At 39.5% G+C, this 72,089-nt stretch overlaps 1 protein-coding gene and 1 pseudogene across 1 annotated transcript; one reads left to right on the top strand and one right to left on the bottom strand.

Annotated features, from left to right (window-relative positions):
- Positions 1–14,515: 14,515 nt before the first annotated feature.
- Positions 14,516–59,170, bottom strand: EMB (embigin). The gene is made up of 10 exons (XM_029940915.1): positions 58,847–59,170; positions 46,585–46,674; positions 46,007–46,096; positions 29,580–29,763; positions 29,254–29,342; positions 21,399–21,526; positions 18,960–19,239; positions 18,156–18,189; positions 15,357–15,411; positions 14,516–14,754 (listed from the first exon to the last, which is right to left on the bottom strand). The coding sequence occupies exons 1-10, from the start codon at positions 58,950–58,952 to the stop codon at positions 14,737–14,739; spliced, it is 1,074 nt and encodes a 357-aa protein (XP_029796775.1). The 5' UTR covers positions 58,953–59,170; the 3' UTR covers positions 14,516–14,736.
- Positions 59,171–69,765: 10,595 nt separating this feature from the next.
- Positions 69,766–70,662, top strand: LOC115293524 (annotated as a pseudogene).
- The last annotated feature ends 1,427 nt before the right edge of the window (positions 70,663–72,089 follow it).

The following is a 72,089-nucleotide window of genomic DNA, read 5'->3' as shown; positions in this document are numbered from 1 at the left end:
GGATAGCTGTTACTTTTTTTTTTCTTTATCTCCTCTTTCTTTCATTCTTTTAACTATAGTTTGGCCTCTCCTTGGAAGGGGATTTATACTAAGTGGAAATTATATTTCAAAATGTGTTCTATCTAAACCATGGCAAGAAAATGATGGCAAAATGCTTTCTCCTGAGATTATGCTCTGCAGTATTGATTTTCATTATTTCTCTAAACATACGTTCACTAAACATATATTAATTTGTCTTGTCAAAATTTTTGCACAAGTTTATATATTTAATGCACAGATAGCATTTTCTGTCATTGAGATTTGATGTACACCTCACTGTAATAGGATTACAGAAGAAGGTTTCTATGTTGTCAGTAGACCTTTCTATTGTTTTGAAACACATATTATGTAAATAATCAGGGAAAGATAAACTTGGGGAAATAACACCAATAGCTGGCATTTGGCTTGTCCCAAAGTAAACCTTATCTCTCCAAATCTAAAAGCTATTACTAAGGTGACCTAAATAACGTTTAGTTTACTGCTGTGGACATTTATCTGATCTCCCTGCTTCATTTCTTACCTTCTCCATTCTCTACAAGGCAAGGTGATATTTTAATCATGTAAATCAGATTGTATCACGCTCCTGCTCAACACCATCCAACAACTTCTGTTGTCAGAACCTACTCATTTTCCACCAATACCTATTTACTATTCTTCGTTGAGAATTTAACCCCCAATATATTCACAAATGTCTAGAATGAAATCTACACTTTCTACTTTCTCTCAGAGCTAGGTGTGGCCTTAAGATACACTTTTCAGGAAATAACTTTTTAAATAGAATCATTTGCTTTGCTCCTTTGTACTTTCTGGTCATTGAAATGTAGAGTTGATAGCTGGGGCTCATTCAGCCATCTCGGTCCCCGAGGCTAACACCACCTTCTGAGAATCACTGACCTCTATGGATAGAAGGAGCTATGTCCCTGACAATTTTTTGAAGCTGTACTGGGATGCCTATATCTTAATGTCTTTATATGAAAGAGAAGTAATCATCTGTCTTTCTTAAGCTATTCTAAATATAAATTTTTCATCACTTGCAGCTGTACCTAATTCTAACATTTCATATGACTGAGATTAAAATTAAAATCCTTTCTATGGCCTCCATATTCCTTGGCTAATTTTATCCCTCATTTCCTACCCTTCAGCCTCATTCAGTTCTACTGGACTTCTTGCTGATCCTTTGACATATCAAGCCCATCATTATCCTATGGTCTGTGGACTTTCTGTCCCTCAGCCTGTCGCGCTCTCCCCAGACCAGATATGTATGTAACTTTATGTCTGGTCTCTGCTTAGACCTCCTCTGGAAAAGCATCTTAACTACTGTCCTTAAATAACAACACAAGTTAGACTTTGTCTGCTTTATTTTTTTATAGCATATGTTAATCTCATTTGGTATATATTTTATTTACCTTTTTCTTTTATCTGTCTTCTCCATTACAAGACAAGTTCCATGAGGAAACACCTCACTCTGTTTGCCACTGCATGTTCCAGACCAAGAACCCTCACAGGCACAGTTGTGTAATATGTACTTCTTGAATGTGCGAATGCGTAACTGATTATACGTGTAGGCATCCATCTGCTGTTCTTATACTATCATGAAGTACATATCCTACCTATGATACCCAGAGAGTTAGGCTCATAAGCTGATATGACACTGGTCACTTTTTTTTGGATGGTGAGTTTGTTAAAGTTTTCCTGAAGAGGCTTCAAAGCTCCATGTAGTGAATTACTGTTTTTGATTTCATTTGACACACAAGAAATAGGAAGAAGCTTGGTGAAATAAGACCATAAGATTAGTTGTACTTTTTTTTATTTGATGGGAAGAAACCAAAAATGAAATGCAATGAATTTAATGTGCCCCACTGTTAACAGAACTGGTTTTGACACAAGTATTACCTACTATTCTACAAGTCAAAATTCAGCAAATAGACTGTTCACACACTATTATGGGATTGTTTTATGGACAAAAGTAGAATTTCCCTTCAATTCATGTTCTATCATCAATCACACTTGAAAGATGTCAATCTTGAGGAAGAAAATAAGTCTCCAGAGGACACTAGAGGCTGAGAAGTGCAAACACTTTCATTTTCTCTAATTGATTTTTGGACATGTGGCCAGGACTCTGGTGAGACCCTGGGAGCTCTCCCATTGGCAGAGGCAGCCTGGATTCACCAGGAAGGGAGTCTGGTAATGATTCCACAGTATAGGGCTGCAACCCTGTAAGAATTATAAATTATTTTCAGGGTGCCTGGGTGTCTCAGTCAGTTAAGCATTCAACTCTTGCCAAGTTTCGGCTCAGGTCATGATCATGTTCCTGAGTTCAAGCACTGCATTGGGCACTGCATTGTCTCTCCCTTCCTCTCTCTCTGCTCCTCCCTGGCTCATGCTTGCTCTCTCTCAAAATAAATAAATAGATAAACTTCAAACAATACTTAAAAAAGAATTATAAATTATTTTCAATTCTCTATTTCCTAATAGTGTAATCAAGTCATCTTGATAAGTGTTCTTTATGTCGTAAGGAATTAAGGGAAAGGAACTCTTCCACATCTTAGGATGAAGTAGTCAGAGAGCAAGCAGAGGTCTCTTCCAAAATTCAGGGTGCCCGTCTTGCCCAGGTAAAGATGTGCCCCCAATAATGGCATCCGACCAGGCGGTACACTGAGGCCTGGGACATTGCACACAGAAGGCTGGAGGGGAAACCAGAGACACACAGCTCATAAGGTCCAAGACTCCAAAAAACTGTCAGAAATTTGCTGAAAAATGAAGAATTGCAAAAAAAAAGTATTTATTACTGCATTAAAGCCATCCTCCCATTTTAACAAAGTCTATTTAGATAAAATATCTTTGATATGTTCTTTTCTATTTATATTCCAGGAATTATTTAGCAAAAAAAAGCATTTTTCACATTGTATCAAAAATGGGTTCATACTTTTTTCACCCAGCACTGGTCTATAAATTCTTTAGTAACTGCTTCTGTCACCCCTGCATTCCCAGGGGCAAGCACAGTATGAGCAAAGTAAGCCCTTACTAATGGCTTGTGGCATGCATAAACATGTCTTTCTAAGAGCATTTACAGCCATTCCTAGGATTCGAATGAAATGACATATATAAAATTTCTGTCATAACAAAATTAATTGAATCTCATGTGATGCTATGGGCTTCTTACAAATGAAGGCTAAAAAAATGAGCAGGAATTTCAGTATACCCTTCTTGCAAATTAGGAGATGAAATGAAACGATTCTCTGTACAAATTCAATCCAAGCAGTTCTTTCCCACATTTTTGCAATTCCTATTCCATCTTTCAAGACACATCAAACTCGGATTGGGGGTGAAGAAGAGCCTGGAAAGAGACATGGGGATCATAAGGGTCCTTTCCTCTCAGCCCAACTGTGAAATAATTCTGAGAAAATAAAGAGCTTCAAATTATGGTCTCTCTAAATACCTTCACTTCTTTCCCCAAAACACAACTCCTTGGGTTTCTGAGACTAAAGCAAAGGAAAGTGCTGGCTGAAACCCAACTTTGTTCCTCACTGGATACTGATTAGCAACAGTTTTGCCAGATAAAACTGCAAATACCACCACATTTTATTATGTGTGGTATAAAGGGGAAATTGATAGAAGATGAACATGTAAGTTCCTATTCATGATCTCAATAATTCAAAGCTCATGAAAGTGAAACATTTTGCTACAGCTCCCAGGATTTTGTAAAAATTCAACTGTCCCAGTTCATTCTTTTGGCTACATTCTTTCTCAAATCAGCCCAATGCAAGACCTTCTGGCTCCTGTCTTCCAACAGCTCTCTTTTGGGCCGAGAAGCTTCCAGCCTAAGCTCAATTCTACAGATACTGATTTGTTTTCTGAAACATATTATTACAAGTAATCGGAACCCATTTAGTCTGCGTGCACAATGGTAGGGACACAGATACAAAGGAATTAGTACTTTGGCAAATCCTTATGATTAAAACAGAAAAGGAAGAATGAGAGATAAATTTCACATAGTGGAAAGTCAGACCAAGAGCCTAAAACGAGATGCTGTCTCCTGCTATTTCACAAGGGAACATCACCATTTCTTTCTACAACTGACTTTAATGGACAGGTTTTTGGGTCATTAACTCAAAGTGTACTTTCACGATGAATTGTTAAGCTCTAAATAATATCGTAGAAAATAGTAAGACACTATTTACTAGGTGTATGATCAGAAGACATGGCTAATTTCATTCACCTTCTTAATTATGGGTTTCCTCCATATAAAAAGATTTGCATCACTACTGTCATCTCTTCATGTACTTTTGTAACATTAAAAAATATGCAGGGAGTGCCTGGGTGGCTCAGTTGGTTAAGCATCCTACCTCACTCAGGTCATGATCCCACGGTTGTGGGTTGGAGCCCAGTGCCGGGCTCTGTGCTGACAGCTAGCTCAGAGCCTGGGGCCTGTCTTCCAATTCTGTGTCTCCCTCTCTCTCTGATCCTCCCCTGCTCATGCTGTCTCTCTCTGCCTCTCAAAAATAAATAAAAAACATTAAAAAAATTTAAAAACATATGCAAAACCTTGACTTCTGGTTAGATGAAGTATTCTTATTTGTTATAATGTTTTGCACTAACTTATTTTATAATTAGCTAAAAGTTTTGTTTGCCCCAACTCAGGAAGCTTCAAGGCTTTACTAGAAGCAAAATTAAAATGTAATTTGATTATGAGTGTCAGAATTTCAGGAGAAGTTTTGAAAACATTGAATGTTTCCAAAAGCATAGAATTTTAGTGGTTCCTGAGCTACCTGACCTAGAAGAGCAAACAGGCCGGCTCAAGGTGTCAGGAGAAGCGGATGTCTGCCTCACTTGTAAACACGTGCTGCCGAATGCTATCTCGATGCTAAAACTGTTTCCTGCCAGTACAAATCACTGGGAACCCCGACTGATCACCCTTATCTCCTGCTCCACACGGTAATGACAATAATGGCCCCACAACCCTATTTAAAGAAACAAATATGAGTTAATATAGGTATGATAGGGAGATGACATGAATATGAACATTTACTCTGTTATTTTGCATTTGCAGCTATGTTTTATAAATGTAAAAGGTTTTGATTCCTTGATTATGGATTTATTTCCAAAAAAAGCATTTTTTTTAAGTCAGCATAAAGCTCAATTGCTCACATATGGTTAGGCACAATGATGATTTAATATAATTTCCATTTCTTACATAGATGCAATAGCTCAGAAAAAAAGATACGTACACTCAGATGATCTTTCTCAAGTTTGTACATAAATATTGTCAACCAATCAATGATGGGAAGAAAGTTATAAACATGTATTGACATTTAAACAGGAATAAGAGACAGATTTCTTCTTTCCTGGCATGGACTATCAGGTAAATTACAATCTGCGCTCATGGGTTTGTAACTATCCCTATTCTTTACTTTTTCACCAGCTTGTAGCTGACCTTTTAGGTTGATTTTCTACCTGGACCTGTAATTAAAAAGCAAACATTTCTACCATATTCTTTTCTGGTTCTAATCATTTAATGCCTACTCAATCATTTCAAACATTTTTTTAAACATTTAATTTGAAAAAATTACAGATTCATAGGAAATTGCAAAGATAGTTCAGAGAAGTCCCATGTACCCTTAATCCTCTTTTGCCCAAAGGTTTTATCTTAGGTAATTGTAGTACAATATCAAAAAAAAGGAAATTGGCATTGGTATAATGTGTATGTATAGTCCAATGTCTTTTTCACATATGTAGATTCATACAACCACCAAATACAAAACTAACGGATCATCACAAAGGTCTCCTGAATGCTACCTCTTTGTAGCTACATCTCTGCCCTTTTCCAGCATTGCTAACCCTTAAGAAACACTAATTCGTTCTCCATCTCTATAATCTTGTTATTTTGAGAAATGTCATAGAAATCGAATCAGACTTTTTGAGATGGACTTTTTTTTTCACTTGGCATTAAGTCCTTGAAATCTATGTAGTTTACATGTGTTAATAGTTTGCTCCGCTTTATTGTGGAGTAGTATTCTGTGGTTTGAACATAGTGCAATTTGTTTAAATAGTCATCTATTGCAAGGCATTTTGGTTGCTTGCAATTTGACGCTTATTAAATTTAATGCTGCAATGTATAGTCACGTACAATATTGTGTCAACATAAGTTTTCATTTCTCAGAGATAAATGCCTAGGAATGTGATCACTGGGTCAGATAAGGAGTGTATACTATTTTTAGAAACTGCTACACCAGAGTATCCATACACCTCCACAAGCAATGTATGTGAGATCTCATTTCTGTGCATCCTTGCCAGCATTTGGTATTATCAATATTCTTTATTTCCACTATTCTCATATGTACATAGAATAAATCTTAATTTGCATTTCCTTAATGACTAGTGATATTGAACATCTTTGTATGTGCTTATTTGCCCTCTATATATTGTTGGAAGCCGGTTTGCAAGGCCTCCCCCAAGGTGGGGACCAATGTTGCCACTCAATTATTTTTGCTTCAGCATCAACCCCCAAGGTGCCTTGTTGACTGGTATCAGCGGTGACTTGTCCCCTTATCCTAAAATACGCTAACTGTACCTTGTGAAGGAACTTACTATAGGAATTTCTTCTTTTGTGTTTATGGAAGCAAATATTACATTTCCTGAGAAACCTGTTTTACTTCCCCTCAAGAACACAGGCTACTGGGATGCCTGGGGGGCTCAGCCGGTTGAGCATCCGACTTCCGCTCAGGTCATGATCTCACAGTTTGTGGGTTCGAGCCATGCATCAGGCTCTGTGCTGACTGCTAGCTCAGAGCCTGGAGCCTGTCTTCGGATTTTGTGTCTCCCTCTCTCTCTGACCCTCCCCTGCTCATGCTGTGTGTGTCTCTCTCTCTCAAAATTTTAAAAAAAAATTTTTTTAATTAAAAAAAAGAAAAGAAAACAGGCTATTGACCCCTGCTCACAAAGAACTCTTGCCTTTGCTATGCTAAAAACACAGCCTTGTATTTGAATGCTGAGGATACCTTCCTTCCCCATATGATAAGCATCTAAGTCACCTACATCAATCACTATTGATAAAGATTACGCATGAATCTTCTACCAATCTATGTTCTGGGAAGTTTTTACATACCAAAGAATTTGTTGTCAGAAATTATTGTTTAAGGCAAATGCCACTTCTGCTTTGTACCCTATACATTTTTTTCATAAATAAAGCTAGCTCTCAGGTCAGTGCAGAGATGCCTGCCTGGTGAGCAGAAAGAAACTCTTGGCTCTTTAATCTCTCTCGTGCCAACACCGTCCATCCTTCAGGGAACCCTGGACCTGCTGGAGCTGGATTCTGGTAAGATATCCTCTTTGCTGAAATATCTTTGTTTTTTGCTCATTTTCTGTTGGGTTGTTTTGTTTCTACTACTGAGTTTGGTGAGTTCTTTACATATTCTAAATATGAATCCTTTGTCAGATATGTGATTTGCAAATATTTTCTGCCAGAGTCTAATTTGTCCCTTAGTCCTTTTAAGGGGATATTTTGCAAAGTAAAATTTTTTAATTTTGATGAAGTATAAATTTTTTCTTTTATGGATATTTTTTGAAGTCATGCCTGTGCACTCTTTATACCAAGCCTGAGGTCCGAAAGATTTTATTTTACTTTTTCTGCTAAAGGATTTATAGGTTATTATTTTCATTCTATCACTCTTTTTAAAAATTATAATAAAGGGTGCTTGGGTGGCTCCGTTGGTTAAGTGTCCGACTCTTGCTCTCAGCTCAGGTCATGATCTCATGGTTTGTGAATTCAAGCCTAGCACTGGGCTCCATGCTGACAGTGCAGAGCCTGCTTGGGATTCTCGCTCTCTGCCCTTCCTCCACTCATGCATGCACTCTCTTTCAAAATAAATAAACTTCTTAAAATATTGTAATAAAATTACCATGAATAAAGAATACTTACCATCTTAACTATGTTTAAGTGTACAGTTCAGTAGCATTAAGTATATAAACATTGATGTAAAACAGAGTCTCCGGAAGTTTTCGTCTTGTAGGACTGAAACTCTATACCCACTAAACAAATCTCCCTTTCCCTCTCCCAGCAGGAGATGACCAGCTCATGGCACACTTTGCTGTTGGGCTCTCTTGAGAAGGATGAATTATTTTACCAAACTTAAATTTCCTGTGACTATAATCAATGGAAAAACAATCCGTTCTTTCTACTGAAAATTGAAAATATACTTTCTTTTAAAAAATATTTATTTTAAGAGAGAGAGAGAGAGAGAGAACCCCAAGCAGCCTCCATGCTAACAAGAGGCTCTTTCTCACTAACTGTGAGATCATGATCTGAGCTAAAATGAAGAATCAGACATGTAACCAACTGAGCCACCCAGGCGCCCCAAAAATACATTTTCTATTACTTAAATCCTTAATTCTGAGAACATTTTATTGAATTTAATTGCATATTAGACATATTCTTAGAGTTATATGCAACAAAAAGCTTTTTTAAAACTTTGCAATACAGACATCTTCTGTGCTATTTACATAATACAGAAAGGCATTACTGATTTTTAGATATATTGGATAAGAAATAAAATATTAAAATTATTAGGAAATACATCTTAATAAATCCATGGTCCTTGATTAAAAAAATAAAGTTTATGGTCAATTTTTTATCTTAAGAGATACAAAAGCAATTAACATAATCATATTTTGTGATATTTTTTACCATTAAATACCATTATAGTTAATTACATATGTACTGGCTAATGTTTCCATTTATCAAATAAAAGAAAAACAAGAATTTGTGCTTTCCCTGAAGCAAATTACAAATTAAATAGCAAAATCAATTTTTATGACCAACTGTTCTGAAACATATAGATAACACACCAAAATAATATGATTTTAACCAATATCCTGTAAACAAATTTCCCTAGCATTTTCTTATTTTGAAAATGAGAGAGTAGGAAATATAGATGTTCCAAGTTAACCATGTGCTTAAAAGTAATTTTGACAATCCTATTCACGAGTGATCTCCACTGATTTTCGAAGTAAATTTTATTATAGAAGCATAACCAGGCATTCTTGATTCATTGACAATCACACAGATATTTTTATGATACATTTATCATGAAGATAAGCAGGTCCAAAGAATTTCCCAGTTCATTTCACAGGTTATCAAAAACAAGGCTTTCTTTTCCAACTTCTCTTACAACTGTGAATCATACTTTTGAATGATAAAAAATTATTGTAATCACATTACCTTTGGAAAGTAATATATCATTTAGGCTTACTAAATTGTCTCATAATAGGCATTTCTCTATAGTGAGTCTCACCTGATATTTTCTAAAGATAGTTCTTCCCCTGACCTTGAATTTATTATTCAAACTTGCTACAGATGTTAGTGCTATGCCTAGGCTAGAACATTCATAAAGTACTTAGTTCTTCCTTATAGACTAAAGATGTCATCATATGGGTCCATTTTCTGTCTGTTGTCCTGGTTGAAATGATACATAGCGCTTTCTTTCATTCTCAGTATTTGGATGAGACAGCTAATGGTCACACTACCTACTGAGAAGTAACATTAGGTGGAGGGGGGAAGACTCTCCAAGGGAACAGAAGGGTCACGATTCCCCAGCACCACTTGCAGGGACACAAAGATGCCATAGCACAGATCGTATAAGCCTCGAGAAGATTGTGGTGCTTATTTGACTGACCATCTAAGAAAGTAAAAACAATTTTTTAATGTTTTATTTTTGAGAGGGAGAGACAGAGCATGAGATGGGGAGGGGCAGAGAGATAGAGGGAGACACAGAATCCGAAGCAGGCTCCAGACTCTGAGTGCTCAGCACAGAGTCCAACGCAGGGTTCGAACCCTCGAACGTGAGATCATGACCTGAGCTGAAGCCGGATGCTCAACTGACTGAGCCACCCAGGTGCCCCTAAAAATTTTTTAAAAAGATACTTGATATAGATAATAGCCTCATTTTCTAAGACACATGTAAGTAGAGGCTAAAGCTGTTCAACATAGTTGTTAAACAAAGGCTCCAGAGAAGGACTCCTTGGATTTCCACCCCAGCTGCAGACACCAGCTCCCCACACTTCAGGTTTCAGCAAATGGTAAGAGTTCCTGTCACATAAGGATGTGAGGAGGGGATTCAAGGGGGCCACACCTTTCAAAGCATTTAGCACAGTGCCTGTCACATGCTGAGCACTCAACAAATGTCAGTTATTACTATTTAATAAAATTAAATATTCTTAATGAAGAACTCAATTGGGCAAGTAACTCACCATCTAGATTCAGTGCAAATACATTCCTAAATATCACAGAATAGAACATATGTAGTTCCAGTTTTCTTTTTCTCTAGATAGGATATAGTCGAAGTTAATTTATCAGAATCAAATATATTATGTAAATATATGTAATTTTAGATTCCAACAAAATTGAGTTATTCATCTATTTTTCATTCATCCAATAAATATTAACTCAGAGCATGCTTTAAGTGGGTCACTGTGTCTTTTTTTTTTAATGTTTATTATTTATTTTTGAGAGAGAGAGAGAGCATGAGCGGGAAGGGGCAAAGAGAGAGAGAGAGAAAGAAAGAGGGAGGGAGACACAGAATCTGAAGCAGGCTCCAGGCTGAGCTGTCAGCACAGAGCCTGAAGCGAAGTTCAAACCCATGAACCATGAGATCATGACCTAAGCCGAAGCTGGACACTTAATGTATTGAGCCTGTGCCTTTTAATTAATACTGGAACATATACTTGAAATTACTCCCACCTGAGGATGAACAATGGTGAGAGGGGGTAAGTTCCCTAATTCACTGACTGCATAGCCCTTTTCAATTAGACAAGTTCATTTTCTATAAGGAAGTATAGTAGATATTCAGTAACCATCTTGTATAAATCTATTTAAATGCCTCAAAGACAGAAGACCTAGGGAGTAAGTCAGCAGAACTGACATTTGTTTCTTTTGATGTATTTGATTCAAGACAAATTTTCAGTGATCAAAACTAAACGATGAAAGCTTTTTTAAAATTTTTTGTTTCTTTTACGGTAACATTTTGAATTGGATTCTGATATACCCTAAAGCACTATAAGGTATTGGCAGGGAAGAGATGTGAGAAATGAGTGGACGGGGCACTACAACACCATGCAAAGGCTATAACTGCCTTTATATTTCTTTATATTTAAGTTCAATACATTATCTTATTAAAATAAAAGATAAAAATGAGATTAACATTCAAACTGTCCATGAAAAATAGAAGACAATGATAATTTAAATACATTCAAAGAGGCTTAAGTTGTACAGCAGTTAAGGAATCAGACCTCTCTTCACTCACTAGATACTAAATCATTATTAAAATCTGATGACACTTTGGTCCTATTACTGTGTAGTTTTCAAAATAATAGAAGCAATGACTCAAAACCATGTTTATCTTTGTTAAAATAATGTGTTTTAATTCTGATGTCACTATTTAGATTGTTCTAAAAATTACAAATTTATGAAATTTGATTTTTACTGATACATTTATCTATTCAACACACATTTTGTGACATCTCCAAGGCGCCCTGTCTGTGGTAGGTTAGGGGCAGGACACAGTAAGAAGATGTTACAGGGTAATAAACGCAAAGAAATGTGGAGTTATTTGATTACATAACGTGGTATATACTTCACTGGATGTGAAAAATCCACCAGAAAATAATACCAGATTAAAGTTTTAAAAGCTAAACTCGAGTCAGTCCGTGGAAAGAGCACAGGGTAGGGGACAACATTCTGCACTGGTTCTCTGTAAATCGAGGCTAAGTCAAGACACTGGAGAGAGACTAGCTATTTGGAAAATTGCAGCATTAAGAAATGGGTGCCCGTGTAGCTCAGTCAGTGGAGCCTTGGACTCTGGATTTCGGCTCAGGAGATCTCACAGTCTGTGAGTTCAAGCCCTGTGTTGGGCTCTGTGCTGGGATTCTCTCTCTACCTCCCTCTCTGTCACTCCCTCCCCTGCCCCCTGCATGTGCATAAGTGCATGACCACATGCTCTCTCTCTCTCTCAAAATAAATAAACTTGAAAAAAAAAAAAGAAATATCAAAGGTGAGTCTGCAGAATGGAAGCTGCCACACTGAGTTAATATAGTGAAATCTGTATTTTAGAAAGATGACTGAAGCAGCAGAGCAAAAAATAGACTTATACAAGATGAGACAGAAGTAGGAAAAGCAAGCCCTTGCTATTGCAGAGGTGAGAGTAGGGTGGGGAAAGCAATGGGTGGATTAATGAGCTACTGAGAAGGGTGAAGAAACAAAGATTCATTGATAATGAGCATCAGTTAATAGAGGAGAAGAAAATATCATAATGAGTTCCAGATTTTGGCCTGAGTATCTAGACACTGAGAAAAAAAGAGAAAGTTACAATGGGAAAAGATTTACATTAGAGCATTAACTGAATATGAAAGTATCTGGGAATTTTAAGACATCATTAAATCTACTTACTCTGCAAAACCTTGTTAGCTGGAAAGATTAATAGAACTTTCCAAGGTGTCTAATATATAAACATAAAGCAGTTTCCCTACTTCAGCTTTTCTGCTTACTTTGAATTTTCAGCCAGCTTACAATTGGTTATTATGAGTTAATCCATTTATCTTCCACATGAGGTTAGTTAACAGAAGCATTCCATTTTTAATTTAAGAGTCTGAAGTAATTTCCCAGAAGTTCCTCCAGAGAGGATCTAAAAAGCCAAAATTCAACTTTAATTTTCTGAGTACTTTTTCTGCTTAACGTCACTGAAATGAATTGCCTTTGCTAGGAGAACTAGCAAGCCTCAACCCCTGAAAATTCAACCTACTATGTAAATATTTCAGATGACCTTACCATGGCGCAGCAATTTTTCTTGCTTGAAAAATATCTTAGCCTAAACAGTGTTGTAAAACGTAAGGACGCATACTGCCTATGAGCTACGAATTGTTTTTTGTTTTGTATATACCCAATCATAAATATACCATTTTGAACCATACTTAGTCAAATAACAAGTCTGACTGAATTTTACTGAATTCAAATTGTTCATGTTAATTAAGTAAACTGATTGGTTGCCGTCATAGAGATATCACCCAAGAGAATTTTATCAAATGAAGAGGTAGGCCAAGACAATGCATGGCTTATGGCTCTGCGACTAAGAAGGAAATGGACTCTGCCATTACTCAGGGGACGTCTAGTTCAGTAAAACGTGTGGGTCCGGTTACCCTGCTTTACACAAAGTACTCTGCAGCAAAGCAGGGAGCAGCTTCTAAGTCACTACCTTATGTGTGTTACTCCTATTAGTGATATTTTCAACATTAGGTAAGATGCCATATAAATTCTAATTTTCATTAACACAATGTTATTATTTTCTTAGCCATTATACAATATAAAGCTCGATGTTACTTTTTCCCCAAATCATTGAAGTCCTCATCTCAAATGTGAGTCTCTAGTCACCAGAGATCATGGGTTTCTTGCCACCATCCCCAACTCTTCCCTCTTGGTTTGTGACTGTTCTGAGCGCTGTTGTACTGGCCTCACTAGCACGAGGGGCACAAGGTTTCACCTCATCATCTTCAATCCAGTCTAGTATTCTACAGTACGGTTTTCATAGTCCATTCAAAGCCATCGATAATTTTTCATGATCTGTTCTATTTCATCTCATTTAGTTACAATAATTTTATGAAATACTTCAGTTATATATGCAATCAGAACTATTCTCATTTTGAAGAAAAGTCTAAGGCATTTGTAACAACAGAGAAGAACTACGCTAGTACCTCTGGATTTCAAACAAAGGAATTGTGACTCCAAAGCACTAACAATGCCTTTTTAAATATTTGGCCACCCATGGGGGTCAGGACACCAGGTACCAAGTCAAAGACGCCAGGAAACCGTGAACCACAGAAGCATCCCTGCAGCAGCGCAGTATTATGACTACACGGACCTTTCCCCCACTGCATCAACACCAGGTGTAACTTATGAAATCCAAAACCCCTGGCATTTAAACAATGCTCCACGTAAAGACTGAGTCTCTTTTGTGATGCTTTTTCACACGTTTATGTGAAAGCAGTGGAGAGGAGTGAAACAAAGGTTGGGAGGCGTGCTTTTGTGGTGATGGGAGATTTGGGGCAAGTATATGGTTATATTTCGTTGCCTTAAGCTGATATATATGGAGGAAAGGGTTTTTCTTGTGGAAGTTTTAAATTGTTAGTAAAGGCAGAAAGTATTCATTTCCTAGTGAAGATGGGTTTTCTTTCCAGTGTGACAGAAGGATGAACATTGTATGAAAATTCTTACAAACATTTCTATACATAGTAAGCATGATTAGGAAAAAAACCTTTTTTTAAGGCAAATGGCAAAGGCTTTCTCATTAATGAATTCTTTGGTTATAAACAGGTTTGAATGACATCAGCTCTGTGTAATATTAACTGGTTTTGCTGGTATCCGTTCTGTGCGTCCCTTGATGACCAGAATGAAATTAATTATCCTGGATTATAGCTCATAGAACATATTTAACATAATTTACCTTCCTTTAATGTAAAAACAATTACAGAATGAAAATGTATCTTTAGATCCCAGAGAGCATATATTATTACAAAGCTACTGTTAAGCAATATGTTGCATACATTTTTCATCCTTTTAAAAACAAAAACTCAGATGTTCTTAACAGGAAGCACAAATAAAGCTGAAATACAAATGGTACATCTTCCTGTGACTCTCGACGTGATGTTTCGCGTTCATTGGCTCACAGATTCCTGAGTTAAATAAAGCATAATGAACCATAATTAGCATGTCCTGATCATTCCAGAGCTACTTATCACTCTAGCAAAGCAAAAAGCGCTAGAAAGGAGTGATCCACACCACTGCCAAGACCAACAGTATCTATCCTAACTACTGCGGAAAAAAATGTTCATACACTATGAAAATTTTGATTCTAATCAGTAAAGAAAATAAGCTAATACGGATTTGTTCATAGTGCCAAATATATAGGAGTACATGAGAATAAAAAAGGAAAATCCAGAAAACCTATGAGAGAAAAAAAACAGGACTACATGAAAAGTAGTGAAAGGAACTAGCTAGCCCATGGTGAGATACACACACACACACGCACACACACAAACACACACAGTGCAGCAGACTTACTTTTAGATTGGTTGCTACATGTTCTCTGATAGAAAAAAGACATCATTTATTCTTGTAGAACTATAAAGTTTCTCCTATAATATTGTAAACAAGCATATCCAAGCACATAGTGAATGATTAGGTCTTGTATGAAACTAAACTAATGTGGCTGGAATAATAGTCTGTGTAGATAAATTTTACCTTTTATTTGGAATATCCTTTGGAAGTAACTTACATTTTTTCTGTGCCTGGGGGCGTTATTTTCTACACCATTGCTATCATCTGATTTCCTGTATAGAAAACAAAAAAGAAAACCACTAGCTTTTTACATTACATAAAATCAAGTCAGTTTACCGTCTATGCCATGGCCATTAGGTTAAAATGTAAAAGGTCAATACAGACAATTCATTTTTCCTAAAAATGTTTTGCTCAAAATGTTGATTTTTTTACACCATTGCTAAGAGAAGCACTGTTGCCACAGACGACCATGACCAAGTCCTGTTTACTTCATGCAGAGGGAGAAATGCTTCTCGCCCAACATGAGTGAGGACTTGGTTACGTGGCCACAACTTGTGTGCTGTTTTGAGGCCTGCAAGATGACGGCCGGTCAGAAATTCAGCCAACACGTAAGAGATGGGTGCTATAATCAAATGTTTATTACAGTGAATTAGAGGCTAAACATGGTTCTCTGTGTACCGATGTGCATCAGGGCAAGACCACAAATGTGGGCTTCAGATTGTTAAAGGCAGTAATGACTAAACAAGGTAAAAAGAGTGCATAAGAACACCCTTCTAGGTCTTTTGGACAGGACTGAGCTCATTAAGCTGTTACCACCAGATAATAAATTCAACCACCTAGGCAAAATTTGGGGGAGGGGCAGTAGATGAGATTATATGCATTATAAATGAGTGGATCAGATAAATGAGTGAGTTCCTCATTGAAATATTTGAAGTGACTAGCTTGTTTTGATGTTACATACTTAGTACTGTTTTCAAGGTTTATTTTCATCAAGGAACTCTATGACTCTCCCTGGGATCTAAACTATAAGCATTATGTATAAAACATAATGATAATTATACACATATATATATTCTGACAATAGAAAATATATCTCCTAACTAAAAATTCTAAAAGAACATTGGTAAAAGTTGCTGCAAATGAATTTAAGTGCCCTTGACCCTTGTATTAAATCTAAAGATACTTAAACACACTGGAGATGAGAACACTGACACTCCATGGAACAGGACAGGTTAGAGAAAATGGTGTACTCTATCCCAGTTATTCACAAAAGACAAAGCTAATCATTCTACGATAGACTGAGTCAGCTTGACATTGTTCTTAGGGTATTCTAGACAAAAACATCACAAGCATATTTTTAATGAGGGTAAAGCTACAAGATGAAGAGCACATTGAGAACTGAGGTCTATTCCATGCTGTTCTGACGTCATCCTTTCAGAGTGTGTGCTAAACAAACCACAAAGCCTCCGACTGCGACGGCAAGGAAATGGCTAGAAACACGGGGGAAGCTGAGCTGGTAGGACGGAGATCAGGCAGGTCTGTAACTGCTTCAAATCACTGAAATACAGTCTTGTTTTTATGACTCCAAGTATAACAATGGAAATCAAGAGGTGAAAGATAAAACATTTAAAGCAGTATAAACGAAAGGTCCAACTTCTCCTGAAAGAGGTGCGATTTCCTTCCAACTCTAAGAGTTTAGGCTAAGACAACACTATTTTGTTTTGTTTTCTTCCTTTCTGAGGTTATGGAAATAATACGATTAATTCATGCCCTTACTTTAGAAGTTCATATTTATTTTACCTACCATATGTGAACAGAGTAAAAAGAACTATTGAATAATGTATGCAAATAACTAAATGACAGCAGTCTACCCCTCTCCTGCTCTCTAACCACGGCTACAGACCGCACCTCAGAACTTGTGCTGACCGATAAAGATAAACTTCAGGTGCCATTCTGAATTGCTTACATTTGCTCAGACTTTCCATTTCCTAGCTCTCTGTCAGCTGCTTTAATCTGGTCTCGTTTTCCTGGTCCAGCCCTTGGCTGTGGCACTCAGACCTTGAATCCTGGCCTTGGGCACCTCTATCACTGGACTCCGTGTGCAGTCTTGCGGCTGAGAGGAACCAGTGACTCCCATCTTCACCACACTAAACTACCTCCCTGACAATTTTCTTCTCAGCCCTCTTCATGCCTGACTCAATAAAGGGCTGTAAGAGAACCTGTGGCACCATAGGTGTTCTCTCCAAAGTAGCAACTAAAAATTTTAGGCCAGTGATTTTCAACATGACAGAGAATCAGAATCAGTGATAGACGTTTTAGAGAAATACAGACGCCCAGGCATCAGTCCCAGAGGTTTTGATCCAGGAGATCCAGTCAAGTCTGAGCAACTGTATTTTTTTTTAATTTTAATGTTTATTTTTATTTTAAGGGAGAGAGAGTGTGAGTAGGGGAGGGGCAGAGAGAGAGGGAGATGCAGAATCTGAAGTAGACTTTAGGCTCCAAGCTGTCAGCACAGAGCCCAACATGGACTCATGGACTGTGAGATCATGACCCTAGCTGAAGCTAGATGCTCAACCAACTGAGCCACCCAGGCATCCCTGAGCAACTGTATTTTTAAGGAGCATCTTAAGTGACCAAAAATACAGCCAAGTTTGAGAAATACTGCTTTACACAAATAATAGTTCCTTATGGTTACTGAACACCTTTGTGCATCAAAGCCTAGCCTAAGCATTGTTACATATAGAACACCATTTAGTCCAAAAGCCTTATATGGCAAGTACTATCATTAAAGCCATTTGTTGAGGAGAAAAGTGCAGCACAGAGAGGTAAAAGTGCAGGGGCGGGGGCGGGGAGTTCCCTTGAAGACAGGCCTCCCCACACACAGATGTGTACTGAAAATAACACCTCCATCATATTACTCTTGTGGATTTTTTCAACTGCAAACTTTTACATTCAATTTCATACTCATCTGTATTTTACTTAAATAAAAATTAATCTGTAAAAAAATAATACTTACAGTTGTTCAACTTGTTCAAATTCTTTCCCATCATCTGTGTAGCAAAAGAAGAATTTTTTAAGATTGGTTTGTTACTCTTATGGCACAAGTATGTTGAATTCAACTTTCCCCATGTTCAAAATGCATTGTGCCATCTTCCCTCTTTGGAGCAAAGAGGCCCGGGCCCCGTAAGGCACCTGCACGTCCGCCGTGTTCTACCTTTCCCTGCTCTCTGGACCTCACCTGCAATTTCTGATCAGGCATAGTCTAGGGTCTGGAATTTTCAAAATAGGGTGATTGATTTGTAATTATTTAAGTTAATAAAAATTTGGTACAAAATCTAAAAAGAATACAGAATGTAAAATAAATTTTCTTAGGGGACCATTGGTGTTTCAACCTGTAATTTCTAAAACACACGTCACAAAAAGAGAAAACTGACTGGACAGTATCTCTTTTATCAGAACTCCAGAATGTCTGAAAAAATACTTTTTACGTGCATTATTGTGAAAGACTGTCTTTGAGATCTTCTATATTAGGCTACGATGGAACTTTCTAATATTCCAGTACCAAAGCACATATCACCATTTTGGTGTTTAGGTACCAGTAACACCAAAGACAAAGAGGGAAAAAAAAGTATATTTTCATACTGAAATATTTAAGGAAGTTGAAACAGAAAGTCTATCAATATAAACTCATAACACTGTCACCATTATTAACATAAATACCACCGCAGATAACAAAAGCTAGATATTTCCCCCAAACTCCAAAGCCACTATAATGTATTAAGCCATACACGAGAACATTATCTAAAAAAAGAAATCTTACCTATGTGTTTCTTTTTCTTCTGGGTGTACGTTTCATAAAACAGAATGATGGCCACTAAAATAACAACCTCGGCAACTATTCCAAGAAACGGTTTGAGGGGCACCAAGTAACTCAGCACCACAAGTTCCACGCGCTCTTCCCTCTCGCCTAACCGGAGCGCCGCGCGGCACCAGTAAGACCCCTGATCGCCCTCTGAAAGCTGCGTTATCTTCAGCCTCGTTTCAGTAGCACTTGTTCCATCAATCACATACTTATCGCTCATTTGAACATCAATAGGGACCTAATATAAGGAGACATTAAAATTCATTCCTACCAAATCACATAAAAGATACATATCCCAAATAATCTAGTTTGAGCAAAAGGTATAAGGCATATTAACAGTGTCCAAGAGTTTGATCTCCCAAAGGTGGCGAAGGAAAGGGCATCTTAAGTGCTAAGCACTCAGTGTTTGAAACCATAGTGTATAGGTCACGGTGGGTAAATATCAGAATCAAAAATACAGAAAAATTCCAGCTGTCTGGGTTACACGTTCTGATCCCTAACTAGCTGTTTAAAGTACTTCCTCTTTCCCAAGAGCAAGCATACATGAATCAACTATTGAAATTAATGAATTAATGAAGCTATTAAATCTGATCATTCCTATAAAGGAAGATCACTGGCCTCTGACACTGGGAGTTCCTCAGACTGGAACTGAGGATGAAATTTTCACGCCTTTGACGCTGACGTAGAGGGAACGGTAGAAATCCCGTGAGCCCGGTATACGTCTTGTCTGCCCCCCTTCAGTCTTCTCATATCTGAATTCCTTTTTTCTCATTAGGCTGGCATCTGAGGTTCACTGACTTTTCCCCAGCCTCTCCAGAGCCACACCAAGCTATTGTGAAGCTGGTTTATCTAATCCGTTTAAATTAAAATGTATTCTCAGGCCATTTGGTGCCTTCACTGCACTGTCACTCACCTGCACTGCTTCATAAATGCTAATCTGCATACAAATATTCTTAGAGGTTGTCTGATGAAGAATTGTCTATGAGTTTATTATTTGCCCCCCAAAATTTTAGCAACCTGGTTCGCTGTATACAGTGCTGCCTGTGATGTTTAAATGAACGCTCTCTAACTCAGAGCTGATAAATCAAAGTAATGCATGTGTAGTAGGCACCCCAAGCGATTCTGAGGCAGATGGTTCATCCACATTTTGAAAAAAACACTTGACTTAAAGTTTTGACCGGCACCTCTTCCCTACACTATCCTCACATCCTACCGTGACTCATGCTTAGGGCCAAATTGAGAGAAAACTACAACAGTAAATGAAGAGAAGCAGAGACTACATTCTGAGAGTTTGGTATCATTAGATTTATGCTATTTGTTGCCTAACGTCCCAGATACATAAATAAACTAGGCTATGTATTTCAAGTACTACAATTGATATTTATCTTTATAAATTTACATGTTTAAAAAATATTTACACACACAAAATGATTGTCTTTCCTAACCATCAATGAGAAGATAAGCAGAAATATTACTGGTTTAAATTTACTCCTAAGTGACTTGGAGCTTTCTCTGAAAAATCAAACCAATCGCAAAATCAGTCTCCCTTTTACGTCCTTCCTCGGGTTCTCTTCAGCAGTCTCTGGCAGTGTCACTTTGGTCTAAGAAGGACTTCAGTGTCTCTCTGGAAGGTCTACACTGTCGCATAGCGCCCCTCCCAGAATTACAGCTTGGCTTCACAGGACTTTAATTTCAATGCTCATCAGTAGCAGAGCCATAGACAGGTGTCCCCTGAAGGACAGTGTACTGAAGTTCCCTGCGCTTAGAGGCTATTTGGGAGGAAGAAAAAGAGTGAGAAATGATTTTCTGAAAGCTCGTGTTTTTCTTATTACCAGCTTTTTGAACAGCCATTAATTATTTAACAGGAACGTAAAGTCTTTGGTTTCCCTTTGGATTCTGGAAGGCCAAGAAAGGCCAATGATACTCCCAAGACCTAAGTTTAAGCTATCAAATTTGTATTCTTTTCTCAAATGACACCACTGTGTTGCATTCTATCACAACTGTTTCCAGAGACAGAAGCTGGCAAAGAAAACTGTGTTTTTAGATACTTTCATGGGATGATAAGAGAAGAGACTCTCTTTGTTAGGGTTATTTCTAAACTCATCAACTAAAAGCGAATTATAACTTCCTTTCAAACAATTTAGATAAGTTGCTAAATCTAAGAAACAAAGTTCCAGTTAATGAAACACCAAGAGTTATCTTCAGATGTAAAATGTAATATGCTAAAAACATTCAATGACAACTGCATTTATCACTGTTCTTCCCTTATGAATACATATTAAATAGTAAGATAACAGAAGTACAAATAGTCTTATTCTGAGTCTGTTAATAATCTTATTATTTATGAAATAGAAGTTTTCATTTTATTTTCTTCAAATCAAAGAACTTTGATCTTACCTGTATACTCCCGTTACTGCTGTACCAGGTCCAATTTAAAGGAGAACAATGCTGACATTTACATATCAAGACAGTTGTATCCCTCACATAAGTAACCAATGGTTTGTTTTTTCCATGAATCTCAGGGACTATGAAATATTTAGAAAAATACAGTTACTGAAAGTGGTTGAAGAAGGAAATTCATTCAAGTTAAGGACAAATTCTCCCTTCGTTCATTTTCTCATTAATGTAATTTTCTTTATGTAATTTTAGCTTCATATACCTTGAGACCATTTACTTATTTTTAATGGAGCAGAGATGACACACAATGTTACATCATTTCAGGTGTACATCATTGTGATCAGACAAATCTATATGTTATGTTACGCTTACACGTGTGTAGTTACCATCGATCACCACGCAAAACTATTACAATATCATAGACTATGTTCCCTATGTTGTACCTTTCAACCCCCTGACTTATCCACTCCATGACTGGAATCCTGTACCTCCCACTCCCCTTTACCTATTTGTCCATATTCCCTGGCAACCACCAGTTTGATGTCTCTATTTATGATTCTTTCTGTTTTTGTCTATTTGTTCTGTATGATACATTTCCTAAGAATGTTTGAGGCAGACACCACTAATAACAGAATAAAAGTGAGCACTGAAATTAGAAAAGTTAAGTTTTAAGGATGTGAATAACTTGGTAATGAAAATCAAAACATAAGAACATAAGCAGAGCAATAAAAAGACAGCCACCAGCTCCATGGTAGAATCAGTTTCTTCTTATGGCCCTCAAAGGATATATTATGGAGTATACTTACACAGGAAATGTAGCCCCATCAACAAGGATTACTTTTATTTACTTATTTTTACTCATTTTAGCAGGTGTTTTGCTTTGTGTTGTTCTGGCTTTCTTAGTTTGACCACAGTAAATATAAAAGATAACTGGGCACTTGCTGGATGTATGAATTATAAAGACGAGGAAGGGGGAAATAATTAGTAGTGATTAGAAAAGAAATTCTGACTTGTATAGCCGTCAGGAAAATGGTAAAAATAAGGTTGGAGAATAGGATTTTTTTAATGAATCTGTCCTTAGGTGATTAATGTTACAATAATGGGTGTGGGGAGTCTTCTTTATTCCTTATTGTGCCTAAATACAATTGCACGTGTCACCCTCTCCTTCATCAAGACAGCTGACCAGCAGAGTGTTGAATGAGGCACTGCTAATAAAAAAAAGACACAAATAAGAGGAAGATATGTCACTCATGACAGTATAAATGCTTCAAGTAATCATAAGAAAGACAACAGAGCAATCTATAAGTCAATGGTTTTCACACTTTTCATAACTAAGGAAACATGTTTTTATGAAACTGAATGGTCTTCAATTTTACAGCCACCAAAGATGTGAACTGCCAGTCCGAATTTATAATCACCCACTAATAGTATATGAAAACCTAGTAAGGTACCACTAAGGTGCTCCTGAGAGAGGAGAGATGTCGTATATATGACTGCCTTGATTGCAGACATCCCAGCCGGAGAAGATACTCTGTGCATTCCTCTGACGGAGGCCACTAGTGTCCCACACTCTCTATTGGTCACCATATTGAGGGATATTTACTTAATATGTAGTTAGTATGTGCCCATTTCAAAGGTCCGGTCATTAAATGTTTTAAGGAAGTCTGCACAATGTGACAATGATGTGACAAAGAATTGATCTGAGTGCAGGAAACACATACATTAAAATTACAGTTTTAGGGTTACTACTGTTGAGGACATAGGTAGGACATATCTATCGTGCAGTTTCCTCGCATAGGATTAAGTATGGGATCATAAAACAGAAAGGACTTGGCACAGTGTAAACTTTTGCCCACGGCCTTACTACATAGCTGTCACTAGCCAGCTTACTAGGACATATCATCATTATGTACACGGATGATTTCTAGGTCGTGTAGGACAGAGAAGAAATAAGACTTAGAATAAAAAAAGCAAATTGGAAATTCATCTGAATACATCTCAGAGCTGTGGGGATGTGTAAAAACACTCCAAATGGGGGAAAGGCTCAAGCTGAGTCCTTTATGGACCACCCAGTCCATGAAAGAAAGGAAATTATAAAAGTAAAATAATGAAAAATTCAAGGGATGAACTCCTAGGAAACAAGGCCCATAAGAATGTAAAAACAGTACTTTGAGATGTGGGTGACAGCACCAATTCATCTTTAATAACATACATTAAACAACTTAGTAAAGCTGTAAAACAAATTCTAATGCCTGAACACACACTCAAGTGCTTGGTGAAAGCAGTTAAAAAAGATTTTGTTTGTATAAAGATTATAATTTCAGTATAAATTAAAACAATTATATCAGGGTGCCTCAGTACTGTTCCTTACCAGAACATGAAATGAAATTGGTTAAAAAGTTAAAAGAAAAATCTTGTTGGGGGGCCTGGATGGCTCAGTCGGTTAAGCATCCAACTTCAGTTCAGGTCATGATCTCATGGTTCATGGGTTTGAGCCCCACACTGGGCTCTGTGCTGACAGCTCAGAGCCTGGAGCCTGCTTCAGATTCTGTGTCTCCCTTTCTTCTTGCCCTTCCCCCGCTCACACTCTGTCCCTTTCTCTCAAAAATATATAAACATTTAAAAAAAGGAAAGAAAGAAAGAAAATCTTGTTTCCAGTTCTATGTACCATATGGAGCAGAAAGAATATATGAAATAATAACTACATACTACATATAATTTAAGAACAAAAAGGGCCCATTCACCACATACTAGTTTTAACAAGAAAAAGCAGAATAAAGCAACTAATACTTTAATATAACCTGTGACCTAAATTTTTAATAAGAGTAATTGCTATCTCCGTGCCTTTTTAAAAATAAAAGTAGAATGTGTCTCTCACATAAGTGTTCTGTCCTATAAAGTCAAACTACTTTTGTTTAGTGTCCTAAGTCTGTGGCTACCCCCTTTGGGCTCATTCGTAGACCTGGAGAGCCCACTCTAATGCAGGAAAAAACCGATATAAGAAAACTGGAACCAATTCTAGGATCTAAGAGAACAGATTGACCATCTGTCCTGACATTAACATAACTGTATTTTAATTCTTGAGAGGACCACAAATGTCAGTGTCAAAATGTTACAGGCCTAAATTATGCTGAACCATAGGACATTTTACTCTGTTTTGTTTTTCTTATGGTAGAGCCAGCTTCCTCAACTAGCCACTGGAGGTGGTGGCAAAAGAAGACTGGGCAATGGCCTGTAGACTGAAGTCCCTGGTGACCTCAAAAGAGCTTCCTTTTCTCATTCAGCCCTCCAGTTTCCTAGTCCTAAAGAGAAGGATTATTCTCGATTGATCTTGGTCTAGGGGACTGATCAGGCCCTGTTTTTTAGGGATAGAAATCTGGAGGTATAAATAACACAGCCTCAGGCTCAGCATGCTTTTTTTCCCCCGGCTCAGGAAGGTATATCTTCTTGTCTTGGTAGTAAAGACCAAACTGACCTTGGGCTGAGAAGTAATATATGGCTCTGCTTTAGTTGAAGATCAGTATGATCTAATTGAGAAAAGAGGAACCTTCCATGTGGCATAACCTTCCAAGAATTTCTGCAAGGGTTGTGGCCAAGACTGGCCAATAACAAAATGTTACCTTGCTTCACTATCCCTTTTTTGTGTGTACATTCTTATTTGAGATTTTGTGGTGGGACGGAATGGCTGGATCAAGTAAGAGTGAAGTTATTCATGGGCCTCCTGACAAAACACGATCTAACAATTCAAGATCACATCCTAATCATACTTCATCCCAGTATGTCCAGCACCTGGTGTGGCTTTAGTCTTCAATGAAGTATGAGAACACAGAAGCTCTTGCAAAGATCAACCCTACTTTAGGGGAGGCCTCAAATAAAGAATTATAAATAAAGAAGAGCTTTGAGCTTGGCTAAAATAAGGATTCTTTTCTGAAGCCATGAGGTTCCTTCCAAACCTCTGATGAAGCAGAGCTACTCTTCTTGAGTTCCACGTGAAAAGGTACAACGTGTATATATCTCACACTGTTTTTCAGTAGTGTGGCTCTGTTATGGTTACTTCTAGAGCCAGCCTAGGCTTGCCTCAAAACAAACACCACTTTGAAAGCAGACTTGAAAACAAGTTGTGTTGGCCACTAGTCAAGGGCACAGTTTCTGCCGGCCCTGTTGGTTAATCTCCCATCCCAGATACCTATCCTGGTTCTTAATCTCAGCATGATTCTTTCTGGGAATTCATTAGGTCATACTTTATGGGAAGATATGGGATGAAATAAGATGAAAATACTGAAATCTAACCATAGGCAAAGAATAAAAATTAGAAGAAAGGCAACATTGGAGGAGAGGGGAGGGGTAATACTGGTTTTCAGTAAGTCTCTAAGAGGCACAGAGTTGGACAGCATGATTGGTAGCTGCAAAGAGGTTTTCAAGAAAATCTTGGATATTTTATGAGGTTTGGGAGAGGAACATATGTCTATGCTGTTAAACCATGTCAATGAAATGTTAACATCAGGGTACAGCCAGGAGACAACTACTGTGCAGTGACTTAGGGCTGCCCTAGGAAGACAAACCCAAAATTCAATTTCCTTTTCATTTCCTGTTTTCTTGACTATTCCTTAGACTAATGGCCAAAAGGACATTAACTACTGCTCTGCTATACTTCAGCTGGCTGGTAACAGCAGTGTGGCTCTAAATTATAAAATGCACTATGGTCAAGAACCATGAGTTTGTTTGAACTTCTCCAGAGGTCACAGTTCATTCTGGGTTGCTACTTATGTTTGGAAATGTTTATGCAAAGAAGGACAGTGATACAGTAGTTGAATGTGTTCTGTTGACCTTCTGCAACTTTGGATAAAGCAGGACAGGTGAGAGTCTTGGGATTGGAAGAATCCCAAGTTTGAAGAATTATCAAACTCCTGTCTAGTAAGATGGGGTCTGGGATGTACCTGGTGACAGTAAAAGCCCAGCGGAGTTGTAAGGTGAGAGATTTAGATTTGCATATTCATGGACTAGAAGAAAATCAGCCTGTGTCATCTTTGGCTCAAAGACATTAAGGTGTTTTCAAATTAGGAAAAAGAACCTTCCACATAGTGAGAGTTAGCTAACTAGACTTCAACACTGGGGTTTGAAGGTGAAGTTTCAACTAATTCTATTAGGCTACTCTGCCATACTTGGACTCCTACTAAAGGCAGATGGCTGCTCCAAGACAGGTTTTGCAGTGAGTGGTACCATCAAAATCTCACCATGACTTCTAAAAAGTTCTATGTGCTATTACTTGTCCTTCACCAACTAAATTTCTGCATCTTTCTACTAAGAGATTTTCAGCAACTACGTCAGAAGACACGACCCACAGCCGAGAAACACTGGAGCCCACCACTCATCTTTCTTGAGTGCAAGGTAATCGCTGACATGTCGGCACTTGCACGCCTCCGGCAGGCCTTTGCTCTCTTCCCGGGCATCGACAGCAAACACACAAGGTTTGCATTGTACTAATCAGGAGGTTGAAGCCCTTTTCCAGTCTTGTGGTAATAAATCAATCAGCTCCCATAAAGGCCAAAGCAGGGACTTTGCTGATGAATTGTTCTGAGGACTCAGGCTCATGCAGTCTAGGTGACTCCTGGAGTCAATAGCAGAATGGTTTTTTTTTTTTTTGGCTGAATTTAAAATAGAGGATAAAAAAGCCTTTTCAACCACACTCAGCTGTAGCATTGCTAAGGAGAAATAATTCTTCTTACGAAGAACCATAAGCAAGCCATGTGGAGAAATAATATTGTAGGATATTTATAAAAATATATACCTTATGGATTTAACTAAATAACAGTGATAGGAATCTTCTGCAGATGCCTTTAAATTGTAATCAAATGAAATTTTCCCTCCAAGCAATATTCAATTTAGACGAATTACAGGAAATTATTATTTTATCAAAGATGATCTGGAAAGACTGAACTTATTAACTTTATAAATAACTTCAAGATATACTCCATACTGAAAAGTTACATTAATGTTAAGTGGGCATTAAAAACTAACAGGCTGAACTACACTACTTTAAGAAAACTATAAAAAGAAAAAACCCAGCAAATATACAGTGGCTCTATGCATACCTCAAGCATTTGATTTCAAACCTAGGCCTGTGTTTGTGCTCTTGACACTAGCCAGAATGAGCCTAGATATCTCAAAATAGATATGGAATCAAGAGGTCTTCTCCAAGAACACTCAGCATTAAATGTATTAGTATACTGAAAAGTAAAATGCTTCTGTTAATCATCGCATTAGCAGCAGGAACAATCCATACCAAATAATGACTTAAGTAATTTATTATAAGGAAGCTAATAGGAAAAAGTGCAATATATTCAATATTTAAATTCTGAACAGGCACTTACTAGTACATATTTCTAGAAAACAGTACTATTTAGGAGGGGAGGGAAGCAATTTTTAAAACTGAATCTCTTGGAATCATTATAAGCCTGAAGATTTGATGAGTATTTCCTCCAAACCTATAGGATTTCTTTACACATTTAAAGGAGACTCAATAAAATGCTAACTAGGGTTCTGTGTGTGCATGTGTTTACTATCCTTTTAGCTCATTAGGAAGGTAGGAAGGGAGGAAGGAGGGAAATGAAGGTGAGGGGAAGGAAAGAAAAAGACAGGGGGAGGAAGGGAATAAGAGAAGGAAATGTATATTGTATCTAACCTTCACTAAATTAAATTCACCAAACAGGAAAGAAGGTTAAAAGAGAATGTACATGATCGAAATAATCAAAGGATGGTAACAGCTTCTGCCTTTGCAGAGACCAACTGCATAAACACAAGGATTTATTATATTTACCAAGTAGGAACATTTACAAAACCACATGAAGGAAATGAATCTGTGAGTATAGAGGGATGTAAGCGTGAACCATCTTAAATCATGACAATACTGAAGCAGGTCATTCTGCTATCGACGGGGCCCTGGAGATAGTATCCATGTTTTGTCAGAGCAGCTACCCAGACTTCACAATTTTCAGGAAAAGTAGAGAACAATTTCCCATGTACCCTGGGAAATTAATGTAAAGCAAAGGCCAAAGTAGTTAATATGGCAACAGACCACATTTCTCAAACACCAACATGGACATTGTGGTTCACTGATCTATCACCAAAAAGGGGTTTTCATGAAAATAATTATCCAACTCAATGGCTAGTCTTTATTATGAGACTGAGAGCTTTCAGGTTTTGGTTTAATGATAGTAAAAGTAAAATACTTCGATTTTCCTTTTTTGTTTGTTTGTCTGTTCCACAGGAGAGGGCTAGGGATTGTGTTCTGGAATGTGTCCCTTTTTGAGGAGACCAAAAACAGGCAATCTTTTGTGCCTCTCCGTATTATTTTCAAATGTGATGGATTCCTAAAACCCCTCAAGTCCTGGAGCCACTGATAAGAGCCCATTCTCACAGTCCAGGGGCACTGTGACAGATCCCTAGAAGGATAGTATAAAAGCTCTGAGTTGAGTGAGCTAAATAAATGAAAACAAATAAATAAACTCAAGAGACTGTATGACTTACAAATAACCTGGCAGTCCATTGTTTCAAACTAAGATTTGTGCTTTAATCTAGGGGAGGGAGGCTGGACGGCGAATGGATTGGAAAATGCAAAGTGAACCACTGGGAAGACTGGGAAGCTCCACCTTTAAGGTCACCACTTAGGATTCAGTGAAAAACATGTGATTTTCTTTTAGCTCAATATGTTTAGTGTTGTAATGATAAGTTAAATATTTGAATATTTAGAGTTTTCAAAATATAATGCTGAAGTTACTACTACTAATGCTGAATATTTGAATATTTAGAGTTTTCAAAATATAATGCTGAATTACTATAAATTATTAGTACTGACCTTTGAAATGAAATGTACCCCTTTGTTCCTTTTCCTCTCCAAAGAGACAAGAATAGCTTCCCATTTGTTCACTATTAATGATGGTAAACCTAAAGAGAATTTATTAACATAGGCTTAGTTCTCAAAACACTTCTTGATCAAAAGAAAAAGATTTAGCATTTAGTCAAAATTCTGAAATAGAAACAATTCTATTATGTAAATATTCAAAATAGAACATTAGTATAATTTTCAAGAGACAGCAAAAAGAAAGAACAGCCCGTCAGCAGAAATGTTTAGAAGCTAACCTATTTCATCTAGCCATGCAGGTTAAAATGTGACATACTCACATGTACTGGGCATACAGGATGTTTCCTGTTGCATTGAGGAGATAATTCTGAAGTAGTTCATCACCTTTTTTCCAAGTCACATTTACTGAATTCACATCCTTATGTGTTGTGAATTGACATGTGAGTTGTATATTAGAAGGTCTTTCTAAAGTGATATTTTTTTCCACCGGTACACGGGAATGTTCTATTAGCCACAAAAGAAAAAAAAATAGTAAGGTTACACTTTGGGGAGATTCTACATATATATATATAAAACAATGCTCTATCAAGTTTCTTTTTCTTTTAATGTTTATTTTTTTTGAGAGAGAGAGAGCAAGAGAGTACAAGCAGGGAAGGAGCAGAGAAAGAGACAGACAGAATTTGAAGCAGGCTCCACGCTCTGAACTGTCAGCACAGAGCATCACTGGGACTTGAAACGACTTGAAACCATGAACCATGAGACCATGAACGGAGCCGAAGTCAGATGCAGAACCAACTGAGCCACCCAAATGCCCCAGCAGTTTCTTAATGTAAACTCTTTTGAAGAATTATTTCTCTGTCAACATCAATTTGGTTCCCTTTATTATTCTTTTTCATTGTCACAGCTGAAGAAAGGGTTTGTTATATTAATAGAATAGCAAAAGCCTAAGGCTATAATCTTAATCTTCTTAAAATCTCTAGCTCACAGGGATATAGGGAAGGAGCACTGTATAAGGGAATGAATAAGCTGACAGCATAGAAACAGTCCAACTGTAAAAACAAAGGAATCCTAAGGGGAAAATGAAATAACTGTTTTTCAGGAATCATGTAATTGTAGTTCCTACAAGAACATATCCAGCAAATAAATGAAGAAACTCTAGAAACCTGACACAATGATGTTGCAGATCTGGGCATTTAAAAAAATTTTTTTTAATGTTTTTTATTTATTTTTGAGAGACAGAGAGAGACAGTCAAGCAGGGGAGGGTCAGAGAGAGAGAGAAGGAGACACAGAATCTGAAGCAGCTCCAGGCTCTGAGCTAGCTGTCAGCACAGAGCCCGACATGGGGCTCGAACCCACAAACTGTGAGATCATGACCTGAGCCGAAGCTGGACGCTTAACCGACTGAGCCACCCAGGCGCCCCAGATCTGGGCATTTTGCATGCAACCCTCCCAAACACAGAACCATGTGTCCCTTCAGGAAAAGCACACCGCTACCTAAGCTGTACTTTTGTCCAAAAATATAAAATAAAATAAACGGGGAGGAGGTCCTGAAACTAAATCTTTAGGTCCAACCACCAATTTACAGAAATATAGAGGCTGGAAAAAAACTGCACCCCATAAATATATAGAGGAAATATAGAGGTATTAACCTGCACCCCATAAAAAGTGATCAACAGAATCTAAGTGTGAGAAAACTCTACAAGATGAATGATCTGTTTTTTCCAACAGATAAACTAGAAAAGGGAAAGAAATGAACCTAAAATTGAAAAGATACTTTAAAAATGTGCCTTGAAAAAAGGAAGTAAAACTAAACTATAATATTTAGGGATGTACGCCTGCGTAATAAAACAATTTTGGAAAGCAATGCTGTGACTGTATAAAGCTCAGAATAGTGGCGGTCACTCTTAAAGGGAAGTAAAGGGCTGTGTTTGGGGAGGCACTGCATTACATAAACAACGTTGCTCGGTCTCATGCTCAATAGGGTGGTATCATTAAAAACAGAATACAGAGCCAAAAATGTGGAAAGGAAAAAAGAGAACCTAAGGAGGATAACATCACTTTTAATTACATTTAAAACTCTACAAAAATGCTTCCTTAAGCAATGGCCAGGTGCAAAGTTAGCAAACAGTGAAGCACACACAGCTAGTGTGAAGTGCTTCCTGAGCACAAGCTTGAAATAACTGCTCGCGGAATTACAAGAGTGCTGAGTAAAATACAAAAACAAAATCAAAAACAAAAACACCTAGGGATAGACAGATCTTAGCAAGATTTGATTATCCAGGGAAAGAATTGAGTCAGTCACACTGAAGGAATTTACACGTCTTGGTGCATTTGCTGAACACACCAAAAATAAGACTAGGTACTAGTCTAGAGAAAATGTTTTAAGATTTTTTTTGTATTTGGTCCTAAGCTTCTGTTTTATAACCCTTAAAAGTTAGTCCCATCTCTCTGTCAAATGAAGAAACTCACTTCACTAGTCAATTTCATGGAGGAGTTCTCTACACAGTCTCTGCCTTCACCCAATATAGCATATTCTGGTATCCTACCACGTTACAAAAAGTGCTTTATCATAGTTTAAAAATGGCCTTATTTGTTTAACCTGACTACCTCTTTTCACAGCTCATGTTTTATTTGATGTCCCCGAAATATCAGACATCGCCAGAAACTACATATGCCTTGAAATTCCCTTTCCCTTGCTCCTATTTCAGGATTCTAACACTGTGCTGGCCACACGAACTCCTCCAACTACCCATTAATGTAGTATCCCTTGGGACTTTGCTCTCTGGCCTCTTTACTTTTTAATTTGACACTCCCCTGTTGGATTCAACTAATATTTCTAATATCCTCTACTCACAAAACTCTTGGCTCCATTTCAGACTTCCCTCTTGATCCCCAGGTCCAAAGCTCTGGGTATCTACTGAGCAGCTAAACTTAGATATCCCACAGATACTTCAAACTCAACATATCCAAGGAACATGGATGAGCCTTCTCTTCCCCTGACCCATATCACTGAACCACATAAGGGAGAATTTAGTTGATTCCACCTCTGAAATGTAAGTCAAATTTGTCCAGTTGTCTCCAGCCACTTTTAATATACGCCTTTGAGGTGATTCAGGACACACTGCACTCAAAATATGTCACCTTGGTATACTGAATTTTAAAAATATTTTTAAAATGTTTTTTATTTATTTCTGAGAAAAAGAGAGAGAGAGAGAGAGAGAGAGAGACAGAGAGAGAGAGCGCACGAGCAGGGGAGGAGCAGAGAGAGATAGGGAGACACAGAATCCAAAACAGACTCCAGGCTCTAAGCTGTCAGCACAGAACCCAACACAGGGCTCAAACTCACCATCCACAAGATCATGAGCCGAGCCAAAGTTGGATGCTTAACTGACTGAGGCTCCCAGGTGCCCTGTGATACTGAATATTTTACGCTGAGGGAGTATAAGGAAAACGCAGAAGCAGGAAGGTTACTCTGACCTTCCCCCTGCCCTTCTCCACTGAAACAAGTCATAAAAACCTTCATTTGAGAGGCTCCTGGAGGAAAGGAGAATCCTTATCTCTGAAGACAAAGACCTGCAGAGGTGAATCCTAACAAACAGGCCTTGCTAAATGTCTTTGTTTATTATACTTCTACTCTGACCTATCATATTTCCCCATGATTGTCTACTCTTCATCAAACCTCACCTAAAAACACTCAGGTTTAACTGCTTCTCTGGGGTTTTCATTTCCTTATGAAGGACCCTGTGTCACATAAAACTCACATCAAATAAATTGGTATGCTTCTCTCCTGCTAATTGGTCTTTGTCAGGTTAATTTTCAGACCCAGTCTTTCCTATACTTTTTTCTTCCTCTCCTATAACTTTATTACCTTTCACTAAGACCAGACAAATGGCCTCCTAACTTTTCTTGGCTACATTTTCTCTTCCTCCACATACTTTCTATAACAACACCAAAGTTGTCCTTCTACAGCAAAATTCAGATTATTTAACTGCCCTGATGTCATTTGCAAAAACCAAAAGAGTTCTTTTTATTTTTTTAACTGTGATATAACAACACTTAACGTGAGCTCTATCATCTTAACAGAGTGAACCACACACAAAGCATAGTTATCAAGAAGTACAATGTTGTACAGTAAATCTCTAGAACTTACTTATCTTGCATAACTGAAACTTACTTTTTAAAAACCTTGACGAATACCTCCTCAGTCTGCTTCATCCAATGTTTGGCAACCACCCCTCCATTCTTTGCTTCTATGAGTAACTATTTTAGACTCCTATCACAATAGCCAAGATGTGGAAACAATCCTAAAATCCACTGATGCACGAACAGCCCTGAAACATGTGGTCTATTCATAGAGGAGAACATCACTCACTTAAAAGAGATGGAAATTGGCAACATGAAACAACACGGACACTCCCCAGGACACCAACCAGAAGTGAACTAAGCCTGCCAAGGAAGGAAAAACAGTGAATGACCATCTAGAGTGGGCTGCATTTCTCAGCCTCTGCTCACGGCAGTTATGGTCTTTGCTGGTCCTTCATGGATCCTTAGAAAGCTGAACTAGTTTGGTTTATCCCCTCGGTGATGTATGACAGGAAATCTTCACTTATAGAGAAGGCAGGGGGCCACGGAGGTCAAAATGTGTGAGATGTGTCTACAGAAAATTCTTTCACATCCTCCAAAACTCTCTGCTCACTTGTTGCTTCAGGGACAAAGTCTGGAGATTTCGGAGTCTTTTCCCCAGGGCTGAGCCGAGTGGCCCTCATTACTGCTGGCCTCTGCTCAGTTGGAGTTTATATGGGCAAGGCCCCCCTACCCTGAATGAGGAGACCCAGGCCTTGGAGCTGCCAGAGACTCTAGAAGCCAGAACACCCAGAGAAGGCTATTCTGACCCTTGCATTATTTCTCTGGCCCCTCACAGGGCTGCAGACAGACCATCTTTCTTGCAGGAGGACTGGAGAGAAGACAAGGCAGCATTTGCACTCCTAGCAGGAGGCCCTTATGTTCCAGGAGGTGACTCTAGGACATCATGCTCTTTTTGGTGATGTGGCTCACTGGAGCCTTCTAACATTTCAGAAAGTTAGAATATAAATTATCACCCCCCTTTCACAAGGTAGCAGCCCATTGTCCGGTTCCTTGTCTGAGGCTGCTCACAGGGCAATACAAAGTATCTTTATGTTGGAAACCTCAGTTTCCTCATTTGTAAAATGGTGTAATACATATTTCCCGAGACTGCAGAAAGAATTAAGTGAGCTATCATAGGGGAAATGTTAATAATATATTAATTGCTGAATAATTCCCCACCTAACTTCCTCTCACCGTTTACCTCATTAGGGAATATAACAAAAGCAAGCTATCAGGTAGTGTCTAAAGTTACATATTTTTCATATCATTCCATCTTCACAGCAGTTCTATGACATGCTCATGTCATAAATACCATTTTTATCATTCCTACTTCAGAGAGAGGAAGCTGAGGCAAGGAAAGTTTACCCATCTTTCCCAAATCACATATCAAGACAACGATAGATGTTAATACAAAATGAGATGTTGCCGAGTCCAGATTCTTACAACCGATGATGTGTACCGACTCTCAAAGATATGAAATTCTCATGACAATGGAATTAGCTTCCTCATCACTTTCAAACTAGTGAACTGTGATCTTAAATGAAATAAAATATGAATAGAAGATGAAATAATGCATCAACATAGCAATGTGATGATAGACAGTGTGACCAACACATTTCAAACATTCACACTTTCTGTTGGCACCCAGGAAATAAGTCAGGCAGGCAGAGAAGGACAGATACCATATGTTTGCACTCATAGGTCTAACAGGAGACCAGGAGAAACCTAATGGAGGACCAGGGGGAGGGGAAGGGGGAAAGAGAGTTGGGCAGAGAGAGGGACGCAAAACTTGAGAGACTATTGAATACTGAAAACGAACTGAGGGTTGAAGGGAAAGTGGGAGGGGGGAAAGAGGTGGTGGTGATGGAGGAGGGCACTTGTGGGGAAGAGCACTGGGTGTTGTATAGAAACTAATTTGACAATAAACTACTTAAAAAAAAAAATATATATATATATATAAACATTCACACTTTAAACTGAAGGCTCTGGTAGCCTTTCTTTGTGTCAGGCCATTTCCAAGCCTTCTTTGTCACCTCCTTGCTTCTTGTAATACTTCGCAGATGCTTCTGCACCTTGCTTTCCTATCAGAAGATCAATAATATGCAAAAAGTTTTGCTTCTGTATTTTAAATATTTTGTAATTAGCCAACAAACTAATATGTCCATTGAACTCAATGGAAATTGTTTCAACTTCCCCAAAACCACAATTGCAATGTATTTCTGCTATTTTGGAGTGTTGCAAAAACATCCATATTTCTAAGACTATACCCATTTGCTCAGTGGCTGAACTACATGTTGAAAAGACTGTTCTTAAAGTCATATAGTAATTTACACCTATCTCTTATTTTCCTAATTCTTCTTTATTTTCCTAATTAAAAATTTTAAGTATATGGACATTTAAGCAATTTGAAGTTTTCAGAGAAATGACAACAGTAGGCCCTTAATGGGTCTATTTAGGAATCCTATCACTCGAAATAAAAGTCTACTTTATTCCTTTATAGAAAAAAAAAGTGGAAAAAGCCAATTAAAATTTCTTGCATAGGACAGTGTTTCCAAATATGCTTTAAAAGCAGAAACTTTTATTTGCAAGAGTTAAATGTACCACAACATAAAAAACTGGTAAACCAGAACAATTCCGACAGAGCAGAGATGGGAAATATGGAGCTTTCCTTTATTTTACCATAGAAGTCAACAAGGTCCCATGTTACATCCTAAAATGTAGATGGAACATTTAGAATCCTTAAAGAAATAGTCAGAAAACCACTCTAACGAGGCCAACATCCCTACATAAAAGTGAAGCAATCATTCCTATTTTTGACATTTTGTTGCTCCATTTATGTGATGCTTCTTACCATAAGGAGGTTAACTGATTTTAACCCCTCTGAATAAGAATAAAATATGACATCTTAAACTTCATGTTCAAAATTTGTACAGTAACCAAGAAAATTGCTCCTTGCTTCTTATAATTGTCAACTCCTCCAAAATTAAATTTCATAGTGAAGAAGCAGGATAAGTTTTTTCAGCATCTGTTATTTATATGCCATCTGATCAGCACAATAGTGATGTGATAGAGTCTAAAATACATGTGGTTCCTCAACGAGGTACCACCTCACACCTGTCAGAATGGCTAACATTAACAACTCGGGCAACAACAGATGTTGGAGAGGATGTGGAGAAAGAGGATCTCGTTTGCACCACTGGTAGGAATATAAACTGGTGCAGCCACTCTGGAAAACAGTAGGGAGGTTCCTCAAAAAGTTAAAAACAGAACTACCCTACGACCCAGCAATTGCATTACTAGGTATTTATCCAAGGGATACAGGTGTGCTGTTTCGAGGGGCACATGCATCCCTATGTTCACAGCAGCACTTTCAACAATAGCCAAAGTATGGAAAGAGCCTAAATGTCCACTGACAGATGAATGGATAAAGAAGATGTGATATATATGTATAATGGAGTATTACTTGGCAATCAAAAAGAACAAAGTCTTGCTACTTGCAACTACATAGATGGAACTGGAGGGTATTATGCTAAGTGAAATAAGTCGGTCAGAGAAAGGCAAATAATCATATGACTTCATTCATATGTGGAATTTAAGATACAAAACAGATGAACATGAAAGAAAGCAAAAACAATATAAAAACGGCGGGGGGACAAAACGTAAGAGACTCAAATACAGAGAACAAACTGAGGGTTACTGGAGAGGTTGTGGGTGGAAAGATGGGCTAAATGGTAAGGGGCATTCAGGAAGACACTCATTGGGATGAGCACTGGGGGTTATAGCATAGGGGATGAATCACCGGAATCTACTCCTGAAATCATTATTGCACTATATGCTAACTAACTTGGATGTAAATTAAAAAATAAAAATAAAAAAATAAATCATAAAATACATGTGGTTCCTGAATTCCATAAGCTTAGAAGAGAAACTCACCATTTGTGCACAAGAAACAAACAGATATAGGCCTAGCTTGAGTATAAAAGTATATATTTAAAAAGTATATAATAAAAGCATGTATATGTGTGTATGTGTATGTATGTCTATATATATATACACATACACAGAGACACACAAATTCTCCAAGTGTTACCTTTGGAATCCCCAAAACCTAGGAAGTGTGTGACTGGTGTTATGTAAGCACAGCTTATTCTCAAAATGTTTGGAAATTTTATGCAGGCAGCATCAAAAGAATGGGAAATACTAGAAGATGTAGTTGGCTTCTACACAAATGAAGCCAGGTTTACCAACCGTAATTCAAAGATTCAGCAATATGATGGAAAATGTTCTAAAATTAGCCAGAAAAGATGCCTCCTAGACTTCATTAAACCAAGTTCCTGCCGGTCACTTAGCACCAGGTATTGTGATTATTGTTCTACTTCCTAAACTGATTTAAAATCATTTCAAGGGCGCCTGGGTGGTTAAGTTGGTTGGGCCTCCGACTTCAGCTCAGGTCGTGATCTCACGTTTGTGGGTTCGAGCCCCGCGTCAGGCTCTGTGCTGACAGCTCAGAGCCTGGAGCCTGCCCCTGATTCTGTGTTTCCCCCTCTCTCTTCCCCTCACTGCTCATGCTCTGTCTCTCTCTGTCTCAAAAATAAATAAAAAACATTAAAAAAATTTTTAATCATTTCAAAGAACAATGTAAAAGGGACATGGTTCCATTTGAATTTTAGAAAGGCACATTTCTTCTTGTTTTCAACAATGTAGCCTTTGAGGGTATAGCATTGAGTAATAATCCATCAGTACCTTTTTATACAACATAAGGAAGAGGACAGTACTACAACAAATGTTCATATTAGAGAGAAAATGCAAAAAACTGTTTTAATAATAAAATAGGTTACCATTATTTCCAAATAATTAACACAAAATTAATCTGACACTGTAGTAATAGACTATTAAATTTTTGGGTAACCAGAATCTGAATACCATTCCTCTCTGTGTAAGTTTTAATGAGAGGTAAAGCTCCCTTAGTCACTATGTAAGCTGGAAAACCAGATATCCCTTCTACCACTCTGAGGATAAGGGCATGGCCACCTTGACTAATTATATCATCCCACCCAGGACTTTAAAGTTAGAATGACTTAAGGCTCCAGACAGAAATGAGAAATTAATTATAATGGCAATGGCAAATGTCCAGCAATGATAAAGTATCATTTCTTCATTTACTCATCCATTCAAAGCTTATTTATTTACTGAACACCTACTACCTGCCTCTCATTCATCCATGCATTCACAATTGTACTAAGAATCTACCATGTGCCTTTACTCTGAGCATGATATCAACAGTACAGTACTAAAAACCATATCTTAACCAGACAATTTTAGGGTTTCTTGCTATCTTTCCTCCTTAGGCATTTGGCATATTCTAGAATTTGGTTTCCATCCTAATCATAAACCTGGGGAAATAGAAAACATGGGGGAAAAGCTTTTTGAGATTGGTCTAGGCAATGATTTCATGGACATGAGTAAAAACTAAAATAAATATGTGGAACTACAGCAAACTAAAAAGTTTCTGCGTAGTAGAGGTGCCTGGTGGCTCAGCTGGTTGAACATCTGACTCTTGATTTAGGCTTAAGTCGTGATCTCAAGGTCATGAGAAAGAGCCCCATGTTGGGCTCCACATTGAGCGTGTGTGGAGCCTGCTCAAGAACCTCTCCTCCCCCACTCATCTCCACCGCTCATAATCTCTCTCTCTAAAACAAACAAAAAAATAAATAAAAACACGCAAAGGACCTGAATAAAAATTTCTCAAAAGAAGAGATACACATGGTTAACAGATATATAAGAAAAGGGAACACCTTCCTATACTCTATTAGTGGGAATGTTAATTGGTTCAGCCATAATGGAAAACAATATGGAGATTTCTCAGTATTTGTTGTGGAGTTTGATTCCAAAAAAATATACATGAACAACTGAAAATGCAGGACATTGGAACACCTATTTAAAAAAAAAAGAACTCGGGAACCTGGCTCAGTCGGTTAAGCATCTGACTTCGGCTCAGGTCACGATCTTGCGGTTCATGAGTTCGAGCCCCACATCAGGCTCAGTGCTGACAGCTCAGAGCCTGGAGCACTTCAGATTCTGTGTGTCCCTTTCTCTCTCTGTCCCTCCCTCACTCATGATCTCCCCCTCTCTCAAAAATAAATAATGAAACATTAAAAATTTAAAAAAAAAAAAATAAAAAAAGAAGAAAGATATAAAGATGATCATACTATTTCACAAAATTAATATTAATGTGTTCATGATAATGAAAAATACCAAGAAATTAATAGAATAAAATAGGCAGAATTTTCTGGTATTGCAACTTGGAAACTATTAGTGGTCAGGAAGTCAAGTTAACAGTTACCACCAGATTTTGGTTTTTATTTGGAAAAGAGAAATTACCAGTGTAACATACCTATCGGGTGTGGGTCTTGCTTAATGAACATTTTGTTTAGTGTGTGTGTATGTTCATGTGTGTGTGTGCACATCCGTGTGTATAGGTGGTAAATCAGGTTATAAGGTAAGTTCATTTCTTACTATGCCCAACTCTATAAAATGTTTGAAAAACACTGAAACAATAATGGAACAGAATAGCATATGGGAATTTGAAATATGATTAGGGTGATGTTTCAAAGCTAAAGGAAAAAGGAGAACTATTCAATACAGTGTTGAGACATTGGCTATCTGCATAAAAATAATAATTTAATAAAGTTAGTGCTCTATCACACACAGTAAATAAAACTATATTTCAAATGGGTGAAAAACTCCTATGAATATACTCCTACAAAAATGATAGGAAAAAACAAAACCAATGAAACTTCCTTACAACAAAAAACACCATGTAAATGTTTAAAGACAACTGGGAGACAATATTTGCAATTTCAATAAAAAGAACAAATTAGTATTTAAAATTTATAGCTGTCTCATACACATCAATTTAAAACTACATCAACCCAATAGGAAAATGGATAAAGGGTATTAATAAACACACACACCCCTAAGTATGTCCAACTCCAAAATGCAAATTAAAACAACAGTGATACAGCCTTTAGTGCTCATGCTGGCAATGATCAGAGTTGAATAATATCAAGTGCTGGTTAGGATCCAGGGAGAATTATAGTCAAATGTGGGAGTGAGGGAAGAGGTAAACTCTCACTTTAGAGAGCAAAGTGTAAGTATGTATTAAAATTATAATGCTGCACATAATTTCTGGTTTAGCAATTCTACAATGTGGTATTTTCCCCAGAGGAACACACACAGTCATGCCCAGAGAGAGAGATGTAGAAAGAAGTGTTCATTATTGAATGGTTTACAATAGAATAAAAGTTCGACAAACGAGGGTCCATCAAGAGGAAAATGTCTAAGGATGCCAGTATATTTATACTGTGTACACAAGTAAAAGAAACAAGCTATGCCCATGTAATATGGTTAGATCTCCGAGAATTACTGACTGACCACAGAAAGCAAAAGGCAAAACAATACTTTGGGTTTAAAACACTAATTTTAAAAAATACAAAACAATGCACATAGTACTTTATAGTTTCTGTGAATATATACACACATATACACACTGAACAGAGGGGAGAGACTTGAGACAGAAGCTGGGGTTGGTCAAAAGAGCTTTGACTTCCTCTGACAAGCTGAGTTTTTATCACCAGAAATTCTATTTGGCTATTTTTCAAATATACTCTGTCTTTTTTTTAATAGCATAATAGTTTCCAATGTTTTAGTATATCTTCTTTTTTTTTTTTTTTACCTCTACCTACTATTTCTACAATATCTAGACAATCTAATCCTTAGTTGGCTCTCAGTCTTGGGGGCTACTCCATTGTATTTTATATTTCTGTCTTGTAAGTCCTCAGTAGAGATTCCATAGCTAGAGCAGGCAATGTGTCCTTCCTTCCATAAACATTTTTCATTTGCTTCCCTGCAGAATTAGAACCTGCCAGGGTCATGTTTGTGTTATTTTTCAGCTTGCAGGCTCCTGTGCCATCCAAGTAATGTAAATTTGCAATCTAAATCTCACTGAGGGCAGGGCCTTAACTTTGAGTGCTCAGGGGTCTTTGTTTTTGAGGCTAAAACTAGGCTAACTTCATGGCCTGGTCCCAACCCACTCCTCACTTCCCACATCAAACCTTTTTTCACTGTATTTATAGCCCTCTGGGGGTTTTCAGTTCCAACTTTCTGGAAGGATCAGCTTTCTGGGGATTTTCAAGTCCAGCCCCCTCCTTGCCTAGATTCAAGGCCTTGTTCTTAAGGGATCCACGGCTCTCAGAACTCAAATGCCTTGTCGACAAACACAAGGAAAACTAACACACCAGTTCACAAGCTTGATGCCTGGCCACCAGTTTTGGTTGGCAGATATTGTTTTTGCTTTTTGTGTATTTAACCAAATATTTAAAAGAATGTTTGTGATATTTAAAATTTTCTAGGTGTGGTAGGAGGATTTTTTAGATTCTCTAATTTACTACATTGCTGGAAATAAAATGTTTCAATATTTTAAAAAAATCAATCACTTTTACTTATGTAATTAAAAAGTAATTTAAAATGCTAAATACATATCAGAGAAACAGAAATAGTACTTCTCTGTATGTGCCTTATTGAAGATGCAGCTTTTGACTTAATTCTCAAAGACTGGGAAGATGTGAATGGAAGCAGGAGACAAGGGAAGAGATGGGATTATATCCAATCAGGTTCCCTATCCCACCTATGCTAGGCTGTGCCTGCTCCTTACCACCATCGTCTAACTTTTTCATTGGATTCTCTAGCCAGTGTTAACAACTGCATGATTATCAAATCATTTGTCTTCTCCTGTTGAGGGGGCAGGGCACCGTTACCCAGCTACTCTTTAGGTATAAAGCGGTGGTTCTCAACTGGGTAGATTTTTGCCTCCCCAGGGGACGTGTAGGTGGAACTCTGTGAGAGGTTTTTGGTTGTCTAGACTTGGTGAGTGCTACTCAAATCCTGTAGGTGGAGGCCAGGGATGCTACCAAACATCCTCCAGTGCCCCCCAGTAGCCCCACTGCCCCCACAACAAAGAATTACCCGGGTGATGAGAAACCATGGTGAATGTGTGCAGCTACTGCCATTTATATCACTATGGTGGATACCTCTTCCATATCTTTCTCTCACTCTGAATGTTGATATTCACTTAGCCTTTCTCAGGACGTCAGCAGCATCTGCAGAAGGTGTAATGACTGGTAGTCTACCCCTGAGAAAAATCATACACATTGAACCTCCTTGGAATCATTCTAGGGTTTTCTCTGCCACAAAGGATCTGAGCAGCCAAATATGAAGGACTCGTTATTCTTTTTCGTTTTCAACTAAAAAGTTCATTTCTTTTTTTCTCTTCCTGAACACCTAACTCCTTTTCTCAATCTCATGGACCAGGTACCTTCCCCTGCTGGAGTCTGAGGGGTCCTAACCCTGACTTCTTGCCCGCCTGGCTCTAGGCAATATAGCTACCTTTCATGACCTTAACTAGTCTTCTCAAATTTCACTCCATACTTTAATCTAAATATCTACTCCATTAGTGACTGCTTTCTCTAACTCCCGGTTTCACTAGGACCTTGCCAGGCCAGCTGCTCACATTTCAACATGGTAAATAAAATTTGTCAACAGGGAAAGCCTACCCTGACATTACCAGTGTAGTCAAGAAAACTGCCCACTGATGTTTAGATTTTAACCTCTTTGGTTAAACTATAACAAATTGATTGAGATACCAAACACTATAACATGCAGAAGGAAAGAAAAAAAATTAAGTAACAATAAAAAAAAGTCACTCTAATTGCTGTAACACAAACAATGAATTTCAAGTACTGACAATGGGAAGATTAGTGATGTAAAAAGAAAAGTCCATTATCAAAAGAGCAGTTTTATAAGCCCAATGATATCAGAGAGGAAAAAAAAAAACCTTCTTAGTCAATTATACTTTCACAAATATACTCATGATCTCTGCAAATGTAATTTCAAAGACAAATGCATTTAAGAAAAGAATAATTAAAATATTTTTGTTTCACTGTTTTAGAAACTTTATATAGTTTCAAAACTAATATAAATTTCCTTAAAATAGGTATAATTGTCTTAATAATACTGTTGAAGGAAATGGAAAATTGGGCATTAAGAAACACAGCTGATATAATGAGTAACAGTACAGCCACCCAACGGCACACTTCCTGGATTCAAAACCAAGCTCCGACTTATCATCTGGGACCTTGGTCAATTCATTTGATTTCTTTGTGCCTCCTTTTCCTCAGCTGCAAACTGCATATAGTAATAGTGCCCACTGTTAAGAGGACTAATCTACTTTATATTTAGAAATATATACATCATATGCAATCAATACTATGTGCCTGTTAAGTAAATAATTGGCAACAATTTAAAAACATAAAATAGGGGCCCTGGGTGGCTCAGTCGGTTGAGCGTCTGGCTTTGGCTCAGGTCGTGATCTCAGGGTTCGTGGGTTCGAGCCCTGTGTCAGGCTCTGTGCTGACAGCTCAGAGCCTGGAGCCGGCTTCGGATTCTCTCTCTGACCCTCCCCTGCTCATGCGATCTCTGTCTTTCAAAAATAAATAAAAAACATAAAAAAATAAAAATAAAAACATAAAATAAGTAAATGACCAGGCTTCCATGAATCAAAGATCATGTTTTGCATTCTTCCAGGCACGGGATCCTGTGTCTGCCAGTCTCTAGCATCTTCAGCAACTAAGCATGCTAGGAGCTGGGCCAGTGTGGTCATGATGGTCCAAAATGTGCAACTAATGTTTAATACTTGAATCTCCCTACAAGAAACATTTTATCTCCTAACACAGAGATCTATTTCTAAAAGGGCCTAAGGAAAAGAGAAAATAATAACGACAACATAGAAATGTAAGTGCAGTTCAAGTACACAATACCACAATATGAAAACATTCCATTCATAAAGAGATTAAAAAAAATCCCAGTGACAGCAATGAGAAGAAAGCCTCCGGTTTCTAAGAAGCATGAATAAATCTTCAGATTTAACTTCTATATTTCAGTAAAGGCGGTCCCTAAGACCACACGTTTGATGGAAAGGGAACCATGAGAACAACGCACATGAAAATGCAACCAGCTCAGAAGTCCACTGTTTCAAAATTTCAAGACCTTTCTTTTGCCAAGTAAAAACGAATCCAGATTTACATAAGAAGAGATTTTATTTAAAGAGTCTGTTGCAGTGAGGAAGATGCTCCAAAACTTTGGATCTGTCTGCAAGCATCTCAGAATCAAATAGAAAACACTCTCCTTTTACAGGGAGGGGGAAGAGGCCAGCAGGGGAAATAGGCCAAACTGGTGGGTGGAAGTCGGTAGCAGGCTCAGGCTGTGGCCAGGGCTTAGCGCTTGCTCAGACCTGGGGCAAACCGAAGTTTTCTCCCCTGGGAGGGAGAAAACGCCTGACTAAAGCTTGATCAAGCCAAGGCAGACAGTAACTAATAGACAAGTGTGAATGCTTGGTCTCTTCAGAATGGAGGAATACTGGCTCTAATAGAAGAATTAGAATAAAAGAGTAGTTACGAATTAAACCCTCCAAACAGGTTGAGTAAGTCAATAGCCAGCCCAATGTCAACTAAAAAGTCCATTTTTTCTCTCTTCCCCGACACCTAACCTTTTTTTCCCCCCTCAGAGTCCGTACTGGGTAAGTGAGGGGCGTGCTCTCACCAACATCACCTGGCTAGTCAAAGGATTTGCAAACTTAGGTTGTCACATGGATGTCTCTTAAAGAAACATTTCATCTGACGAAGAAAATCAACAAGTAGAATGTGCAAAAAGTAAAAACTTAGGTAACAACACAAAAATGTTGCAATTATTTTTTACAATTAAGGATAAACTCCAAATACTGGAATAGAGACTGAGAACAAACAGTTGTACAAAGTCACAACAAAGGTTCTCCAAAAAAAGGTCAGTGCAAACTCTCCTCTGGTATCAGGTGGGAGATGTGGGAAGCATACCTTTTGTATGAGAAAAAGAGAAACAGTTCTTAAGACAAAAGGACAGTTAAAGACTGAACAGGTAATTGGTTAAACATGCTACTGACCCAATAAATGGATTTACATTTTAAATTCTAATTTATTTTAAATTCTAATTATACCTTTAATATTGTTGCTAAAACAGACTCTTATTCATTAAAAAAAAACCTTGAGATTACTTTTAAAATACTGACATCCAAAGCTGTGAGAAAGAAAGCAGAGCTGAGTTTCAGCACAGAACACTTCACTTATTTTTCCATCGCACTGCCATTGACTTACTTGATAGCACCTTTCATTGCCCTGCCTAACAGTCTTCCATGATGCAGAGAGATCTGAACAGACGCAGCAGCAAGAATTGATAAAAACGTAAGACTATCTGCCAATCAAAATAAACTTTCCCTTTTCCCTGGCGTCCCTCTTTGAGAGAATCTTCCATAACCATCCCACGTCTGACCAGCTGCCCCTCCGTGCACACAAAACCCTCTACCCTCCTGGCATTATTAGACTCCTACATGCTCTCTTCTGATTGGGTGAGGTGCTGGTGTGTTTCTCCCATCAGACCATGAGCAGGGTTAATACATGAGGCAAAATGCAGTCACTTAATCAAAAATAAAAAACTTTGGGGGGCACTGTATTATTTGAAATGCAATACATTTACCAGTCAGTGATATGTTATGACTTTCCAAGGAAAGGTTAGAATACTTTGTCATCATTTCTTCTCTGATGGGTAGACTTGTAAAAGGTGAAGCTGTAAGAAAAAATAAACATGTGATTACATATCATTATCAAGATGAAATAGTATTTTACTTATTTTTCCTTAGCACTGTCATTGACTCATTTGATAGCATCTTCATTTCCCTGTCTAAAGGTCTTCTAGGAGATACCCGAATTCCCCCCTCAATGCAAAGAGATTTGATGGATGTACCAGCAAGAATCGATAAAAACAAGACTATCTGCCAATCAAAACAAACCTTCTCCTCTTCTCTGGCGTCCCTCTTCTAGAGAGTCTCCTGAACCTTTCCGCATCTGACCTGCTATCCCCTCTCTGAACACGAAGTGCCCTGCCCGTTTTGCATTAGACTCCTACATGCTCTCTTCTAATTGGGTGAGGTACTGGTGTGTTTCTCCCATCAGACCATGAGCAGGGATTCATACTTCATGAGGCAAAATGCAGTCACTTAATTAAAAATAAAAACTTTGGGGGGCACTGTACTATTTGAAATGAGATACATTTACCGGTCAGTGATATGTCAGGAGTCTCCAAGGAAAGGTTAGAATACTTTGTCATCATTTCTCCATGGGTGGGTAGACTTGTAAAAGGTGAAGCTGAAAGAAAAAGAACAGGTGATTGATTACATATTATTATCAAGAAGAAGTAACAACAAGCTCATATGTAACAGCTAAAATGTTATATTGTATACTATTAATGAAAAACAATGTTTCAGGAAGCTCCAATGAACTAGGTCTCAAATGCTCCCAGAGGTTCAGAAATATATGGAGTTACTAAATGTGACCAAATTTCCAACTTTTTTATATTCTTTTTTTATTTTACTGAAAAATCTCTACTGATTTATATAAGTGATTTAAAAAATTCACTGTCTTAGCCCACCATCTGTAGTTTCTTTCTAAAACATAGATGAAGACATTGAGGAATTAGGTAAGAGTGGCAGAAAAAAGGCAGACATGAAGAGGCAGAAAGAAGACAAGTGAACAAACATAATGAACGGTATAAAAAGAAGACAGAGAAGATAGAATGAATATACAGTGAAGTTTTCTGCTGTTTGTCTTCCAGCTAGAGACCCAGCAGCTGTCTGACAAACTGACTTTTGGTTTTCCTCTGTCGCTTCTTTCATCTTTTGAAAACGTTTATTGAAGAAAAAAGTTTCCATTTCCACCTGGGCCACTCTCCTCAAGAGCGTATTCTGGCTACTGTTTCTTTGCCTTTGAGGCACCTGAACTTAGCTCCCATGAAAACCAACCCAACTCTATCCAGTAAGTCAGAAAAGGGAAACAGGCTTATTTATGACTGTAGTCTTGGGTGCATTCTTTAAACATCTCATTCAATTTAAATTAAACCTGAGACTTTTTTAATTTCACTTTCTTAATACTCTGCTCAGAAACTTACTCCTAGCTTAAGATTAGATTTCCAGTTCTTTTCTTGTGTGCATGAAAAATATGATCAAGGTTGGATCACCTTTGTGGCTTCAGCTTACACATAGCTTTTACAATATTGCCTAATAAAAAATCTACCGAGCAGAACCCAGCTCTCCAATAAGCTGTGCTCCAAAGGTTCAATCACTTCAATGCAGCTTTGGAAGGTACAGTGCACTTCCTCCTTAATCCTTTAATGAAATTAATATGTAAATCATACCACCCTCTGACAATGATTATAAAGGAAAATATGCCCTGAGTTTCTCCCTGGGCTATCAGAAATAAAAAACATTTCTTCTACCCACATCTAATATTCTAATATGCATTCATTTATATTCTCTCTTTCTTTCTCTCTCTCCCCCTCCTTTCCCTGTCTCCTCAAACACACACACACACACACACACACACACACACACACACACAAAGAGCCAAAAAGGCTCTTATCATCATTCTTCTCCTGATAAAAAAAATATATATATTGTTTTTTCCATTCTTGGGCATAGCTCACTTAGAGGTTGTATTTAGGAGGAAATACGTCAGGAAGGTGAAGGCGGATGTGATTGACTTGTGGATCGGCCTCCAGGAGGGTGCGGATGGCAAGGAATGAGCTGCTCTATATCATCTGTTCTGTGAAACTTGCATAACATCAACTTAGAAATCTTTGCTTCCTTGCTCCGGAGTTCTCTTATCTTGGCCTAGCCTACTGCAGAGCTGAGCACCATTGTGAGGGTTCCCACCACATTCTTTCCCCTAAGAAAGCCCATAATCCTTTGAAAATAATATCACTAATGATACTAATAAATGATATGAAATAGTCTAATAAATATCAGATATTAGACTGTCTCAGGTCGTTTATTAGTATTAGTAGTAGTAGTATTCACACCACCAACAGCAATAAGAACGTGATTTAAGCTGAAAAAAGTGTTTTATTTCTTATTCTTATTTCTCTTAAGTAAGTAAATAGGTACAGTGCCTGATACATGCTTATGCTGGTGAGGACTATGAAGCTGAGTAAACTTGGTCCCTATGGGGCAACACAGACATACTAATATCGATTAAGCCCACAATTTGTGATCGAGAGTCCTTAAAATTTCAGACTGCCATCCTTTTGTAGTATTGACTATAACTAGCCTATGTATTCCCCAAACTGGCACGCAAGCTGCAGAGTGTGAAGGTGGATTTACGTCTGAGGGACTTTGGTGGCAGAACAGCGGTGCAGGTAATGCCAGGGAGACGAGCTTGCATCCTGGGGTCATTGTGCCATCTCTCATATCAGGGCCTGGATGGAAGAGAAGAGAGGTCTAGGCTTGGCGCGGGTGAAATCTAAGCTTACAGAAGCTGACGGGATAGGAGGAAAAAGACAAACCAGGCTTCGAGAGTAGGGAGTTTGGGTGGCTTCAGAATGTGCCAGCTGTTGTGACCACTCCCCACCGCCAGTGCATATATTAAAAATACAGACATCCAGAGACCAGCTACCACCTGCCTCCCAACTCTGTATCCCCTCTAAAGCATTTGTCTTGCTCAGGCTCTGGATTCCACTGAACAAGCCCAATGCCAAAGAACACGTGTAACTCCTGTGATGTTTTGCCCTAGGAAAAGTCCCTTTAAGAGGCAAGGTACACGAACGTCTCGAGTGGGAAAAGGCAGGGCAGTCTCTGGAAAGTGACACAATAGTAAAAGTGAGAAGTCCCTTTGTTTAGCCACGAGATTTTTTTAATCAAAAGAGCGGAACGTAACCCTTATTGCTTTCGGTATGAGGACACTGGCAGGAGGCCGCCTCAGCTGGGTTTGATGTTTAAAGGAAAGTGGCAGGACAGTCAGGCAGAGGTGGTTAGAATACTTCCCCGAAAGGATTAGGCTGAGTCACAGAAAGAAATTCAAAGTGGAGAGGCAGGAATTGTGTATCCTAATCCAAGTTCTGCCTCTGACTTGTTATCTGGGGTTTCATTTCATGGAGGAAAAAGGAAGCATCACGTAAGTTGTTTAAGATTGAGTGTTGGTGCCAAGGCCACGGCACACATTCCTCCAGGTGTCCCGCTGACCCTCCTTCATCACTGCTAGGGACTTTCCACCTGGCATTCTTTTATAGGTAGTGGCAAAAATGCCACACAGAAGAGTAACATCTAATAGTTTTTCTAAAGATTAAAGATTTCTCTCCTTCTGCAGGGGTGATGGGGCCTAAGGGTGTTGCATCAAAGAACTGAATAACATCCTAATTTTCACCTATTATTAGGTTCATGTAAAACAGCAAAATGGTCTCTACTTAAATATCTTTCATAGAGTACATTTTAAAATAGGCATTGTCAGATGGGTTTATAATTTATGCATTAACATTTTTAAATGAAATAAACATGTGATAATTTCCACTTAAAATATTAAGATGACATTTTCACATATTTAATTCTGGAGCTCCATTTAAATAGGGGGAAAAAGAGGATAAGTAACACTAGAACACTGCATTGGGTCTTAAGATTTGCTTTCATCTAAATCAGAAAATAGGTTCAACCATATCTCTGTTTAAGAATAGAGATTTTTCTCTAAGTCCCCCCCCCAAATCTCTTTATTATATTTTACAATCTTGGAAGGACTTCATTCAGAGAAAGGTGTAAGTAAAAGCCATGATTAGGATAAATATCATTCTCTTTTTCTCTCTCCTCCATATAATGTATTGATTGCTATCAATATGCATACATTATTTTTAATAAATCTTAATTTTAGCATTCTCTGATACACAGCATTATAAATGTGCAGCCCAATTACAAAAAGACTATACCCTAGGAATGGATAATATATACTATTTATAAAACAGAGGTTTGGAACTCAGCATATATTTCCTCATGGAAGCAACGCTATATATAACCATAAGATCCCATGCCAAATTGCAAAAGCCATTTGAGCCATGATATGACTAAACTATAGCATTAAAGTATCCAATTACCAATATTTCCAATAAACAGTGCTTAGAGTTCTACTTCTGGATTTGAGGAATATGGTATTCCTATCCCTTGTCCGTAACAGCAATAGTAGAAAGAAGGGGAGAAATTTCTGATAGGGACATTTATAAGTCAGACTTTATAAGTCAAAGGCAGATTAAAAAACAAACACGGAATGCCTATTTTTCCTACATAGAATGAGAACCATTGGACAAAAAGGCCAGTTGTAGACAAGCAAAAACAAACAAAACACTGAAGAACAATTAAAAAGCTTAATGAAAAACAGTGTGCACTTTTACACAGCCTTGTAAAACTGTTTTTAAAATTTGGTTGCATTGAAATATAAACAAATTGATCCTTTCTTTTCTTTTAAATGTGGTTATTGAAATAAAATACATTTTGAAGGGCAGTGTTGAAACTCTTGTTTCAAACTACCTCTAAATGGCTATTAAGATATTTTAACAGTGAAACTTAGGCCAAATAAAACTCTTAAAAAATAAAATCCCAAAGGTTTGACTAGGATTTCTGCTCTTTCTAAAGCCTGTGGGTTTGTTGAATGTTTCACCCACTAGATTATTCTTCGAGAAGACTGACATTCTGTTCAAATGTCAGGTGGGGCTGACTTTTGCCCTCCACAGGACATCCAGCTATGTCTGCAGACATTCTGGAGGTCACAAAATGGAGGAGGTCGCTACTTGTATCTAATAGGTGACAGTAGTTTTCATACAAATTACCACAAATTTAGCCGCTTAACATAACAGATGTTTATTCTCTCACAGTTGTGTAAGAAGGCTGAATCAAAGTGCAGGGCTTTGCCCTTTCTGCAGGCTCTCGGGAAGAACCCCTCCTTGCCTCTTCCTAGCTTTTGGTAGTTGCCGGTGATCCTTGGCATTCGGTGGCTACATCACTCCAGTCTCTGGCTCCATCTTCACAGGGCCCTCTTTCTTCTGTGTGTGTTTGTATCCAAACCTCCCACTTCTTTCAAAAAGACCACAGTCATTGGGCCAAGGGTCTCTCTTAATCTCATAAGACCTCATTTTAACTTGAGTATGTCTACAAAGACCCTACTCAAATGGGGTCACTTTCATGGGTACCAACAGGATTTGAACATATCTGCTGGGAACTATCTGAACCTACCGGTAGAGTGAAAATTCCTGGTGAGGGTACAGCAAGTTTGCATGGTCTCTTGCCCCCAGACAGTAACCAAAATCTACCCTCTTGAAACTTTCATTTCTGCTTGGGCACCAAACCATGGAGTGCTTTGCTGATTAGTGTCAGGAGCAGCCTGTCCCCTTGCCCTGTCCCTGAGGCGTGATTGCACCTGGTCAGGGAAAAGATGAATAAACTAGATACACCCTAAGGCAACATATAATTTTCCCCTAAGCAATTACTAATAACTGACTACCTTCTGGGCCTGAATGCCTTTGTAAAAGTCACTACTGCAGTAAAATGTATCAATCATCTTTGGGACTGTGAGAACAGGCATTATGTCTCCTGAGAACCTGTTTATCTGGGAACTTTCTCATGGAGTTATAACAGTCTAATGACCCTTACTCATAAAAAACTGACCTTGGGCGCCTGGGTGGCTCAGTCGGCTAAGCCTCCGACTTCGGCTCAGGTCAGATCTCACGTTCGTGGGTTCGAGCCCCGCGTCAGGCTCTGTGCTGACAGCTAGCTCAGAGCCTGGAGCCTGCTTCTGGTTCTGTGTCTCCTTCTCTCTCTGCCCCTCCCCCTCTCATGCTCTGTCTCTCCTGTATCAAAAATTAATAAAACATTAAAAAAATTTAAAAAAATAATAAAAAAAATAAATTTAAAAAAAAGAGAGAAAAAACTGACCTTTACTAAACAATGCTGTTTGCCTCTTGGTAAAAGGTCACTTCCTTAAGGCTAGACCTGAGGTTTTATAAAACATACCTATGACAACATGAGTGTCTGCGCTAAGTTTTTTTATGACAATCATTACTACTAGAATTGTAACTTCTGCAGAACCCAGGTCCTAGAAAATTGTAAAAATTATCTATGAGAAATCATTTACTGCTCTTTCTGGTCCTTGTACCTTTCACCATAAATAAAGCTTGAGAACCAGACAGAGCAGAGATGCCTGTCAGAAGGGCAGAGACGCCTGCCAGAGATGCCTGGTGATCAGAAAGAAACTTGAGGCTCTCTCACTCTCTCTCGCCAACACCATCCATCCTGCAGGGGAACCCTGGACCTGCTGGAGCTGGACTCCAGCACATACGGTTTTTGGAGACACAACTCATCCATGATACAAGAGAGGCCAGAGATGCTGCAAGGCATTCTACAATGACAGCCCCCCACAATGGAGAATTATCCAGCTCCAAATGTCATAATGTCAAGGTTGAGAAACTTTGCTTTCAAAACAAGAACATCCTTAACTCTGATTCTTCAATGTGATTATTTTTAGTAATCTTGAAATGGCCCTGTGGCCCGGAGGTCCTGTTCTATACACTTTAGGTGTAGAAATTTTAGAGCACTTTTTTTTTTCTTTTTTTTCCGCTAGCCACATCCTCCTGCCAGGGGACTTTTGAGGACAGAGAGACACTAAGGGCTGGATGGAGTTTTGAAATGCAAACCAGGATATCTATTATAGCTATTAGCTAGCTCCAGGCTCCTGGCTACAAGAAGAAAGCACTTTGGGCTTCAAGATCAATCAAATGATATATATAAATTTTCTTTCAGGGTGTCAGAACTATGTAATTATAAGACTACAAAAAAAAAAGATTCTAGCTCTGGAGTAGAGATATATTAGTAATAATATAATCACAAATTCTAAAAAATATTTTTAATGACTATTTTTAAAACAGAGAAAGACAGAGTATGCACGGAGGAGGGGCAAAGAAAAAGGGAGACACAGAATCCAAAGCAGGCTCCAGGCTCTGAGCTGTCAGCACAGAGCTTGATGCAGAGCCCAAACACATGAACCGTGAATCATGACCTGAGACAAAGTCAGATGCTTAATCGACTGAGCCATCCAGGCACCCCGATATAATCACAACTTCAAAATTGCAGGGAAACATTATTTCCAAATAAAAGAAAAACACCATTTTCAAAGAAAACATCTATTATTTCTACACTAACAATATATTATTTGAGATACTTTATGTGAACAGTGACTATGTTTTATCAGGAATGAGAAGTTTATTATATTCATTGTGAGGTTTTTTCTTTTCTTCTTAAGATTTTATTTTAAGTAATCTATACCCAGTGTAGGGCTCAAATTTGCATCCTTAGAGTAAGAGTCACATGCTCTACTGACTGAGCCAGCCAGGTGTCCTGAGGTTTTTTCCTTCTATGTCAGTCACTGTGTGTGTCTTAAGTTGTTTTATTTCTATGGTTCACATTATATCGTGAAATACGGATGCCAGTGATACGAAAGTAATTTCAAGAGAATACAATCCAGTACAAACAGCCTCCACACTTAAAATCTTTAAGAACAAATACTCCTGTGAAAAATGATACTTAATTATATAATGACAATTTATCAACTCTCATTGTGGCTTAATGTCATGTTAACTGAAGCTTTCCCAGAAGAGTTGAAATTCTTTTTTCACTGTCTATTTGTTTGTTTATTGACAGAAAGAGTGAGAGTGAGAGTGAGAGTGAGAGAGAGAGAGAGAGAGAGAGAGAGAGAGAGAGAGAGAGAGGAAGGGGCAGAGAGACCGAGGGAGAGAAGGAGAATCACTAGGAGCCTCCGCAGTCTCAGCACAGAGCCCAATGCAGGGCTCAAACTCACAAACCGTGCAATCATGACCTGAGCTGACATCAAGAGTCAGACGCTTCACCAATTGAGTCACCCAGGCCTCAAGAGTTGAAATTCTTTTTCCTTTTCAAATGATGTCAAAGAGAAGAGTTTCAAGTACAGAGTAATATTTTCCCTGAACCATGGGAGAATAAGCCCTGCCCCCTCTGAAGCATGACTCCACATTCCCTACACAGGATATAACCCTCACGCCACCCCAACCCTGCCATTGAGTTGGGAAGTTAACACTTAATGCATTACCATCTCAGCCCACATCTCATGGAAATTTCAACGAAAGTCCTTAAGATGTGATTTTTAAACATGGCACTTCAGAATTATGCTCTCAGCTGCCATGTCCCTGTGTTCTCCTTCACTCAGGAACAGCTTTAGTCATTCTTGACTTTTATGACCAATAGTTATGTTGACCATGATTCGATTCGGAGTAGACCTCTGGCAAATATATCACCAAGGTGATGTTGTGTTCTCATCCCATCCTATCAGATGGCTCACAATTTTTAATCCTCTTTGCTGATGGTTTTCACTTTGATCATTAAATTAAAGGCTTCTTCCCTCTAAAGTTGTTCTTTTTCCCTTTTCATCAATACAACTTTACCTATTTTGTGGGAAGTACCTTTAAAACTATGTAATATTTTGTTGCCTCACCAAACTTACAATTGATTTGATTCATTTACATCAGTATGTATCATGAATACCTGTATTAGTCAATGCGCACCCTCCAGTGGATACTAATGGGTACTAGTCCATTAGTATCAGTACTGATTTTGATGCTCAGTTTGCCCCAGGTTTGTCACTCTCTGGCTCTTCTGCCTTTTTGACATGGCCCATCACTCTGAGTACTTCATTGCTTCCTGGCACAAGAAGTTCACGGCTTATCTTATACTTTCTCTTCCCTTTTCATAAATAAAATCAGTCACTTCTTCAGGAGGTCCCAGTTACCCATATAGTGTATGGAATCAAAATTTGACTGCTAAGTATGGTCATCACTATTGGGAAATCAGTGTTCTACCTCTGTGGGCAGAGCTAATGCATGCATGTATATTCATTCACACACATGTGACATTAACTGTGTATATGTAAAAGGTATAATATACATACATATTTAGATATATGTGATGTATATACATTACACTATACTTACACACATACACATCTATACCTATGCATCTATTTATATAAGTACACACATGAAAGATAGGCATAGATTAAAAGTCATAAATGTGTGCTAATGTGTCAATTGCAATCGGCACTGCGAGGTTCATTCTAGTTTTCCCTCTTCATTTCCTTCTGCTGTAGAGAAAAACCTGCATCCTTTTATCCCTACTAGTTTTACTTATTTGCTTAATCGTCCTGTATGTAACTAACCTTCCACTGACTCCTGGCCTCAAAGAAATGTCTTTCTCACCCACTCAGGCTCCAACATCCTGCACTGTTTGCTCTTCTTCGAGCTTTACCTACACCCCCTGATCAAGATCAGATAGCAAATGCCTGGCTGCCGCCGCTTAGAAGCCCCTGTCACACTGTTCCGCTGTGAGACCTGGCTCTAGGCCACCCCTCCGCAAGAAGACCCACCTCACTGGACTCAGGCTCTGACAATCCACAGGAGGCCACTCCCCTACCTGGACGCCGTCCTGACCTGGCTCAGCTTCTCATGCCCTGACCTGCGATCCTCTGGCTTCCCCCAATAAGAGAGTTTGCCTCCCTACATTTCCCAACCTAATGACCATAGGACCCTTTTCTAGAAGAAAGAGAAGATGGGAACAAGAGGCAAGGACCAAAGAACGAGAAGAGGAAGAGCCAGTTGAACTAATTCTTAACAAATGTTAATATAACTTTAATTGTGATGATAATTTAGGATCAAGATTTTAATGCATCAGATGCAACTCTGTTAAAGATAAGCTTATAGTTAATCCATCCCTTTAAATCGTTTAAAAAATGGCTCAAAACTGCTAAAAAATTGCTCAAGTTGTTTTCTACTTAGATCTAGACTAACGCAATGTCAGACGCACATAGGTGCTGCAATTACACCCGTTCTAATAAATATTTATGACTAGATGGTTGCTGTCTGTGTGGGATGGGGAGTATCTCTAGAAAGGAAGGTGGCTGACCAACAACGTATATACGCAATGTCCCCCAGAAGTTAAAAACAATCATTTCAAATGTTTCCCTTGCAAACATACTTTTCAAAATAAACATGACCCATTGCCTCAATTTGTTCCACGTAAGAGTAATATTAAAGATGTTTAAATATTCCCATTGATCTGATATTTGCTTTAATAAAGCGACTTTACATTTCTTATTGAATTGAAATAGCTTAAAAGAATTAAAGTGGGTCCTTTTCCCTAACATTATTCTAGAAATCAAAGTGTGTTAGCACGCCCTTCCGCTCGAGTCAAGCATATAAATCCATACGCCATGTTCTCACCGTGTTTCCAAACTTCCGGCCACATACCCAGTTATCCCAGAGAGACAACTGAACATTGGAAACATACTGGAGGGGGTTCCTGGCTGGCTCAGTTGGTAGAGCATGCGACCCTTGATCTCAGGGTCATGAGTTCATGTCCCACAATGAGCTTAGAGCTTACTTTAAAAAAAACTAAAAAAATAAAGAAAACAGGCATTGGAGTCAGACTGAACAATGCTCAATTTCCTGTTCTACTGCTTAAATAACTTTATATACTTGGGCAATTATTTAACCTCTCTAAAGTCTAATGTCCTCATCTGAAAGTCAGGGACAATAAAAGCTAACCCACAGGGCGGTCTACTGCACCACGCAAAAGTCTGGCCCGCTTGTTATACAGTAAATATTATGATAAATTATAACCATGTTTATTATTAAAATTTGACCCAACATCTTAGGCTCATAAGAATACCTATTTCCAAGTAATTCAAAGCACCAGCATAAAAAATAGCCAGCAAACTTCACAATAGCTTTTACCAAAGAGAAAACTGAATCTCACAGAGATCAATACAGATTCTATAAAAGGAAATGAGGTCGCTTCACAATTTTTAATTGTGCCTTAAAATGAGATGCTAACCTCATGCCTTTCATACAGTACCTCATTCTACAGTTTTAGTTTAAGTAGAGGGGAAAGGCCAGGACTGACACTTTATACATACAGAGAAAATTGCCATATGAACATATATCTTCCCATTGATTTACAACTTCGTTAACTTATTCCACCTTCATTTGTTTCCTACTTATTTCTCTACAGAAATCTACTCCGAATGCCAACTTAAACCTGACTCATGCTACCAGCAGTATAAATATTCACCCAATGGAGCACTCTCTAGGCCATTGTAATTTTAAAGCAGTGGTTTTCAACTGGCTTAGGCTTGCACATGGGAGCTTTTAAAATCTCTGAAGCCCAGCCTAAATCCCAGACCAACCGAATCAAAAGTTTCGAGGGCAGGATCCAGGTATCAGTATTTGCAAAGCTCGGAGATAATTCTAACATAGAGCCAAGTGGAGAACCACAGGACTTACCCAGCATGCATTGGCCCTCAGAGCTTCAATAGCCTCCGGTGAACCAGGAGTGAATGGCAGGGGGGGGGGGGGGTTAAAAAGTCCTTGACCATTTTTATAAGTAGTAGGAATGAAAAAGAGGTACGTGGCTAGGAAGTGGGGCTTGAATATTTTGGAACTGAAGCAACGCAAAATGCTTTGTCCAAGTTAACAAATAGGCCTTTTAAAGGACATTTATATAAACTGAAAAATCGTATCCTTTGATTATCCTTCCATCTTTATAATATGTTACAAAACATCTACAGGCTATAAGCTCCTAAAGGTGAATTCCTATGAAAGTTTGAAAGTCTTGGGTAGAATATCTTAATTTTAGTTGATGATAGGCAGTATTTGTCAACCCGAAAGGCAGTCTGTTGTCCTAATTAGCTGGTAACACTTTGAAATTTGTAATACAGAAACCTGCATTAGAAAGTAGGTTGGATGAAATACTTTCAACATGACAAGTTATTATAAACAGGTGAAATTACAATGTCAAATCTGGTATTGGTTTTTGGAAATGTTTTGCACACAGATCCCTGTTTCAAAGTGTCTGACACAATTAGAACCAAAACCACGAACACCTCGTTTTCAGAGACCATGGTAAAAGATACGCGCACTAACCAACGAGTAGGTTGAGTGGTTGTGGTTACGAGGTTATTTCACCTCAGCTCTCAAAAACATCCTCAAGGCCAACCCACCTGCCAGGCAGGGAGGTGCTATTTAAACCTACGACCGATTCAAGAGAAGGGAGTTGGCCTTGGGGAACGCGGCTTTCAGAAATCCTGCCACTCGACTGCAGAGCGGGTACCTCGCTCCCGCCCGCACCCCCACACCCGGCCGCCCTCGAACCAGGAACACCCAGACCTGCCCGACTACCAACGCCCCCGACCCGCGGGGCGCTCTCCGTTCGCAGGTTCCCTCCCCGGGGCGGAGTAGCCGGGCCGCCCCGGTCGCCTCGTCCGGCTGGGACACCCCAAGCGCGGCCAAAGGACGCAGGCGGCCGCCGCTCGGCTCCGGCGGTCTGCAGCATCCCCGCGCCTCTCCCCACCCAGCCCTCAGCCCACGGGGACCGAGGCTCGCGCGTCCCTCGCTGAGCACTCCCCGCCCCACCGGGCCCTGCAGCCACCGCACCTGAGGGCTGGCCGTCCGCCAAGCTCCCGCGCGCCGCGACGAGGAGACACAGGAGGGCCAGCGGCAGCGGCCCCCGGGGTCCCAGCAGGCAGGGCAGGGCGCGCATGGCGCCGGCGGGTCAGCCGCGGTCCCCGCGCACGGCCGTCGGTGGTCGAAGTTCCGGCGCACACTCGCCGGGGCCCCGGCGCCACTGCCGGGCCCGGGGGCGGGACTCGCCACTAAGGGCCGAGTGGGAGGGGCCCAGGCGCCCTGCCCTCCTCCCGGGGGACGCGCTCCCGGCGCCTGGCGCCCGCCGCCCCCCGCTGCGCCCGGTCCTCCATCCATTATGCAGCACGCCGGCGGCGCCAGGCGCGTCCGGCTGTGCAGGGGCCACCTCCGAACTCGGCAGGTGATGTCTAGCCCGCCTCCCGTCTATTCACTCCTAATGTGTGTGTGTGTGTGTGTGTGTGTGTGTGTCTACGGACTGATCAGTGCAGTTCGTCCGAAGCAGGGTTCACTTGTTTACTTTGATGAGACAGATGAGAGGATGGAGAACACTTTTCCGCTCCCCCGGGACCTCCCTGGGTTATTAAGGGGATTTATGTCTGCGCAGGAGGTAGGCGCTATCAGGCTGCCCTCATCCTGGACCACTTTTCTCCGCTCTCCAATCGCACACACCCTCCCCTCCAATCTCTGAAGGCTTGACTGGTTCTCTATAGATTGTTCCCGAGTCCCAAGGCCCCACCGTGTCTGCTTCTCTTTTCCTTTTGTTTGCTTTGCCTAACAGCTTTTAAAAAAAAGAGCCACCTAGAGGTCAAGAAACAAAAACTACCGAAAGTAGATAACCGTGTAAATGGCACAAGCCTGTTGACCTTCGTCAAACTCGAACACCGTTTTAAGATAATACTGTTACCCTACAAGGCTGTAGCTTGGAATTTTCAGTGCTCCCCACCAAATAAAATAAAACTAAAAGCTATCAGAGAGGGGAGGAGAAATCTATGTTAAACAAAAGAGCAGTTAAGATGTGATGATTCTCCGGGGTATTAGAACTCATGAAAAGATTTTAAGTATTTCTCATGAATCTTGTTCCCTCTTCCTTTGTTGTGAGAACACCAGGTTTGGTATTCATAAATTTATTATATATCGCTGTCAAAAAAATTTTAAAGACAATGTGAGGTACAAATTTTGAAAACTGAAGTGCTAAACAAGAACTATGCTCACTTTACTGAGGAATGGTTAAATTTGAATTGGTTTATTTCTAAAGTATGCCTGCTTCTGGTTTAATATTATATAGGCAAAATTTCCGAGAAGTGTAGATTATTTAAATTGGTGTTAAGAGAATATGAGTAACACGATTCATTAAGCATATTAATATCTAGTTAATGTTAAATATTCTGCCAAGGGTCAGGCACTGGGTTCAAAATAGGCTGCATGGAGGGTACCTGGATGGGTCAAGTCAGCTGAAGGTCAGACTTCTCTCAGGTCATCCTGATGAGTTCCAGCCCCACTTTCTGCTGGCTGCTGTCAGCAAAGACCCCACTTAAGACCCTCTGTCCCTCTCTCTTTGCTCCTCCCCCACCTCACTCTCTCAAAAATAAATAAACATTTTTTAAAAAGGAACACACACACACACACACACGCACACATACTCTAGAGAACTAATTATCTATGGACTACAAATCTCAGGAAAAATCCTTCTCACTGAGAAAATTATGGTAACGATGATTTACCCTTTCTAAACAAAGCCTTATAAGAGACCCTGTAGGATTAAGATTTTACATCCTGGACTCACCTGGGACATTGACCAAGCTTGCTAAACCCAAATTGCCTGATCAATGGTTGCTGAATCACACTCTTGTCTTGCTGCCCTGAATCCTGTCTCAGGATTAACTACTATCCTTTGTCTACACCTTTTGAGTTTGAACAGTGAGCACTTCTCCAAACAAGCTGACCATTGACTGACCTTCCCCGTGTGGTCCTAATGGTCCTGGGGAATACCTCAAATTCACTTTATTTCAAATGAGCTGACCTCATTTAAGGAAAAATTAACTTCTGAGTTGAATCAATGTGTTGGTGAACAGGAAAAAGTGACTTGCCCACGCTGAGGCTAATTCCCACCATTGCTTTTGTTGTTACAGCAAGATAAATCGAGAAAAAAGAAATATAATTCTTTCTTTGCTAAGCATTCGACAGTCTTTTCCCTATTGTTAACTGTTTTATATTTAGATAGTTAATATGTTTGGCCTTATCTCCACTTCACTTTTTCAAATGTTCTATCGTCTTTAAAACTAGCTTATATAAAACCTTCCCTGTATAGCTTTTTCTGACCTTTCTAGTCCAAATTGACCTTTCTTTTCATGATGAACTAAATATGGCCACAATACTCTGACACTGTCCCCACCATGCGCTGTACTGAGGGCAAAAGAGAGCCCTGTGTTTCCTTTCTTTAAGCTGAGAGGTCTCTGTGACCTCTCGTATCTATTGAACATGGCAGAAGTAACATTGTGTGTTTCCAAATCCAAACCACAAGAGCATCTACTTCCTTCTCATTCTTACAAGACAGCTGCCGGAAAGAAGTATGACTACCTAGAGATCAACACGCTGCAGTAAGCCGCCCAAACTGCAGAGAGGGACAGGAACAATGAGATGCCATGTGGAGGGAGCAGGAAGACGCTAGATTTGTGACAGTCTCTTTTTGGAGCCTCAGGCAAGGCCAGCCCCCAGCTGGGTACCATGCAGTGACCCCAGCTGATACTCCAAGGAGAAGAATTGGCTGTCTGAGCCCTGCCTGAACTCCCTGCCGCATGATTGGGAGACAGCACTGTTGGTTTAAGCCACTACATTTCTGGGAAGCTTGTGTCACCACAATAAAATATCCAAACGGTCTCCTCTGAACTCATACTGTCCCCAGGTTTAATTTGACAATTAATAATTTATAGCTTTGTGACTTGACCTTCACTGTTGGCTTCAAGTTACATTTAAATATTTTATGAGTATACAACTGATTATGTGATTATGTCTTCTTCTTTCCCAACTACATTACAACTCTTCTTAGTACATCAGGATGGTTCTATATGCTTTTGTGTTTCCTGCAGTATCTTAAAAAAAAACAGCTACTTCTAGTATGCTCTGTGTTTTACTTCTTAGAGAATTAGTTAGGAAATATGCTTTTTCCCTTTTTTTCCTAAAACTCGCATTTGTAAAATAATGCTAAAAAATCTGTATTTTTTTTCTTTAGGATATAAGCTGTTGCTGAGTGAAAAGTATATGACAGGATCCTAGAAAGGTATGAAATTGAGAATGGGAGGGCCCTGGGGAACTCAGTCGATTGGGTGTCCGACCCTTGATTTCGGCTAAGCTCCTGATCTCACAGTTTATGAGTTAGAGCCCTGCATTGGGACTGTCAGTGCACAGCCCTCGAGGTATTCTATCCCTCCCCCCTTTCTGCCCCGCCCCCTCTCGCCCACACACACTCTGTCCCCCTCTCAAAATAAATAAATAATCAAACAGAAAAAAATAAAGTGAAAATGGGAATGTGAATGAAGGTTACCTCTTAGGGAAAGGAATACTTAACTTTTAAAACTTTTAATTAAAGAAAAGCATTATATCAAATGGTAGCATATGAGAGGGAAATATATAATGTTTCCCTTTATCAATCAACAAATCACAATTTCTATCTTTGTCAATCTGACAGTTGAAAACAGCATGCATTTACAGTTGAATTTATGTTTGTTTTATTATGAGTTGGGATGAGTATTTTTAATATGTGAAAATGTAATGTACAAGCATCCCGGGAAACAACAAAATTCAGTCTCAGTGGTTGAAGCAGAAAAGTGAGCACTTAAAAGTTGTCAGGTTCTTCTTGGGATTGTTGCAAAAACAGGCTCAAGGAGAAACTTTGCAGAACACCAGTATTCACGGCTACCCCTGATGCCTCCCCCATCAAACATGAAATACCAGGGACTCTGTACGCTGTGTCCACCCCCAGCCCTGAGGCCTCTGGCCTGTGAGCAGCGGGCCCTTCCAGATCCCTGCAGCCACCTCACCAGCCGACTGGGAGGGCTGCTCTGCTCCACTCCGAATCAGCCTCGCTCACCGTGGAGTGTAAGCCCTGACCACTAGCTTCTGGAGGAGAAGCTGAGTGTTTGAGAGAAGGCAAGGATCCCGAATGTGGAACTCTCCCTAAATACAGAAGCATTTTCCAAGTACAACCAGAAGCCCTGAAAATGTCAGATATCCACTCCAGTCCTCCCACTGTGACAGGCAACCTTTCTTCCTCCTGGTTCTTTGAAACAACAGCAGATGCTCCCCGACTGGATACGCCGTGTACCCGCTTCTCATGCAGCCACCCCATCCGACCCAGAAAGAGGCCGTGCCTCATTAGCAGGGGAGGTTGGATCCCAGCCTTGTACAGATGCACAGTCTAAGGCCCCGGGACAGGAGCCTGTGGCGTGTTCATTTGACATATGTTTTTGTAAAATTTGCTAAAGTAAACATTGTAACTGGAATTATTTAATACGACCGCTTATTTCTACTCCAACTGCTCTTGGATCTCACTTTCCCACATGTCAGACGGCATGCTGTGAACGTTTTGGGGATCCTGCTAAGAGCAAGTCGAGTTAAGGATACATTTCATAGAGATTTATTATAATAAAGTTTCGTGTTTTGTGGTCCTTGTGGTATAGACACGAGTTATTGCTAGCCACCCAGTTTAGAAATGGTGTAAAGGTATACAACTTTTTGCTATGTGATTCAACTAGCCCTGTGGCTGAGCTGACTCTCAGGGCGTCCTGACATAAAGGTGATCCTGATACCATATTGTCGCTTGGCACCAGAAGTAAGTTGATAGGGAGGGGAAAGGATGCCATAGCCAAATCACAAGTGTAAAGGGCCAGTACCCCGCCCCCGACACACCAAATTCATATTTGAAGCTCTGACCTTCAGTACCTTGAATGCGACTCTATTTAGAGATAAGCCTTTAAAGAAGTAATTAGGTTAAATGAGGTCATATGGGTTGGCCCAGAATCTAATATGACTAATCTTGAACCTAATCCAACTGAACCCTTACAAGAAGAGGAAGAAATACCAAAGGAAGCACACACACACACACACACACACACACACACACACACACACACAAGGCCATGTGAGGACACAAAGACAGGGCAGACATCTGCAGGACAAGGAGAGAGGCCTCAGGAGAATCCAAATTTGCTTCCATCATTTGTCACCATCTATTTAGTTTTTGGCAATAACTTGTCCCAATGTGTCTTATGACATTACCACCAAGAATTATTTGTTATGTGATCAAATTAATCAGTCTTTAAAAAAGTTGGCTTTTGTTTTTGTCATACCTAGAAAGGCCTTCATTGTTTTAAGGAAAACTAAAGATATCCTATGTTTTCTTCTAGTATTTTTTGCTTTCTACTTTTATGTTTGAAATTTAAGGTAATATAAATGTTAATCTCTATAAATGTAAAATCATTCTGAAGACTTATAGTAATAATTATGCCTTACCTTCCTGTCATTTTAGGCTATCTTTTATTTTAGAATTTTATGTCATTTCTGCAGTTTGGGCAATAAACTCACCAGTCATTTAAATGAATTATTTACTTGTTATTTGTTTAATATTCCTAACTGTTTCTCCTATTTCAAGTTACCTCAAGGAAGTGGAAAGTTCTAGTTAAGAGGATAGGGAGGCATGGCTAGCCAAATACATGAATAAGAAGGGAAAAAATACTCTGAATATTTGGATATATAACTGAATATATACCCATGAGTAGTAAAGATTCAGTAACTAGACTGTCTCAAGAGATCTAACTCTTGGTGGGGGGCACTTGTGGGGAGAAGCACTGGGTGTTATATGGAAACCAATTTGACAATAAAGTGTTAAAAAAAAAGAGATCTAGCTCATACTCACATTTTAGAGATGAAGCAATTTATAAAAGGCAAAATTGAAGATCTCAAAGCCCTGATCCCTAAAATTTTATCTCAGTCTTTACAATGTTGGGGGGAGAAGGTGAGGGAGAATATAAATGATTTAAGGGTTTCAATTACTTTTAACTTTTTAAACTTCATTTTGAGAGAGAATGTGTGTGTCCATGTGTGCACTCAGGGGAGGGGCAGAGGGGGCGGTGGAGAGAGAGAATCTCAGTACTCAGCACAGAGCCTGACACGGAGCTTGATCTCATGACTGTGAGACCAGAATCAAGTGTTAGATGCATAATCGACTGTGCCACCCCACATTTTTTTAATGTTTTTTATTTATTTTTGAGAGACAGAGAGATAGTGCAAGCAGGGGAGGGTGAGAGAGAGGGCGATAAAGAATCTGCAGCAGATTCCAGGCTCTGAGTTAGATGTCAGCACAGAGCCTGACACGGGGCTCAAACCTATGAACCGTGAGATCATGACCTGACCGGAAGCCAGACATCCAACCAACTGAGCCACTCAGGCGTCCACTAAATTTTCAATTTTTATCCAAATGTTTGACTGTATGAAAAGAGTTTGTCTCAGAATAGAACCAGTATATTACTTCCCACGACATTTTAACCATTTCGCTAATGTTTTAAATTAAGAATTAAAAGTTAGATAAAATGAATTTATCTCTACAAGTAGATATTTGGCCATTTGTAGTGATGCCTTTTTTTTTTTCTTTACAGAGACAGCATACTCTATTTTAGTTTCAACAAACTGTTTGGTGCTCTATAAATTTATTTTTGAAGATGTGGCATAATTAGTAAATAGAAACTCTGGTTCGCATTCTGATGCAAAGCAGCTTTGTATTCATACTGGAAGATTAATGGCTGCTAAGGAGAGTGTTTGGCTAATAAATGTAGGTTTTGTTTGGTAAGGAACTTTTGAAGAAGGTTTAGTTTATTTTCAGGGTAGAAAGTTAGCAAAAATGGAAAGAGCAATGAAAAAAGAAACTTCTGTGTGTGAATGAGACAGCCTTGCATATTTGCACCGGTTTAAAGGATATTTGAAGGCAGTAGTTTCGAGTCACAGCAGTACCATTTAATCTTTCTGTGAATTTAGAAATAATTACCACTCCAAATGTCAGTTTCCTTTCCTTTAAAACAGGGGTATAGTACACACCGTCAAATGTTGTCAAGACAAAAGTTTGGCAGCATTGAAAACTATAAAGAAAATATTTGGATGTTCGTCATAATGATTTCTGTTGTTATTATTATTGTTGTTAGAGATTACACAACAGTGGTTATTTTTTTCTTGAGGTTGTTTTGTGCAAAATGCATCCAATTTGGAGCGGTGTTTTGTTGGGCTCCTAATGAATGTTACCAAGTCGCTCTAATGGATTAAGGAACAGAACGTCTTGGCAGGGATGCCGGGGTGGCTCAGTCGGTTGAGTGCCCGACTTCGACTCAGGTCATGATCTCACGGTTTGTGAGTTGAAGCCCCACACGGGGCTCTGTGCTGACAGCTCAGAGCCTGGAGCCTGCTTTGGATCCTGTGTCTCCCTCTCTCTCTGCCCCTCCCCTACTCATTCTCTCTCTCTCTCTCTCTCTCTCTCTCTCAAATAAATTAAAAAACATTAAAAAAAGAAGTTATTGGCCAAACTTATAATGGATGTGATCGCCAGAAAGAAAGGCACAAGTCATCCAATACTTCCTCTTAGCATGATACCCTAGGAGCCCCAGAGAACTCCCACAATGTAGGTCTGGCCTTCAGGGGAAGAACTCGCCCTCCTTGTTGATAGAGAGCAGCATTCTTGATGGGGTTTGTGGCCAGCACAGGTAAGCGTTGTGGAGAAAAATTGGCTGACAGCATGCAGGTGCCCATGCAAAGCTAGACTTAGGCACAGCTACCTTGTGACAGAAAGAAAGAAAGAAAGCAGCACTAGAGTACAGAGAATTGTGTAATGTTTAATGTCGAAGCAGATCTCCAGATCCCCACCTGAATTGTATATTGTTGGGCAAAGGCTCCTCTCCTAGCCTCAGAGAAAACGGAAAAGAGTAAATCTGGTTTTTAGTCTTAACCTGAAGACTTGACAGTGTGTGTACTCAGGATGGGACACATAATTTGGGGGCCCAGAGCAAAACTAAAATGAAGGCCCGAAGATCAAAAAATTGCTAATTTTAAGAGAACTACCATAGAGAGTTAAGCCACATGTACAGCTCTTCTTAGGACTCAGTGTAACTTCACAAGTTGGTTCTGCCTCTATATAGTTGGCTGCATGGGGGCTTAACTGAAAATAGTAAGATCAGTCTCCACACACCCTGAACGCTGGATGCTAAGAACTCTTTATTTCTCTTTTTCTAAAATATCTTGGGGCGCCTGGGTGGCTCAATCGGTCAAGTGTCCGACTTCAACTCAGGTCATGGTCTCACGGTTGTTGAAGCCCATCAGGCTCTGTGCTGACAGCCTGGAGCCTCTTCGAATTCCGTGTCTCCCTTTCTCTCTCTGCCCCTCCCCTGCTCACGCTCCCTCTCTCTCTCAAAAATAAACATTTAAAAAATTTAAATGTTTAAATTTTACTAAAGTTGACACATGTCACATTAGTTTCAAGTGCACAACATAGTGATTTTGTAACTCTGTTTGTTACGGTATGCTCACAGGTGTAGCCAGCTTCTGTCATCAATCACACAATGCTATTGTATCATTGGCTATATTCCTTATGCTGTACCTTTTATTCTCACAAATATTATCATGAAAATCCTCAGATTAAAAGATGATACTGTATCTATGAAAAAAGGACAAACTATTATGAAAAAGAACATTTAAGGGGAGAAAAGATCAGAGTTATAGACGCTGTTGAAATGTCAATTAAATATGAGAACAAAATAAATATATGTTAAAGTATGAACTATCTCCAAAAAGCTATCCCCCATGCACTCTTCTTCTCAGCAAGCTACTGAAGAAAGTTCTCAAAATTAAGAGAGTAAATCAAATTAAAGGGGAAAATATGGGACATGAAGGAAGATCTTTCTAATGTTTATTTCTGGGGGGGGAGAGAGAGAGGGAGAGAGAGAGAGGGAGAGAGAGAGAGAGAGAGAGAGAGAGAGAGAGAGAGAGAGAGAGAGAGAGAGCGTCAACAGGAGAGGAGCGGAGACACATACAGAACCGAAGCAGGCTCCAGACTCTGAGCTGTCAGCAGCACAGAGCCTGACACAGGGCTCAGACTCACAGGCGAGATCATGACCTGAGCTGCAGTCAGACACTTAACCTACTGAGCCACCCAGGTGCTCCAGGAAGGGAGATCTTAGGATAGAAAATATTGCAAAAAGTATACTCATCAACATACTGAGGAGTAGCAATAAAAGTGTGATTTATTTTCTTACTTTAATTAGAAATCGTACAGTAATCTGTTGTTAAGTAGAATTTTTGTTTTTAATTTTTCTTAGTTTCCCTTTCCATATTAAATCTTCTCTTTGCATGTTGGGTGATGTTTAGCTGTTTATTCTTGTTTAAGACTATGGAGCTTAAAAGTTTATTTTAATCACTCTGAGCACATATATGGGACTTGCCTGGCTGAGCTTCACTTGAAGATTATTTTTCTTTTTTTAAAAAAGATTTTATTTTTAAGCAATCTCTACATCCAAAATGGGGCTCACACTCACAGCCCCCAAATTAAGAATTACATGCTTTATAGACTGAGCCAGCCAGGCACTCCCACTTGAAGATTATCTTAAATGTTTTTGAGGAATCTTGGGCTAGTCATACACACCTGAAAATACAATTTTTGGTAGATACCCATAATTATACAAAGGAAGTTTTCTTTTATTCCTAACTTACTAAAGGTTTTTGTACTTAATGGATACTTTTGAATCACCCTCTCATGATCAGTTACTTTTAAAAATAGAACTTATTTATTTATTTAGAGAGAATGCATAGATGCATGAGCTGGGGAGGGGCAGAGAGAGAGAGGAGGGGGAGAGGGAGAGAATCCTCAGCAGGCTCCACGTTCAGCATGGAGCCTGATGCGGGGCTCAATCCCTTGACCCTGGGATCATGACCTGAGCCAAAATTAAGAGCCTGATGCTTAATCAATTGAGCCACCCAGGTGCCCCAAAAGTAGAGTTTAAAAAGAAATCGTACTGAATTTATTGATTGATATAGAGAAGGTTGACAACTTGACTGATTCCTCTCTATTTTGTTGTCTCCGTTTTATTGAGTCTGAGGAAATTTTAACTCTTCCTTCATGTATATTCTACACGATTTTAGTTAAATACATTCATAAATATATAATTCATAGCATTGTTTTGTTTTTGTCTTTGTTAAAGGTTTAGGTTTTTCTTATTTTTTCTTTTCTTCTTCTTCTTCTTCTGATTTTTTTTTAGTAGGCTTCACGCCCAGCATGGAGCCCAGCACAGGGTTTAAACTCACCATCCTGAGATCAAGACTTGAGCTGGATCAAGAGTCAGTTGCCCAAGTGACTAAGCCCCCCCCCCAGGTGCCCTTAATGGTATTTTAAAATAAATGTTTGTATTTTGTTATTTCTATAAATTTTAAAAAGAGGGATGGACACAGAGGCTGGAGGGAGGGCTGGGGAAGAGACGTGAGTCTAGAAAAATGGCTGACCAATGGCGGGTGGCCCGGGAGGAGGGTGGCACACAGATGCCGGCTGGAGTCACAGCTCCTGAGTGCAAGAAGAATGGGCTCTGAGCTCCTGGATTTCACAAAGAAGTGGGGTCTGGATGCCCCCCAACCCCCGCCTGGGGCCCCACCCATCTTTCTGGGGACAGGGTTTGTGCTTTGCAAAGGGGGTAATTGAGGCCCAAGGAATTTGGATATTTTTCCTAAAATCGCAAGGCTGAGTCCAACCCACACTGGGACTCTCTATCACTAGGAAGAATCTTCCCGGGCTTTGTGTTCTCATTCTGTCCTCCCAGTTTCCTAGTAAGTGCACAGTCCGAAACCACCTTTGACACCTTGAGCCATGCTATGCATTCCAGAGCACCCACCCACCCACCCCTCTGCTGTCCATGGCATTGCTGAGCAGCCTGTGGCTGCTGGGGGCTGGCCCCAGCCGCACCCTGGCCCTGGAGCTGCAGCTCCCTCTACTGACCCATGCCTGGCCTGCTCGGGCTGGTTGCGGGTGTGCTTCCTGGGCACACTGCAGCTTCTGCATGCTTCTGCCCTGCTCCCTCTACGGTGCTGCCTCTGGCTGCTAGACCAATGGTGCTTGCTGCCAGGCATCAGGGTACCCTGAGCTGGTGGCCATGGCTACATGCCTGCCCACCTGGGGTACTGCCACTGTGTGCTGCCATGGCTACTGCTTGCTCAGCAACAAGCCACCCTTCCCGAAGCTCTTCTGTGGCTTCCTTGCTGGCCTGGGCTGCGTGGCCTGGGCTGTTCCTTGGCTAGAGCTCTCTGAGCTGTGGCTGCAAACACTGCAGAGGGCATCCTGTGTGAAGCCTGGGCAGGGCGCTGGCCCGAGACTCCTTCCTACCTCAGGAGGCCTGGCGGTGCTGCCTGCACTCGCCCTGGTGGAGTGAGGCCTCCTGCCCCTGGACCTCCTTCATGGCCTCCCCTAGCTTCTGGCCCCACGGTGAAGGTTCAGCTCAGTCCCCGCCAGGCGTGGGGACTGTGCAGCCAACCTGGGCAGATTCCCCAGAGGTGGGCCTGGCCTGGGCCCCACTGTGGGAAGATGCTGCAGGGGATCCAGCCCTCAGTCCTTGGGGGGCCAGCCCAGTGTCTGGAGAGCCCACTCTGGCTGCCTAAATCCTCTGTCTCCTCTCTGCAGTCACAGCAGCTGGAATGCACGGGCTTCCCCACGGGCAGGGAGTGGTGGCACTGGCAGCCACAGATCATGTGGAGGGTGCCATGTCACTGCTGGTTGGAGTGGGAGCAAGGTGGGCACTGAGGCCCTGGTGACTCAGGGGAGAAGCTGCTTCTCCCCCCCCCCCCACCCCTCCCCCTCCCGGCTCTGGTCCTTAGCACATGTAGGCCTTCAGGGTGACAAGAGTCTTGACCTGTGGGTGGGTAGTCTCCTGAGAGTCAGACAGGCAAATAAACAGGACTGGCTATGGCAACAGTGTGAGCCGAGTGAGTTGGTCCCAATAAGCTGGCAAAGAGAATCTGGAGAGGTGGACTCCACAATGGTGGAGTCAGGTAGGATGTCCAAATACCTGCTGCAGCGCCTGAAAGAGTGTCGCTGACTTCAAGGCCATGGCGGTATCGTCTCCGGGGCCTCAACAAGCTGGGCAGAGATGCCTCCACAGTTTGCAGGACCAGCACAGACTGTACATGTGAGGCCTCAGTTCAAAAAGGAGGAAGTCCCATTGCAAATACTAAACTTTTGGTACCTTTCTCCTATGGTCTCCGTCTTGACTTCTCCTGTCTTTTTTACTTGGTATCTGATGTTCTAAGTAGAGGGAAAAAAATTGTAATTATGCGAAAGAATTATGCCATTCGTCTTTATATTGTTCAATACCATATGAGATACAAATGTAAGAATGTTTAACTCAGACGCGGACTCACTGAAATGACACCTATAAAATACTGTCATCTCTTCACAAAATATTTTGTTTGCAATAAAGATTATATAACATAATACAACTTTAGAAACTATTAAGATAGTGTCTTACATTTAAAGTTAAGCAAGCATTTTACTTTAAAATATTATCAGAAATGCTCAGTGAATGAATATACAGCAAAAGCGTTTTACAAGACCAGTGCTCTAACCCCTGAGCTATAGGGCCTTGTGAGCAAAAGCCTTTTAATTAGCCCCATCTCATTTTTTCCTTCCTTCCTTCCTTCCTTCCTTCCTTCCTTCCTTCCTGCCTGCCTGCCTGCCTTCCTTCCTTCCTTCCTTCCTTCCTTTCTCTCTCTCTCTCTCTCTCTCTCTCTCTCTCTTTCTATAGATTTTATTTTTTAAGTAATTTCTCCACCCAACGTAGGGATCAACTCCTGGTTGCACGCTCCACCAGCAGAGACGGTCAGGTGTCCCAGTCCCTGTCTGACTTTAAAAGCACCAGTATTTGGCATTTCCTGGAGTACTTTCACATAACTGGTTATACCCACCAGGACCCTACACTCCCCATGTTTCCTGCTTCAACAAAGCCTTTATCTTTGAAGTGACTAGTGTGAGATCAGATATTGTTGTTCCCCAGGGAACTGAGATTCTAGCCCCTCATCGTTCAGTTTCACCTCTGATCAACCCAAGTGTGTAAATAGGAAGAAAGGGTAACATCTTCTGTACACAGGGGAAGAGAAAGGCAGAAGAGAAGGTCAATTCTCGTCAGTTTCTTACTCCAGAGCTTCCTCCGTGGAATTTGCTTTCTTCCACGAGTTCAGCTATTTGAGT

This window comes from Suricata suricatta, chromosome 6 (assembly GCF_006229205.1).
Source record: "Suricata suricatta isolate VVHF042 chromosome 6, meerkat_22Aug2017_6uvM2_HiC, whole genome shotgun sequence".
Taxonomy (NCBI): Eukaryota; Metazoa; Chordata; class Mammalia; order Carnivora; family Herpestidae; genus Suricata; species Suricata suricatta.
This window is presented reverse-complemented; position numbering and strand designations above follow the sequence as displayed.

Excerpts from the sequence above, each read along its gene's own strand:
- EMB (XM_029940915.1), bottom strand. The coding sequence starts at position 58,952 with ATGCGCGCCCTGCCCTGCCTGCTGGGACCCCGGGGGCCGCTGCCGCTG. Across the intron at positions 29,764-46,006 it reads TCATAACATATCACTGACTG|AACATTCCCGTGTACCGGTG; the intron begins GTAAATGTATTG and ends TGTGGCTAATAG. Across the intron at positions 29,343-29,579 it reads ATCCTGTATGCCCAGTACAT|GTTTACCATCATTAATAGTG; the intron begins GTGAGTATGTCA and ends AATTCTCTTTAG.